The 72,089-nt window shown below is 40.3% G+C and overlaps 1 protein-coding gene and 1 pseudogene across 1 annotated transcript; both read left to right on the top strand.

Annotated features, from left to right (window-relative positions):
- Positions 1 to 17,709: 17,709 nt before the first annotated feature.
- On the top strand, positions 17,710 to 18,582 carry LOC118653765 (UPF0472 protein C16orf72). The gene has a single exon (XM_036304521.1). It carries the CDS (start codon positions 17,710 to 17,712, stop codon positions 18,580 to 18,582), a length of 873 nt encoding a protein of 290 aa, XP_036160414.1.
- Positions 18,583 to 35,039: 16,457 nt separating this feature from the next.
- LOC118654385 lies at positions 35,040 to 35,832 on the top strand (annotated as a pseudogene).
- The last annotated feature ends 36,257 nt before the right edge of the window (positions 35,833 to 72,089 follow it).

Raw genomic sequence — 72,089 nt, 5'->3', positions numbered from 1 at the left:
AAACCCACACCTGAAGCATTTATGTTCATGTTGACTAATGTCACCCAATCAATTTAATAAATACTTAAAAAAATTAAACACACAAGCAGCAAGCACTATTCATCCCAGTAATTATAATTCTTGGCACTTATCTCAGAGAAATAAAGATTAAAGTTCACACAAAAACTTGAGATTTTTGTAGTATGACTTGATATCATAAGAACAGGCATATAGATCAATGGAACAGAACAAAGAACCTAGAAATTGACCCAAGCCATTATGCTCAATTATTATTTGACAAAGGAGGCAAGAGCATACAATAAATGGTGCTGGGAAAATTGAAGAGGTACATGCAAAAAAAAAATGAAATTAGACCACCAATTTACACCATACACAAGAATAAACTCAAAATAGATAAAAGACTTAAATGTAAGTCATGAAACCATAAAATCCTAGAAGAAAATTAGGGGGAATATAAAACAATTGGGGGGTTAGCAATCTGAATCTGTGCCAGTAACCAGTAGTCTGATGCATCTTCTTGCTAGTAGATAATTAAGCTCCATTCTTATCTGTAATGCTTGTCCTGCCTTGCAGAATCTGTTACCCGGAATACTCCCATTTTACAGAGGCCATGAACCATGAACCATACACAACTCCTAGAGTGGGTTGGCAGCACTGGCTCCAGCCAGGCCAGAACTTTGGGTGTAATCTCATTTCCCCCATCCCAACCCACAGGGGGCTGCAAAGCCTGCAAAAGGTCCAGAAGCCTGGTCCATATTTGGGGGACAAAGAAAATAAGGGGATAAAAGGAAAGTTTTCTCCATATTCATCACTCAGGCTTTGGAGGCTGATTCCCTGAGTCACCTCACTAGTGCATCTGAAATTCTGCATTAAAGGCTCCTTTTCTGAATCCTCTGAATGCCTGGCTTATTATTTTCCCATGCTGCCAGGCTGCTTATCTGCAACAATCTGGTGCATTGGCTGGGAAAATACCAGTCATGTTGCCCACTTAGGGCATCATTAGCAGAGGCTGACGACTGGGTCCATTCACCTGGGACCCTGACGATGCGAAGATGTGCCTCCAGTGATTTACTGGGTCCCAGTCCTCATCGGACCCAGATGACCGGGGCCCCCACTCGTGCCCCGGTGGACTCCAAGGAGAACAGAAAAGCCCTTTCTGGAACCAGACATCTGACCAGTGAGTTTTCCCAGGGGGAAACAGTCCGAGTTCAGGCCTGTCTTTTGGGACAGAAGTGGCTGATCACTGCTTAGGCAAAATATGTCTCAACTCAGGGACTTTCCATGGGTGGAAATCAAAACTTGGACTGACTGGTATATGAATGTGAGTGTGAGAGTCTGTGTGAAGTGAAAGTTACCTTGTATTTGTCCTGTGTCTCTGCTAACTAGGAGGGATTACACGGTTTAACTGCAAATATGGGAAGTATTTTCTCCAAACTCAGTGTCTTAGAATGTATGTTAAAGAATTTTAAGAAAGGTTTTACTGGGGACTATGAGGTGAAGTTAGTCCCTTGGAAGTTAAAAAAGATGTGCAATAGACTGGCCATCTTTTGGGGTAGGATGGCCAGCAGAGGGCACATTGAATGTCTCCACAATCAGGAATGTTTACAGAGTTATAATGGGAGACCCAGGTCATCCCAACCAGTTCCCCTACATTGATCAATGGCTGGAAATAGCTCAGCTCAAGCCACCTTGGATCTGGCTCTGCATGCGTAAAAAGGGACAGAGTAAGGTTTTAGTGGCAGGAGAAAAGAGGCAGAAAAAAAGAGACAGGCAGGAGAAGAGAGGCAGGACTCTCAGAAGGAGAATAAGCCTCCTATTCTGCAGGAACTTCCTGAGGAAGCCCTGCCAGTTTTACCACCTCCATATGTGCCTCAAGTGGCACCCAGTGCTCCTTTGCCTGGTCAGAGAAGCTTAGATACACCACCTCCTTCCATCTATCCCCAACTGGACTCTCCAGAGCCAGTTGGATAGTGCTTGTGCTCAGCTGATCAAAGACACAGGCCACCCTCAGCTTTCTAGATGCCTCTCTGGGAGAAGTGCTTGAAGAAGATTGGACCCTACAAGAAGGGGGGTCGGTATTTTACTACCAGCCTTTTACCACAACCAATCTCCTGAATTTGAAACATCACACTCCCACTTATTCTGAAAAACCTCAGGCCACGGTAGACCTCCTAGAGTCAATTTTCCAGATCCATAAGCCCACCTGGGTTGACTGAAACAGCTCCTCACACTCTTTAACACTAGAGGAGCGCATGAGAATAGTTATGGAAGCTCAGAAATGGCTCCAGACCCAGGTCCTGCATACTAGACACAGACAGATGGGCCAGGGAGGCCCTCCCAGATGAGGAACCCAGATGGGACCCAAACTCAGAAGATGGAAGGGCCAGGCTAGAGAGATACTGACTGGTCTTCATCCAGGGGCTCAGGGCAAGAGCCAAAAAGCCCACCAATATGGCCAAGACCTCCGAGGTCTTCCAGAAACCTGATGAAAATCCAGCAGCCTTCTATGAGAGACTCTGTGAGGCATATCAGATCTATACTCCTTTTGATTCTGAGGCCCCAGAAAATCAAACTATGTTCAATGCAGCCTTTGTAGGTCAGGCTCAGTCCAATATAAGGGGAAAGCTACAGAAGCTTGATGGATTTGCAGGAAAAAACACAACCAAGCTGCTAGAAATAGCAAACAAGGTTTTCATCAACCAAGACAGAGCGGCTAAGAAGGAAGCGGAGGAGAGACTGAAAAAGAAAGCAACCTTGATAGTGATGGCTATTAAGAAATCAAGCTCCCAGACAGATAAGAAAGGGAAACAACAAGGACCCAGGCCAGGGGGAAGGAGGACAAACCTTAAGCGGGATCAGTGTGCCTATTGTAAGGAATCTGGACACTGGAAAAATGAATGTTCAAACTGCCAGAAAGGGAAGTCAGGGTCATCCAACCCACCCAGCTGCTGCTGGCTGGAACCACCCGAGGCAGATCTCATCGGGCTGGTGGCAGCCAACTCCGACTAGGACAGACTGGGCTCTTTTCAACTGGGCCCCCATGAGCCCATGGTCAGAATGAAAACTGGGGGCCAGACTGTGAACTTTATGTTTGATACGGGGGCTGAGCACTCGGTAGTCACTCAGAAGGTAGCTCCTCTCTCAGGAAAGGAGGTCACCATTATCAGAGTTACAGGGCACCAGACCCATAGACCATTCTGCCGCCCTTGCCGATGCCAACTTGGCGGCCGCAAGTAATCCATGAATTCCTGTACTTGCCAGATTGTTCAGTGACTCTAATGGGTAGAGACCTTTTAGCCAAGATGAGGGCAGAGATCACCTTTGCCCCAGATGGCTCAGCATAGTTGTGCCTAGGTGAGGAGACCTCTCAAATGATCCTGTCCTTAGCACTGTCCAGGGAGGAAGAATGGAGACTTTATACGTCCTAGTCAAAGGACTCACCATTAGAGCCTGAATTAGAGAAGAATTACTGCTGGTCTGGGCAGAAGGAAATCACCCTGGCCTGGCCAAGGACCACACCCCAGTACTAACTGACTTGAAGCCTGGGGCACAGCCTGTCAAAATCCGCCAATATCTGATTCCAAGGGATGCATGTCTAGGAATCCAGGTCCACTTAGACCGGCTGCTTCAGTGGGGACTTCTTAAATGGTGTCAGTCTCCATGGAACACCCCTTTCTTGCCTGTCAAAAAGTTTGGGACTAATGATTACCACTGGGTGCAGGGCCTGTGGGCTGTTAATGAGGCTGTTATAACCTTGCATCCCACGCTGTCAAATCCCTACACCCTCCTGGGACTCATCCCATCAGAAGCAGAATGGTTTACATGTCTAGATCTGAAAAGTGCCTTTTTCTGCCTTCAGTTGGCACCCTCAAGTAAGCCCCTGTTTGCCCTTGAGTAGGAAAACCCAACTATGGGGGTCAAGGAGCAGTTCACTTGGAGCAGACTGCCACAAGGGTTCAAGAACTCCCTGATTCTTTTCAGTGGAGCGCTAGCATCTGATCTGTCCAAATTCCCAGGACAGGACTTGGGGTGTGTTCTACTCCAATATGTAGATGATCTTCTACTGGCTAGCTCCATGCAAGCTCAGTGTTAGGAAGGAACACAAGCCCTTCTGAGACTCTTAACTGAAAGAGGTTACTGGGTGTCCAAGAAAAAGGCACAATTCTGTCAGAGAGAAGTCAAGTACCTAGGTTTCTGAATCACCCGAGGTAAACGAAGACTAGGGACTGAAAGGAAGCAGGCAGTATGTGTTATTCCAGTCCCCAGCACCCTGAAGCAGATTCAGAAATTCCTGGGAGCAGCAGTGTTTTGTCACTAGAAAGGGAAGGACTCAGTGTCAGAAGGAAACCATTATGCAGACTCATCAGCCAAGCTGGCTGCTAAAGAACAAGTAGCGCTGTCGCAGATCATGTGGGTCCCTGAATTACCTGAATGTCCGAAATACACTCCTTAGGAAGATGAATGGGCCCGGCAAGAAGTGGATAAGAGGATGAAGGAAGGTTGGTGGACACTCCCAGATCATAGGGTGTATGTCTCAGATCAGTTATCCCATAAGGTAGTCCTCCAGCAGCATAAACTTACTCATTTAGGGAAGACTGCCCTAGAGGCTTTGTCAGGCAGATACTACCTAATTGCCTGTCTTCCCTCCTTATGTGTCTCAGTCTCTCAGCGCTGCCTCCTCTGTGTACAGAACAATGCCAAACAGGGTCCTGTAGGACTAATGGGAGTTCAGCGCTGTGGGCAAGCTCCCTTTGAGGACTTAGAGGTAGATTTTACAGAAATAGGCCAAGTAGAGGGAATAAATATCTCCTAGTCTTTATCTGCACTTTTTCAGGCTGGGTGGAGGCATATCCTACTCGCACAGAGAAGGCAAGAGAAGTCACTAGGCATTGCTGAAGCACATAATTCCGCGGCATGGAATGCCTCTAACCATAGGGTCAGATAATGGCCCAGCCTTTGTAGCTGAAGTAGTACAGCAGGTAGCTAAGGCCTTAGAAGTTAAGTGGAACTTAAATACAGCCTATAGGCCTCAGAGCTCAGGGAAAGTAGAGCGCATGAACCGGACTCTCAAGCTGGCTATGGTTAAGCTATGTCAAGAGACAACCTTACCCTGGACAGATATCTTGACTCTTGTACTCCTGTGGGTATGCTGTGCCCCAAGGGCCAGGGTAGGTTACTCTCCCTTTGAAATTCTATATGGCAGACCCCCTCCTTAATTCAGTCGAAGGGAGATTTGGGGGAAGTAGGAAACTTAGAAATTCAGAAGCAATTACAAGGACTTGGGAAAACTATCTTTGAAGTCCACAGATGGGTTACTGACCAATTGCCCATTTCTTTAGGAATGGCTGTGCACCCTCATAAACCTGGAGACCAGGTTTGGGTAAAGGATTGGAAAAAGGAGCTCCATAAGTCAACTTGGAAGGCACCCTATCCAGTCATACTAACCACCCTCACAGCTCTCAAGGTTGCAGGATTGAACACCTGGATCCCCAACTCCCAGGTGAAAGCAGTCCACCAGCCGAGTGACACCCAGCCTGAATGGAAGGTGACCTCCGACCAGAAACACCCCCTGCAGACCACCCTCAAGGAAATGGCAGACTTGGCTGACCAACTTGTTCCAAGGAATTCAGATAACACCCTGCTGAATTCATCCTTACACTAATATTTCTTTCTTGTCTCCTCCTAAAAGTAATATACTCTGGTATTTCTGGATAATCATTTTTTTATTATCTTTCTAATAATTCTTATTTTGTCTTTTTATGAGTGTCGCCAGGACCCTAGATTAGTACCAGGAGGAGAACTTTTCTGTCCTTGCTGGGACACAGAAACACTATAAATTACTACCTCGTACACAGCAAAGGAATTTATTGCTGTCCCTGACCAAGATGAGACTGGTTCTTTTACTGTAAATAATTGCCCTCCCCTTCTTGCCTGGTATCTTAGCTGGCCGTCTGAGGTAGGGTCCCAACGACAAACCCAGAAGAGAATGTTCATGTTTTAAGGAGGGCCAGACCCAGAATCTCACTGATTACAATCCTACCTGTTACCAAGATATTGCCACTTACTGTGAGTGGCAAGGAAGAATTTATATCACAGGAGCCAACTGGTACCCATCTACGACCTCAACTAGCTCCTTTATGAAGAAAAATAACTGCATAGGTCGAACTTTCCAAAACACATACTGGGTATACCAAGGCCAATAGGGCTCTAAAATTAACCCTGGGCCACTGGATAAGAAAAAAGAAAAAGGGACAGGGTCCAGGCTGCCCCATGACCTGGACCCCTGGCTGTATCAGACCCTAAACACTACTCACCACCTACTCAACCTCACAAATCTGGCTCTGACCAAGAGATACTGGTTGTGCTTATCTTTAACCTCTCCCCGATACCTAGCCACTCTGTGTCCTTAGATATCCTTGTTAATCTTTTTCACTCCTCAGGACCTGGAACAGTCGGCTCCACAGTTACAAATGTTGAATTATCTCAGGTAACTCCTAAGTGTTTCCTAAACAGCAAAGGGACAGAGTTTGTGGGGCATGTTCCCAAACACCTATTTCCTGCCACGGTTGACAGAGGTGGATATCAAGGATGGAACTCAGCCTGGTGCCAAACGGTGCCTGGAATCTTCTTCGTCTGTGGAATAAATGCTTACTTGTGCCTTCCTGGCAGTTGGACAGGGAGTTGTATCCTTGCCTTTTTAACACCTCAGATTAATATTATCCTTGATAATGAATCCCTAGAAGTGCTCTTGACAGCCTCCTCTCACTCCAAGAGAGCCATTCAGATTATACCACTTCTACTTGTGTTGGGGGTTGCAGCAGGAGTAGGCACAGGAGTTGGAGGATAGCAATCTCCATCTCTTACTACCAAACCCTCTCCAAAAGTCTAGCAGATAATATAGAGCAGGTTACCCAATCTCTAATAGAACTTCCGGATCAGATAGATTCCTTAGAAGCCTTAGTATTACGGAACCATAGAGGATTAGATTTACTTACAGCTAAGAAAGGTGGACTCTGCTTATTCTTCAATGAGGAGTGCTGCTTCTATACCAACCGGTCAGGGGTAGTAAGGGACATAGTCCAACAACTAAAAGAAGGGGTCAAGAAACTCTGGGAAAATGCATCTAATTCTTGGGACTCATGGTTTGGAAATCTCCATTGGCTGTCATGGCTTTTGCCCCTTTCATGGCCCCTCCTTATAATATTACTTGCACTCTTATTTGGTCCCTGCATTATTATCTTTCTCATCCGCTTTATTTCCTCTTGCTTAAAAGCCTTCAAGCTCCAGATGGTGCTACAAGCCAGGACACTGAACTACCGTTATGACCCTTCCGAGGAAGATGAAGAACACTCAAACTGCTGAACCCCCATAACAATGCCTCTCCTCAGCAGGAAGCAGCTAGAGTGGTTGGTGCCCCAATCCTTAGTTCTTGAGTTTCCTATAACCCCCAAGGCTAAGGCTAGCTTGAGTATCAAGAGGGGGGAATGAGGGAGAATATAAGACAATTGGGGGCTAGCAATCTGAATCTGTGCCAGTAACCAGTATTCTGATGCATATTCTTGCTAGTAGATAATTAAGCTCCATTCTTATCTGTAATACTTGTACTGCCTTTCAGAATCTGTTTCCCGGAATATTCCCATTTTACAGAGACCATAGACCATGAATCATACACAACCCCCTGGGGGGGGGGGGGTTTGGCAGCGCTGGCTCCAGCCAGGCCAGAACTTTGGGTGTAATCTCATTTCCCCCATCCCAACCCACAGGGGGCTGCAAAGCCTGCAAAAGGCCCAGAAGCCTGATCCATATTTGGGGGACAAAGAAACTAAGGGGATAGAAGGAAAGCTTTCTCCATATTCATCACTCAGGCTTTGGAGGCTGATTCCCTGAGTCACCTCACTAGTGCATCTGCAATTCTGCATTAAAGGCTCCTTTTCTGAATCCTCTGAGTGCCTGGATGATTATTCTCCTGCTCTGCCTGGCAGCTTATCTACAACAAAAACATAGGCAACAAAATCTCAGAAATCTCTCATAGCAATATCTTTTTTTTCTTCTTCACTTTTTTTTCTTTTTTTAAAAAAATCTTTATTGTTCAGGTTATACATTAGTTACTCTTTTTTCCCACCATAACTCCCCTCCACCCAGTTCCCACCCCACCCTCCGCCCTCACTCCCCACCCACTGTCCTCATCCATAGGTGCACCATTATTGTCCAATCTCTTCCCTCACCCCCACACCCCTTTCCCCCCGCAAGAATAGTCGGTCCATTCCCTTTCTATGTCCCTGATTCTATTACAATCACCAGTTCATACGATTATTTATTCTATTTATTCACTTGATTTTTAGATTCACTTGTTGGTAGATGTGTATTTGTTGTTCATAGTTTGTATCTTTACCTTTTTCTTCTTCTTCCTCTTCTTAAAGGATACCTTTCAGCATTTCATATAATACTGGTTTGGTGGTGATGAACTCCTTTAGCTTTTTCTTATCTGTGAAGCTCTTTATCTGGCCTTCACTTCTGAATGATAGCTTTGCTGGATAAAGTAGTCTAGGTTGTAGGTTCTTGGTATTCATCACTTTGAATATTTCTTGCCACTCCCTTCTGGCCTGCAAAGTTTCTGTCGAGAAATCAGCTGACATTCGTATGGGTACTCCCTTGTAGGTAACTGAGTTTCTTTCTCTTGCTGCTTTTAGGATTCTCTCTTTGTCTTTTGCTCTTGGCATTTTAATTATGATGTGTCTTGGTGTGGTCCTCTTTGGATTCCTTTTGTTTGGGGTTCTCTGCGCTTCCTGGACTTGGAAGTCTATTTCTTTGACCAGGTAGGGGAAGTTTTCTGTCACTATTTCTTCAAATAGGTTTTCAATATCTTGCTCTCTCTCATCTTCAGGCACCCCTATAATTCGGATATTGGTACGCTTGAAGCTGTCCCAGAGGCTCCTTACACTATCTTCGTATTTTTGGATTCTTTTTTCATTTTGCTTTTCTGGTTGGGTGTTTTTTGCTTCTTCATATTTCAAATCTTTGACTTGATTCTTGCGACCCTCTGGTCTGCTGTTGGGAGTCTGTATAATATTCTTTATTTCAGTCAGTGTATGCTTAATTTCTAGTTGGTTCTTTATCACAACATCGAGGGTCTCATTAGATTTCTTGAGGATCTCACTACATTTATCAGTGGTCTCACCAGTCTTCTTGAAGATCTCACTACATTTATCGGTGGTCTCACCAGTCTTTTCGAGGGCCTTATTAAGTTTATTGGCGGCTTCTAGACAGTTCTTTAAAGACCTTAAAAGTGTGGTTTTGAACTCTATATCCAACAGTTTGCTTTCCTCCGATTCTGTCGTTTGTGTCCTGTTTCTTTGTCTTGGCATTTTTTATTCTTCACTGTGTCAATAGAGTGCCTTTCTGTGCTAAGTGTCCCAATTACCTGAGGTAGACACACTTGGTGCACCCCCTTGTGGGCTTTGTGCACAGTCTTGTTGCAGTTAAGCCTTGATTGTTGTAGTTATCACTGTGAGGAATTGACCTCCAGGCCAATTGGCAGTGGGAATCAGCTGTGTCTGCAGTGGGAGAGCTTCTGTGCTGGAGAAACCCCTCTGGGGCTAGACTTTCTTCAATGGGGCTTTGGTGTTCACTGAGTCTGCCCCCTGAGTGTGTCTTTTATGGTTCCACGGAGCTGAAAACTGGATGGTCCCACTCTGACCTCTCGGCTTCCTGGCTCCTGGATCCCTAGGGAGGTGCTAATCTAGCCTTTGCCTGAGGCTATCCAGCAAAAGTCTCCCTGCAGGGTTTGGGCAGGGCGGATCCCACGGGATCAACAGGGCGGGGTTAGCAATTATGGCTGCTCTCAGTCTTGCCCTCAGAGGCTCTGCTTCTCAGTGTCCCAGTAATCGCTGCAAGCCCCATGGAGAGAAAGCTGCCCTAGGGTTCTGAGCGATGCCAGACAGTCCCACTTCTCCCGTATGAGTCTGGGTCCCTAGAGACTCGCCCAGAACTGGAGCTCAGAGCCTGAGACTCCCTCCCGATTGAAAACGACAACCGCGCCCTCAGCCGCCAGCCCGCTCTGCATGCACTCCACACCTTAGTATTTTACTTCAGCATTGCGCCTCCTCTGAGTCTCGGTATGCTTTCTCTTTCCTCCTAGTTGTAGAACTTCCACTCAGCCAGCCTTCCTGTGGTTCTGGATGATGTCTGTTCCGTCTTTTAGTTGTATTTTTGAAGTGGTTGTTCGAGGCAGCAAACTCCAGTGTTTACCTATGCCGCCATCTTGGTTTCTCTCATCTCATAGCAATATCTTCGGTGATACATCTCTTAGGGCAAGGTAATCAAAGGAGAAAAATAAACAAATGTGACTACATTAAAATAAAAAACCTTCTGCACAGCTAAGGAAATCATAAACAAAATGAAAAGGGAACTCATTGTATGGGAGAACATATTTACCAATGGTACATTTGATAAAAGGTTAATAACCAAAATATATAAGGAACTCATACAACTTCAGAAAAAATAAGACAAAAAATTCAATTAAAAAATGGGCAAAGGACCTAAATAGACACTTCTCCAAAGGGGATATACAGGTGGCCAAAAGACATGTGAAAAAATGCTCAAAGTCACTAACCATCAGAGATATGCAAATTAAAATGACAGAATAGCTACTATCAACAAATCAACAATTGATAAATGCTGGAGAGGATGTGGAGAAAAGGGAACCCTCGTATACTGCTGGTGGGAATGCAGACTGGTGCATCCACTATGGAAAACAATATGGTTTCCCCCCAAAATTAAATATGGAACTGCCATTTGACTCAGTGATCTCACTTCTAGGAATATATCCTAAGAAACCCAAAACACCAATCAGAAAGAATGTTTGCATCCCAATGTTCATAGCAGCACGGTTTACAATAGCTAAGATCTGGAAACAGCCTAAGTGCCCATTAGTAGATGAATGGATAAACAAGTTGTGATACAGTCCCACCATGGAATACTATACAGCAGTTAAAAGGAAGGATCTCTTACCCTTTGAGACAGCATGGAGGGACCTGGAGAATATTATGCTAAGTGAAATAAGCCAGTCAGAGAAAGATAAGTATCACATGATCTCACTCATATGTGGAATCTAAAGAATAAAATAAACCGATGAACAAAATAAATCCAGAGACATAGAAACATGAAACAGACTGATGAATCTCAGAGGGAAATGAGGGTGGGTGGGAAGTAATTAGCCAAAGAACTTATATGCATATATTCCTAACCCATGGACACAGGCAATAGTGTGGTGAAGGCCTGGGGTCGTGGAGGTGGGGTCGAGTGTGGGATAGAAGGGATCAATGGGGGGGAAAAGGGTATGTCTGTAAACAATAAAGACAAATAAAAAAATACCTGGTTCTTCACTGATCAGTTAGATTTGAGAACCCATCTAGCTAATCCTTATAGTTGTATAATTGATATTATTATTGTAACTTATAACAATAGGTACTCTTTTTTGAGTATTTACTATGTTCCAGGCATTGTTTTAGGAGTGAATGCATGGTCTCATTTAATCCTTACAACAAACCTATAAGATTGGTTCTATTATTATGCCCATTTTAGAGAAACTCAAGTATCAGAGAAATTACATCACAGCATTTTCCAATTCTAGAGTCAGGATTAGAAACCAGGCTTGTCTGACAATAAAATCTTAGATTTTAACTGACAAACTATGTTAATTTTAAAATGGATATACTAGTATTCAAGTGCTCCATGGAAAAGATCTAGAGGTGAAATAACTTGGTGTTGGAGCACAGGCAAAAGAACGGTATTGTTAACCATTTTAGAGCTACTAGTAAAACCTGGCATATTTTAATCAGTTAAATCAATTAAGCAAGGTCATTTTTGTGAGATACCAGAAGTCTGAATAATGGACTGCGGGTCAAGTGGGAAGCTTTAGTAATGTCTGCTGAACTCTGATTATTTTGGATACTAAAAAACAATTCACAAGCCTACCAATAAATACCTTAAAAGTTTTCACATGTCATCATCTCTACCAAAGGTTGTATCTATGGATTATCTGTGACTTTCTCTTCCACATTTTCTCTGGCTCCCATTTAGGTGGACAACTGTAGTTAGCTATACTAGTTTCTGAGTATTAGAAATGGAATGTCTAATCCAATTGTGGTTAGGTGAAATAAGAGTAGCCTCCAAATGGCTTGATCACTTTGGTAGCCAAATATTGGAATTATATATTTTCCCATTTTTGAACTAGAGTCTTAACTTTTACAAATACCAAATGACACAAAAATATTCACATTTAAGAAGCATGCCCTCCTTAGTTGCTTTTAATGTCCTGATATGGAATGATCTCCAAAATCTCTCAGGTAAAAAATACATTGAATGTAGTATGCTACTATTTATATAAAAAGGGGGGGCATACATTAAAATCTTTGAAACCAAAGAAACATGCTCTAGTAATGAGCACAAAAATATTTAAAATCTAATTTTGTATTGTTAATGAAATTTGCAAAATCACTGCACACAAACATAATAGAAAAGTGAATTTTGTGCTATATCACACTACTGTATGCTTTCATACTGTATTGGTTGTTTTTCTTGTGTAATTAAAAAACCCAAATCAACTATGCTAATTAAGTTCTCCCGGCCTGAAGCTCACTTGGATTCTTGACATTCCCTAGTTAAAGCCTAGTGTGTAGTTTTTGACAACAAACCAAGACCTTCTGTTTACTTTAGGAAAACTGGCTGGTTTTATTCCCTGACATTATTTTGGGGATATCCTCTGCATAACACATCACCAGCCCTCTTGACCATGACTTACATATACTTGTGCCAGACTTGTCTTGGTCATTTTTTGTTTGAGATAGGTAGTAGTACTAGTGATTAAGTTACAGTTAGCTTGGTTTTAATTTATGACAAATTATCTTGGAAATAGGAAGAAGATGGTATATTGAGATGATAAAGCAAGGGCAAAAGCAACTAAATCATAGTACTGGAACTAATACATGTATTTTTGGCACATATCTAATTCTTCCATTTATTGCTTCTTAATTATTCCATAACTCAGAAGATTAAAAACACCATAGACAAATATCATTTTATGAAATGTTTAAAATGTATTTTTTGATAATGGTAATCGATGTGAATAGTACTTAGTAATGATTTTTTTACAGTTTTACTTATTTTGTTGACATGTTTGGAAATAGGGAAAGAGGCTGAGCCAGAAACCTTCACTACATTTATTTTTAAATTCACATAGTCTCCCTTTATGTGACAGCTCACCAGAAAAGAATTTCCACCTGCTTGATTTAACATTTGTACAAAATCTTATAGTACATTGATTTCACAAATATGTTACTTAAAGTAACTAGTTTTTATAACTCTTGCCCTTAAGGAGGACCCAAATTAAGCTCAAAGGGAAATCACAAACCTTGCAAAAAATTAGAAATATTATTTCTTTCTCCTATATGGTCTACTAGTGTCACTCAACTAAAACTCCTCAGTTTCTGACCTTGAGAAACCTAGAGGAGTAGAGTACTGAAGGTCACCCACTCCACCACCACCCAAAAGGGGTCCAAATATTCATCTTAACAGGTAAGTGTTTTTATGATAATGGCAGATGGTGATTGAAGCAAGGGCAATTCAAAAGGGGAGACACATGAAAGCAATAATTTTGAATGTTTGACATTTGTTTTGAAACTACCTTACTACCCTATACCCTTTACCATCTGTCTGCTATCCCTCCCAACACCAACCTCTGTCTTCCCACAGGGCTCCATTGTCTGCAGTTCCTGTTTCTCAGGGGCGGAGCTGTGGGAGGCAGCCATGGGTGCCATAATAGGCACCTGCGGTCAGCACAATGGGCTGTGGGTGCTTGTGGGAGAGACAGATTGATGTATTGTGCATGGGGGAGGAGGGCTGTCACTTGAATCCATGTGAACCCAGGCTTTAGGGGCAAGGGAGATTGACAGCTTTTGTAGGTTGCATTTCTTTTTCAAAGCTTGGCTTTAATAGACAGTAAGTTTGGGGCCCCAGGCTTTCACTCCCATAATTCTAACAGGGCAATCACGAGCATTCAGCATTTCTTTTTACCCCCCTTGTTACGCATTAAATGATTTCAGTAAAGGAATGTGCAGCATTAATTAGAATTTGTTAGCAGATACCAAGGGGAAAAGTTTCTTCACAACAACTATAGGAGGTGTCATTTGTACAAAGACTTTTTTGTTTTCTTTCCCCATTACATTATCACTGCAATATGTAAGGTAGTGATTCTTTTCATTTAAATTAAGTGGAAAGCTACTAAATCTTGTTTTATTCTCCAAAATGAATAAGGTCCTTAACACTTATCTTTTAACTTCTTTCATTTCCTAAGGTTGATGTTTACTTTTGCTTTCAGTCCTACCCATTTACTGATCTGTGTGGTTGTGTATCCAGTTCTGTGTACCATTTAGCTCTTACAATTGCAGGGAAACCAGTACTGGCATATAAGGATTGTTTCAGGTGAAAATAGCTACCAATAATATTGAAAATCATTGACATACTGGAGTCCTTTTTGGTAATGGTATATTGAGAAATGCCAAAAATTAGACTCCTCTAGATTTGTGTCATAACTTATTTTCTAAAACTATTTTGCCTAGTTGATACATATTTAACCTTAGCCATGACATAGATTTATGGAAGAATGGTGCAGAGACCAAGGAATATTTTTCCCGCATAGAAAACTCATTCCTAAACCATGTATGTACTTTTTAAACATTAAAAGTCCTCTACTCAAAACACACAGAGTATCATTTCCTTACAGCTAGTTAAAATTCTTTTTTTTGGGGGGGGGTCTTTTTTTTTTTTATTCGCAACATTTTTTTTTTATTCGCAACATTTTAGACTTACATAGGGACAATACTACTCTCAGATTGGATATCATGTAAACACACATTTTACCATCTTAGGAACTGAGAAAACATTAAAAATTTTTTGTGTGATTTTTCTACTGTCTCCCATATAAAATAATTTTCTCTATGGAAGAATTTGGAGGCTAATTGAGTTAGAATTTCCCCCTTTCAATTATTTTATTTAAATGTGTTAAGGGCAACAGTGAAAAACATTGATTAAGTCTACCATTATTTCTCAGAAAGAACATATTCCCACACAGTTGTCTGGCTCTGTCTATTATAATAATTTGGTGCAATGGTTTTAAATGTAGTGGGGTGATAATAATTAGGGTGTACGACAGAAATTTCAGTGCTAGATTCAACATTTCACCATGCAGGGTATGAAAATTGCCGACCAGGGCTAGTCAGCTCTAAGTACTAATTAACTAATTAATCAGGTGCTGAAACCAGCTGAATGGAGGATACCAGCCAGACAACTCAAGCCCAAGCAGAAGGTTGTGCTCTTTCAAAAACAGTGGCGCCTTTCTTCTTGGTTTTTAACCCAATCAAAACTGAGGGGGAGAAAATGGGGTATGGTGTCCTACTCAGTCATTTCAGTCCAAGTTTTTACTTAGAGAAGATAAAATAAAAACATGATTTTCTGATAATAATTGTGAGGTATTTTGTGCAGGACAATCAATTTTCAAGGCTCTGGCAAACCTGTTAACTCCTTGGCCATGAACAATTTCAGGGCTGGTATGTGTGTGTGTGTGGGGGGGGGGGGGGGGGTGGCGGGGGGGATTCTGCCTTCTTATAGTTTCCCTCTACAATGTTTTTAACATAGGAGAATGAGAAATGTATTTCTCCTTTTGGGCTGATCTTAGGTCTTTTGCCTCATCCCTCCTTTATGTAAATGAGAAGAGTCCAATTAAACATATGGAAAAAGGGTTTAATGAATCGTGAAAAAGCTGAGTTTGCAGAGAAAGGGTACAATCCCTCCTTCTCCTCCTCCTCCTCCTCCTCTTCCTCCTCCTTCTCCTCCTCCTCCTCTTTCTCCTTCCCCCTTCGTCCTCCTCCTCCTTCTCCTTCTCCTCCTTCTCCTCCTCCTCCTTCTCCTTTTCTATTTAACTTAGAAACATGTATTTCTTTTAAGAAAGATGATAAAGGTTAATTATTAGATAATTTCATTTTAGATACTAATTCTCATACTTGGAAATTATTAAACAAACATACTAATAATTTCTAGAAGATTTAGCTTCCTTCATCTAAATTGTAAGGCTTTCTGGAGACTTAGCAAATATTCTACAACAAAAATTGTGAAATTCTAACTTTTTTCCTAATTTAAAAAATAATTTCATCTTACTTCCTCCCATTTTTAATGTTATTCTTTGCTCAGTGATAATTTTTCTTCTCTTAACACAGTTTGCTCTGGAATTGTCAGCACTAAAATGGGTTCGCATCATTAGAAGGAGGTTGTTATTGAACCTAAGGAAAAATATTTTAGTATCACATACCGTTGTAGCTTAATTTTGGTATTATTATGATGTTTTAACTAGCTAGAATTTTAAGGGTCTTGGAAGGAAATTAGTTAAGCTTTCTTTTTTTCTTTCCTAAAAGTACTGAATTTTACACTAGAGCAGAAAATTCTGTTTTGGGGATTTCATTTTCCTATTTTCTTTCCCCCTTTTCTTCATCTTGGAATTTTAAATAGTTGAAAGTAGACCACACAGAAAACTCCTAACCCATTATTTTAATGACAAAAATAACCCTCACAAAAAATATTGTAGGAAAAAAATCAATACCATTTCTGAGTGCAACTCTTAGAATTTGATAAGTGTGCAACTTGTCCGGCAGGGGGGCTTTGCTGGTACAGCACGAAAGTTCTAAATCACAACTGGAAGTGCTTTTCAGAGATCTAATCCAACAACCTCATTGGGCACCTGGGGTAACTGAGGTCCAAGGAGCGGGAATGGTGTGGGGAGTGGGTTGGGGGACTGGAAGGAGAGGTTTCATGGGTTGATCTTTTCCTTTTCCTCTACAAAATGCCGCTTCGATCCGCAGAAAACACTTTTCTGGGGGGTGCCTACTGTGTGGAGAGCATTGCCGGGATTCAGAGGCCTGCCCATCCACTCTATCCCCCGCTTCCCAAATCGGCGCCCAGGATGTGATCAACACCATGAAGTTGCCCCATAATCCTCTCTGGCTACATAAGATGTAAAATTTGGTCAGCTCATTGGATGAAGCCAACAAGTCTCAAAAATATGTGAAAAGAGGGCCAAGCGGTAGGCAAGCGCAGCGTTGAGGCCAGCGCTCCAGCCAGCGTCCCTCAGAGTTTTTGGTGCGGCAGGCCTCGCAGAGAGGAGGTTGGGGCTGAGCTGCGGGGGTGGGGGTGGGGTGGGGTGGGGGTGGGGGGTGGGGGGGTGGGGTAAAGTGGGGTGGGGTGGTGTGGGGGGGTGCAGCAGCAGGCTACCAAGGCTGTGGCTGTAGCAACAGTGGGGGCTTTAGCGAGGCCTCAGCTCATTGCTGGGGTGTGGGGGGGGGGAGGAGCGAAGGAGGGTGGGTGCCTTAAGAGCAGACTGGGGGGTCGGGCCAGAAGGGGGCAACCTGGCGGTGCAGACTGCTACAGAGTGCTCTTCTTTGCGTAGCCTCACTAGGCAGAGCGGGGCGGGACGGGGCGGGGCGTGCACACAGACCATAGGCTGCGCACCAGAACAGTTGGTCTCAGGGGCCCTTCCGCCTGCTCACGAGGAGAGGTGGCTGGAAGGAGAGGAGCTCCCAGCAGGAGGTGGGGACTTCTGCAAAGGCGGTGAAAGTGACGGTGTAAGAGCAACAGTAGGCAGAGTGAGCGGCCAAAAGGAGAATGGAAGAACAGCAGAAGGACGAAGCCAAGGTAGGGGAGCACTGGTTCTGTGAGAGGGGGCCTCAGTGCGAGGACGAAGCTGAGGAGGTCGAGGACTTTGAGCAGCTGCCTCCCGAGCTGCAAGACGACAAGGACGACGAAGACGATAAGGGGGATGAGGAGGCGGTGGGGCCCAAGAGCGAGCAGCAGAAGCTGTGGCACCTCTTCCAAATCTCCGCCAACTCCGTGGCCCAGCTCTACAAGGGTTCAGAGTGCCCACAGTCAGAACTTTCCATGTGGGACCCCTTCCAGAGTGCAGCCATGGCTCTGACCAGCCTCTACAAAGAGAGCAGGGATGCCCAGCAACGAAGTTTCAACCTGGGCGTCCAGGTTGGCTACCAGCGCCGCATCAAAGATGTGCTAGATTGGGCAAAGAAGGGCCAAAGCACTATTCTCCGCGAAGACCTGATTAGTTTCCTGTGTGGCAAAGTGGCCCCTGATCCTCCACCAGTGCCCCCCCACCTTCCACCCGTGCCCCCCCACCTTCTACCACCGTATAGCCCCAAGATGGCCACTGAATCCAGCTCGTCGCTGGACTTCAACTTACAGCCCTTTCAAGAGGCCATCAACCTGCATGAACTCAGTGGCGCCATGGCGAGCATTAGCGTGCAGTCTGGTCCACCCAGCTCCCCGTCTCAAGCTGGTGCCTTTTCGAGCAATGTCGCTAGCGGTGATCTCCAAAACAGTAGCACCCTCAAGGAAGACTTGAGCTCAGGCAATTCAGAGGATCTGGCCCTCTACCCGGCCAGTGGGGGGAACGGCAAACGCACCTCGGGCGAGTGCGATGATGTCATCACAAATTTCCCCACCCACAAGCGCAACCGAATGGTCTAACGGCTATTTGGTCACCAGCCACCATATTGCTTGAAAATTAACTCGACTTTCAACATTGAAAGGATACTCAAGACTATCATTTCTTTCTTGAAGTTAAAAAAAAGTTTCTATTAAATTTGCCATAAAGAAACTTTAAAACTATTCCAGAAGAAGCCTCATATGACTCTGACTTTCACAAAAATATAATCCTCTCAGAAAACAACTAGTTAGCAACATTGTTTAAAGTAGCCATGTCCGGTCAGGGTTGGAGCCTGGTTTATCTTGTTCTCTATTATGTTCCTTAGCACCTACCTAGGGCATTGTTGGTGCTTAATAAATGTTAGTTGAATGAATAAATGTGACCTTATTTAAAAGCTTTAAAGGGGAAGGAGTAACAGGTGTTCACTTGGTTATAGAATACTTTTTAAAAAAAATATATTTTATTGATTTTTTACAGAGAGGAAGGGAGAGGGATACAGAGTTAGAAACATCGATGAGAGAGAAACATCGATTCAGCTGCCTCTTGCACGCCCCCCACTGGGGATGTGCCCGCAACCCAGGTACATGCCCTTGACCAGAATCGAACCTGGGACCCTTCAGTCCGCAGGCAGACACTCTATCCGCTGAGCCAAACCGGTCAGGGCAATTATAGGATACTTTTATCCTTTATTGTTTATTTGGTTGTTTGCTGTAACTGTTTTGGCCATTTCAATTGCATCTTATCAAAATGTAAAATTGGACATCTTTGTGAAATCTGGAGTCTTCCATTTTTGCTCCACTGTACCATACACCTAATTTCAAGAAAGAATGTGCAAGTAATACCTATTACACTGTGAGGTGTTTTATTTATTTTATTTTTTTAGGTACCTCAGGTAGGAAACAAAATTGTTTTTAATAGCACATTGCACAGTGCTATGATGGTTGGGAAGGTAATACTTGATAGTGAGTCATTTCAATCATCTTTTCAAAAAACTTAAGCCAACAATTGCGATCCTGAGGTCAATGAGAGTGACATTCTTGGTGGCCCACTGGTGGCTCTTTCCTGTTTCTTAGAAATGTAAAAATTTCCTTTTTCTGAGGTTACATCTTTTTAAAAGTTTTTTTATTGATTAAGTTATTACATATGTGTCCTTATCCCCCCATTGCCCCCCCCCCCCACTCTCCCACTCATGCCCTCACACCCTTGTTGTCTGTGTCCATTGGTTAGGCCTATATGCTTGCATATAAGTCCTTTGGTTGGTCTCTCCCCCTTACCCCCACCCTCCCCTACCTTCCCTCTGAGGTTTGTCGGTCTGATCAATGCTTCTTTGTCTCTGGATCTGTTTTTGTTCATCAGTTTATGTTGTTCATTATATTCCACAAATGAGTGAGATCATGTGATATGTATCTTTCTTTGACTGACTAAGCATAATGCTCTCCAGTTCCATCCATGCTGTTGCAAATGGTAAGAACTCCTTCCCTTTTACTGCAGCATAGTATTCCATCATGTAGATGTACCACAGTTTTCTATTCCATTCATCTACTGATGGGCACTTAGGCTGTTTCCAAATCTTAGCTATGGTGAATTGTGCTGCTATGAACATAGGAGTGGATATATCCTTTCTGACTGGTGTTTCTAGTTTCTTGGGATATATTCCTAGAAGTGGGATCACTGGGTCAAATGGGAGTTCCATTTTTAGTTTTTTGAGGAAACTCCATACTGTTCTCTACAGGGGCTGCACCAGTCTGCATTTCCACCAGCAGTGCACGAGGGTTCCTTTATCTGCATCCTCGCCAGCACTTGTTTGTTGATTTGTTGATGATAGCCATTCTGACAGGTGGGAGATGGTACCTCATTGTCGTTTTGATTTGCATCTCTTGGATGATTAGTGACTTTGAACATGTTTTCATATGTTTTTTGGCCTTCTGTCTTCTTTCGAAAAGTATCTATTTAGGTCCGTTGCCCATTTTTTATTGGGTTGTTTATCTTTCTTTTGTTAAGTTGCATAAGTTCCCTGTAAATGTTGGAGATTAAACCCTTATCAGTGATAACATTTGCGAATATGTTCTTCTGTACAGTGGGCTTTCTTGTTGTTTTGTTGATGGCTTCCTTTGCTGTGCAAAAGCTTTTTATTTTGATGTAGTCCCATTTGTTTATTTTCTCTTTAGTTTCCATTGCCCTAGGAGCAGTATCAGTGAAGAAATGGCTTCGGCATATGTCTGAGATTTTGCTGCCTGTGGATTCCTCTAATATTTTTATGGTTTCCTGTCTTATGTTTAAGTCCTTTATCCATTTTGAGTTTATCTTTGTGTGTGGTGTGAGTTGGTGGTCTAGTTTCATTTTTTTGCATGTATCTGTCCAATTTTCCCAACACCATTTATTGAAGAGACTGTCTTGACTCCGTTGTGTGTTCATGCCTCCTTTGTTGAATATTAATTGAACATAGTGGTTTGAGTCAATTTCTGGGCTCTCTATTCTATTCCATTGATCTATATGTCTGCTCTTGTGCCAGTACCAGGCTGTTTTGAGAACAGTGGCTTTGTAATACAGCTTGATATCTGTTATTGAGATCCCACCTACTTTATTCTTCTTTCTCAGGATTGCTGCAGCTATTCGAGGTCTTTTGGTTACATCTTTTTTGTGATCTCTATTTTGAAATGGAAGATGAAGTCAGAATGAGCTGGGTTTTATTTGAGGCTGCAGCATGATATAACTAAAAGAGCACAAGCTTTTATTAAAAGGACCCACAATAGAATACTAGCCCCACAAATTCACAGCATAATTTTGGACAAATCATTTAATATCTATTTTAAGATATTTTTATTGATATTTTAGAGAGAGAGAGGGAGAGAGAGAGAAGCATTGATGAAAGAACCAAACATAGATTGGCTGCCTCCTGCATGCCCCCTACCAGGGATTGAGCTCCCAACCCAAGGCATGTGGCCTGACCAGATTCCCTGCAACCCTCTGTGCACTGGATGATGCCAAAACAACTGACCCACACTGGCCAGGGCCACTTAATATATATTGACCTCAACTTTTCATCTATAATATGTAACTGTGGGTCTCCAAAGGTCATTGTGAAGACAAGATGAAATTCATATTTCAAGTATCTAGCACAATGCTTGGCAAATAAAGGTTCTTTTTTTTATTATTATTACCTCCCACCCACCCACCCTCCCCCACCTTCCCTCTGAGATTCCGCCCTCTGTTCCATGCTTCCATGTTGGAAAGAGTAATTCTTTAAAACTGTTTGTGATCTGCAAAGGCATTGCCTGATGATGACTCACAGGGTATTCATTCAGTGACTCAGGAGAGGAGTGGGAGTGGAATGATGCTCTCTGTAACCTAGAAGCCCCATCTGAAGCATTTTTACTCATCCTTCTTTCCAATCCCTACTCCCTCCATCTAAATCTACTGCTCTACTCTGAGGACCAAAACCAGGTTGAAACCCTGAAGGCACATTATCTCCCTATGAGCCTCATAGTGTGGGACCAAAATTATACCTTGAAGGTTGCTCAGTGAGCACAAAATGTGATAGGGGAATGGGATGCTGGTGGCCTCTGTCTCCTCAGAGGGAGGCTACTGACAGGAGAACCAGCCTCTGGAAGCCCAATGCCCAGATTCTCTCTTTCCCAGGCCTTGGCTGGGAATTCCCATAGTATTGGGGTCCAGCCCCAGCAGTTCCAGGGGTTCCCAAAGGTGTGGACGGAGACAGCGTTCAGTTAATCAGCATAGTTGGGTTCTCCTAAAGGTTCTTAATAAATGTTCTCCCGTCTCTAAAAATAACAATCAATAAAACATTAAAATCCATTATATTTTAGAAAAAAAGAGGAAAATAGATCAACTTAAAAAACAATGTAGGATCTGTGTTTGAGCATGAAACTACTGTTATATAATTGAAACTTGCCTAAATATCCCATATCTTGTATTAATTGTGTGTTTAGCTCATAGGAAAACAGGATCATCACACTGGATATTAGGGTAGCCTTGGAGTTCCCATACTTGCCTGAGGGATGCACCTTGCAAATGGAGTAATGAAAGATCTATCTCCTCTTGTATGAAAGAAAATCAGGAGGAGGGTAAGAATGGAAAGGATTTGGAAGTGAAACTCCTAGGGACACATAAAAGGCTAAAGTGGTTCTGAATAGGGGTAAGGTGGAGTGGAGGCGATGAAAAAGGTAGAAAGTATGGGATGGAAATGGAGGAGGTGGGAGTTAGGTTATAGAAGCGGTGGGGGTAGCTAAAACATCCAAATTTCCCTAAGCTCTCAGAAAACCCAGCACATAACACAGATAGATGAGTAATACCTTGCCTTTTGGTTCATATCAGAGACTTGTTTCAGCTTCATTAGCATGGCCTTTGGAGTAGATTTATAATTGACCAGTGCATTACGATAATACAACAAAAAGAAAAAAAAAAGGGTGAATTCCCTGGTGGAATAAAAACTTGCTATTGAGTCATTCTACAAGTAGTTATTGAGGCACTGTGCTACGCACTGAGAAGGGATATAAAAAAGTAAAAGCAATCCTTACCCTCAAAGAGCACATCCTGGCTTGGAAGGTAAATTAATGTAGTCAAGAAAGCACTTTTGATTGTATGAAAAGCACCCAAGTGCTGTGCAAAGGAATTCAGAGGATAGAGTCCCTTGTTACCAAGAAGATCACAGCTTTTGAAGGAGGTGGCATTTTAACTGTGCCTAGAAAAATGGGTAGGAAGGGAGAGCACGTGGCATGTCAGCAGAAAAAGAACATAACAAAACTTGAGAGAGAGAAAAACAGGTAAAGTGAGTTCAGAGGATCACAGGAGCTGGGTAGGGGAGATCGGGAAAGCAGGGAAAATAGACTATAGAGGGTTCAAACGTCTGGCCTAGTATTTTCTATTCTATCCTGGGACTGGGGTGACACCACCCAATCTGTACTTTAGGAAGATTGGTCTGGCAGGCTGCCTCGCTGTCCAACAGTGAGACACTGGAGCACAGATAGCATGGGATATCCCTGCAGGATGATTTTTTTTCTGAGGACATTGATATTTGGTTAGCCAGCATTGTGGAGATGTTTACTTCAACAGGATTTTCTCTGGAAAACCTTTGCTCACTCACTCCCTCCCACACCTCAAAACATACCAGGTAGGAAGCACGGCCAGTTGTGTGTTCTGCTGAGAAAGCCTTCAATTCCAGCTGCAGAATATCTTAGTCTTTTTTTTTTTTTTTTACATTTGACATTATTTTGTATTTCAGTTTCAGTTGTACAGTATAGTGGGATTACACAAACACTTCACAGTGTTCTCCCTGATATTTCCAGTATCCACCAAGCACCATACATAGTTATTATGCTATTATTGACTATATTCCCTATGCTGTACTTTACATCCCCATGAATATTTTGTAACTACCAACCTGTACTTCTCAATTCCTTCACCTTTTTTGCCCTTCCATTTGGCATCCAGCAGTCTGCTCTCTGTATCTACGAGTCTATTTCTGTTTTGTTTGTTCATTTATATTTTCTTTTAGATTCCACATATAAGTGAAAGCATATGATATTTGTCTTTTGCTGACTGACTTGTTTTGTACCTTCCCTTTTATACCCATTTTTCTATTACTGGGCACTTGGGTTGCTTCCATAGCTTGGCTATCCTATATAATAAAAGCGTAATATGCAAATTGACCAAACAGCAGAATATCCTGTCGCTCCCACAGGGAGAGCACCGCTCAGCCAGAAGCTGGACTCACGGCTGGTGAGTGCAGCAGTGGTGGCAGGAGCCTCTCCCACCTCCACAGCAGCACTAAGGAGTAATGAGCCGAGAGGTAAGGAGCAGCAAGCAGGTGAGTGGTAAGGAGCGAGGGGTTCCAGACTGTGAGAGGGCGCAGGCCGGGCTAAGGGACACCCCTCACCTGCCAGTGCAAGAATTTCATGAACTGGGCCTCTAGATGTAAATAATGCTACAATAACCAGAGGGGTGCATATGTTCTTTTGTTTTATTGTTTGGGTTTCCTTGGATATATACCCAGAAGTAGAAATGCTGGGTTATATGGTAGTTCTATTTTTTAAAAAAATATATATTTTATTGATTTTTTTAACAGAGAGAGAGGGAGAGGGATAGAGAGTTAGAAACATCGATGAGAGAGAAACATCGATCAGCTGCCTCCTGCACACTCCCTACTGGGGATGTGCCCGCAACCAAGGTACATGCCCTTGACCAGAATTGAACCTGGGACCTTTCAGTCCACAGGCCGATGCTCTATCCACTAAGCCAAACTGGTTAGGGCTGGTAGTTCTATTTTTAATTATTTTATCCTCACCTGAGGATATGTTGAGAGAGAGAGAGAGAGAAGAGGGAAATCTCAATCGGTTGTCTCCCATACATACCCAGACCAATGGCTGGGGATCGAAACCAAAACCTATGTGCCCTGACTGGGAATTGAACCTACAACCTTTTATTTTATTTTTATTTATTTATCTTTATTGTTGAAAGTATTACACATGTCCCTTTTGTTTTTATCCTATTGACACCCTCCACCCTGCACTGGGCCCTCCCAGGCCTTCACCACACTATTTTCTGTGTCCATGGGCTATGCTTATATGCATTCAAGTTCCCCGGTTAATCTCTTTCCCCCACCCCCGACCCTCGCCTTCCCTGTGGAATTCACCAGTCTGTTCCATGTTTCTATGTCTCTGGATCTATTTTGTTTAACAGTTTATTTTGTTCATTAGATTCCACATATGAGTGAGATCATGTGATATTTATTTTTCTCTGCCTGGCTTATTTTGTTTAGCATAATACTCTCCAGGTCCATCCATGCTGTTGCAAATGGTAAGAGTTCTTTCTCTTAAATGTATCACAGCTTTTTTATCCACTCATCTGCTGATAGGCACTTGGGCTGTTTCCAGATCTTAGCTATTGTAAATAACACTGCTATGAACACTTTTGGATGTACAGGACGACACTCCAACTAACTGAGCCACCCAGGCAGGGCTCCATTTAAAATTTTTGAGGAACCTCCATACTGTTTTCCACAGTGGCTGCACCAATCTGTGTTCCCACTAACAGTGCAAGAGGGTGCCTCTATCTCCATATCCTCACCAATACCTGTTGCTTGTTGATTTATTGGTGATAGCCATTTAGACAGGTGTGAGGTGATATCTTGCTGTATTTTTTCATTTTTATTTAATTTATTAGGGTGTCACTGGTTAACAAAATTATACAGATTTCAGGTGTATTCATTGTGGTTTTAATTTGCATTTTTCTGATGATTAGTGATGTTGAGCATCATTTCATGTCTATTGGCAATCTGTATGTCCTCTGGGGAAGTGTCTATTCAGGTCCACTGCCCATCTTTTAATTCTTTTGTGTGTGTGTGTGTTTTCTTGAGTTGTATGAGTCCTTTATAAATTTTGGATATTAATCCCTTATCATTGGTGAATATTTTCTTCTATTCAGTGGGTTGTCTTTTCATTTTGTTGATAATTTCCTTTGCTGTGCAAAACATTTTAGTTTGATGTAATCTTATTTGTTTATTTTTTCCTTTGTTTTCCCTTGCCTCAGGAGATACATCAGAAAAAAATATTGCTAAGAGAAATGTCTCAGATTTTACTGCCTATGTTTTCTCCTAGGATTTTTATGATTTTGAGTTTTACATTTAAATCTTTAATCATTTTGAGTTTATTCTTGTATATGCTATAAGAAGATGGTGTAAGTTCATTTTTTTGCATGAATCTGTCCAACTTTCTCAACACCATTTATCGAAGAGACTGTCTTTATCTCATTGTATGATCTTGCCTCCTTTGTCAAATATTAATGGATCATATAAACATGGGTATATTTCTGGCCTCTATATTCTATTCCATTGATCTATATGTTTGTTTTTATGATAGTACCATGCATGTTTCCTTACTATGGCCTTTTAGTATTGTTTGTTATCAGGTAGCGAGATTTCTCCAATGTTCTTTTTACTCAAGATTGCTGTGGTTAATCAGGGACTTTTGTGGTCCCATATAAATTTTTAAAATTTTTTTTCTACTTCTGTGAAATATGCTATTGGTATTTTGATAGGAGTTGAGTTGGGTTGTATGGGCATTTTAACTATATTAATTCTTCCTATACATGAGCACAGTCTGTGCTTCCATTTGTTTGTATCTTCTTCAATTTCTTTCGTTAGCATCTTATAACTTTCTGAGTATCGTTCTTTTTCCTCCTTGATTAAATGTACTCCTCCATATTTTTTGGATGCAATTGTAAATGGGATTGTCTTCTTAGTTTCTCTTTCTGATAGTTTATTATTGGTGTATAAAAATGCAACTTATTTCTGAATATTAATTTTGTGTCCTGCTACTTTACAGAATTCATTTATCAGTCCTAGTGTTTTTTCTTTTTCTTTTTTTTTTTTAAAAAAATCTTTATTGTTGAGAGTATTACAGTTGTCCCTCTTTTTTCCCTTCATTGCTACCTCCACCAAGTTCCTGCCCCACCCCAGGCCTTCACCACCCTATTGCCTGTGTCCACAAGTAATGCATATAAGATATTTGGTGCCGAAACCGGTTTGGCTCAGTGGATAGAGCGTCGGCCTGAGGACTGAGAGGTCCCAGGTTCGATTCCGGTCAAGGGCGTGTGCCTGGGTTGCGGGCATATCCCCAGTAGGAGATGTGCAGGAGGCAGCTGATCGATGATTCTCTCTCATCGATGTTTCTAGCTCTCTATCTCTCTCCCTTCCTCTCTGTAAAAAATCAATAAAATATATTTTTTAAAAAAAGATATTTGGTTAATCTCTTCCTGCCCCCCTCCCCATGAGATTCGTCGTCTGTTCCATGTTTCCATGCCTCTGCTTCTATTTTATTCATCAGTTTATTTTGTTCTTTAGATTCCTTGTTGTTTATTTTGATTTTTAAATTCAATTGTTGATAGATATGTATTTATTGCCATTTTTTTATTCCTATTTTTGATTTCTTGTTCTTGTTCTTCCTCTTTCTCTTCCTCTTCCTCTTCTTAAAGAATATCCTTCAACATTTCATATAATACTGGTTTGGTGGTGATGAGCTCCTTTAGCTTTTACTTGTCTTTGAAGCTCTTTATCTGACCTTCAATTCTAAATGATAGCTTTGCTGAGTAGAGTAATCTTCATTGTAGGTCCTTGCAATTTATCACTTTGAAAATTTCTTGTCCCTCCTTTGTGGTCTGCACAGTTTCTGCTAGGAAATCAGCTGGCAGTCATATGGGTGCTACCTTGTAGATAATTGCTTTTCTATTGCTTCTTCGTTTTTCGATGAAATCTTTATGGTTCTATATATACATATACAGTATCATGTCATCTGCAAATAATGACAGTTATACTTCTTCCTTTCCTGTTTGGGTACCTGTTATTTCTTCTTCTTGTCTGATTGCTGTGGCTAGGACTTCCAGAACTAGGTTGAATAAGAGTAGTGAAACTATCTTTTTTTTTGATCTTATAGGAAACAGTTTTTCCCCATTGAGTATGACATTAGCTGTGAATTTGTCAGATATGGCCTTTATTATGTTCAGGTGTGTTCCCTATATTCCCACTTTGCTGAGAGTTTTTGTCATAAATGGTTGTAGATTTTGTTAAATGTATTCTATATAGCTATTGATATGATCATATGATTTTTGTCCTTTATTTTGTTTATGTGCTGTTTTATATTAATTGATTTGCAGAAAGTGTAACTACCTAGAATCCCAAGAATAGATCCCACCTGATCATGGTGTATGATCTTTTTAATGTATTGCTGATTTGGTTTGCTAATATTTTGTGGAGGATTTTTGTATCTATGTTCATCAGTGATATTGCTTTATAATTTTCTTTCTTTGTAGTGTCTCTATCTGGTTTTGGAATTAGAATAATGCTGGCCTTTTAAAATAAACTTGAGAGTCTTTACTCCTCTTAAATTTCTGGAATAGTTTGAGAAGGATAGCTGTTAATTCTTTTTTGAATGTTTGGTAAAATTCACCTGGGAAGCCATCTGGTCCAGGACTTTTGTTTGTTGGGAGATTTTCGATAACTGCTTTGATTTCATTAGTTGTAATTGGTCTGTTCAGATTTTCTGTTCCTTCTTGGTTCAGTTTTGGAAGATTGTGTTTCTAGAAATTTATCCATTTCTTCCAGATTGTCCCATTTCTGGCATATAGTTGTTTAGAATATTTTCTTATAATTCTTTGTATTTCTGTGGTGTCAGTTGTTACTTCTTTTTAATTTCTAATTTTATTTATTTTTATCCTCTGTTCTTTTCTTGATGAGTATGGTTAAAGTTTTTATCAATTTTGTTTATCTTTTTTTAAAAAACCAGTTCTTACAGTCAGCAGAGTGGTGGTTGCCAGAGGGAAGGAAATTGGAGGAAAAGGGGTCCTAATATGAGGTGACAGGAGAAGATTTGACTTTGGGTGGTGGGCACATGGTGCAATGTATAGTTTTTGTAATAGAAATCCACCCATAAAACCTCTATGTTCATGTTGACCAATATCACCCCAATCAATGTAATAAATAAGATAAAACAGTTCTTGGTTTCATCAATCTTTTTTATTGTTTTAAAAACTCTGGTTTATTTTCTCTCTGGTCTTTATAATTGTTTCCTTCAAGTCACTTTGGGCTTTGACTGTAGCTCTATTTTTAGTTTCTTTAAGTTTAATGTTAGATTGTTTATTTGAGATTTTATTTCTAGAGTTATGTCTTCAATATGATGAATTTTTCTCTGAGGACTGCTTTCACTGTGTTTCACACATTTTGGGTTGTTATGTTTCCATTTCCATTTGTCTCAAGGTACTTCCCCCCCCCCCCTTGATCTCATTGTTATCCCATTTATTGTTTAACCACATGTTATTTAGCCTCTGTGTGTTTGTGCATTTTTCAGTCATATATCTGTAATTGCTTCCTAGTTTTATACCATTGATTGCAGTTTGCCCCTCTGTGTGTGGGCAATACCCTTAGGCTGGCTGATTGTGAGGACTGACCCCAACCACAGTGTATGAGCTGCTGTGCAGGTACTGACCACCTGAAATGGAATTTGCCTTATCAGGGTCTGGTGCCTGCCAAAATTTCTTTTTGGTTATGCTGCTTGTTGAGCTAATTGGTCCTGCTCTGGTATGTTATGAAGTCCGCTGCCAGGTTTGTTGCTTCTGGAAGTAGTCCACAGTTAGTATGCGTGGGAAGGCCAAGGTGTGCGCCAAGCCTGGCTTCCACTAGCACCAAGCCCAGGAGCAGGTTACCAAAACACCCAAGGCACTCCAAGATCCCTTTTGCCTGCCTCCACCTGCCAGCTGCCTGTTAGGGTTAGTCATTGAAAAAGCCTCTCTTGGTATGTGAGTTGTTTGAGGTGGGTTCTCAGTGACTCACTGTGTAGGGGCAAATGGTGTTCACCAGATTGATATAGATTCAAAGTTGTTGCCAGTGCTAGTTCTGAGGCTACTCAGCAAAAGTCCCAGGGTATACCAATGGAAACTGAGTGCCCTCATATTTTTGTGGTGGGGTAGGGTCTTAGGGAACCATCAGGATGAGGCTAGTAGAGTTCATCAGGCTCACACAGACCAAAATTTAATGTGAAGGGAGAGTTCTGCACCAGTCTGGCTTTTGAGGGAAAATGGATTTCTGTCCTAGAGCCACACAACACAGTCCCCCCCCCCCATTTTGGCTGGACTTCAAGTGCTCTGCCAGATGTTGGGAACATGGGACTAGTGGATCTATTGTGGGGCACTGTGCCAGCCAGGCTTGCAAGAAGGGGAGAATTGCCCCTGCCCCAGAATCACACAACTTAGTTACTAACTCCCCCTGAGTCTGCCTGGACCTCTACACTAGGAGTTCAGGCAGCTGACTACTTTGTAGTGCTTGAGTTCAGCAGGGTGGGGTGACTAGGAGTCTGGTGGGTGGACTATTGCATTTCCCCAGACTGATATCATATGGAGGATATCATATGTGTTCTGGTACTTAAGAAAGATGGTGTCTGTGCACACTGTGGGAAATGGACTCAGCACAGGGACCCTGGTGGTTGTCCTTCAACTCTCTACCTGGAACCACACTACCCAGTTTGTCTTCACATGAGTTTATTCCACTTAGAGCTGTCCACCCTTCATTGGATCCCAGGTTAATGGCTGTGAATGAGATTTTGTGCACTGGCCCTTTAACAGGGTGCTTGGGTTTCTAGCAGAGTCCCATCTCTCCTTGGCAGACAGAATCCCTGTTGCTTTTCACAACCAGATATTATGTGGGTTCCTCTTTCCAGCTCTGACGTTCTGGGCTGGAGAACCCTGCATGGGGTTGAGACCCCAAGTTCCTCAGGGGAAGATTTTGAATCTGAGATGCTTCTGGATTCTCAGCCACAGCACGTGAGTGTGGGGCCAGCGCCAGCCGTGGGCAAACTACGGCCCCCGGGCCGGATCCGACCCGTTTGAAATGAATAAAACTAAAAAAAAAAAAAGACAGTACCCTTTTATGTAATGATGTTTACTTTGAATTTATATTAGTTCACACAAACACTCCATCCATGCTTTTGTTCCGGCCCTCCGGTCCAGTTTAAGACCCATTGTGGCCCTCGAGTCAAAAAGTTTGCCCACCCCTGGGCCAGCCCCTTTTATGTCTCTACCACTCCTACCATTCTTGATGTGGCTTCTTCTGTAAATCATTGGTTATAAGACTTGTGTTCAGGTGGTCTTCAGTGGTTATTCAGATTCACTGTTCTATATTTTAGTTGTAATTCCAGTTTGGTACTGGAGCGAGGTGAGTGTAAATTTTACCTAATCCACCACCATCTTGGATTCCTTAAGACATTTAATAGAAATCTACTTCGCTTAACTTTTCTCACTTTTTTGTTGTCTTTTTTCTTCCATCTTCCTACCACCCCTCCTCTTTTTTTGCTACTCTGGCCTCTTGGTTGCATATAATACTTTGTGTGTCTATGATTCCTAATATATTGCCAAAAAAACACATATGTATTATGTGCCATATTTATTTTATAGTATGTCTTGCATTTACTCTCCTACCCCTAATACAAACCCTGCCTGCAAGTCTCTCAGACTTTACTTCTTGAAATTCCAGCCTTTCTTGACATAGGTACCTGACTTTGTGTGTTTAAGTGTGAATATGCTAAATTGGAAGCTAATGGGGAAGTTTGGGGGAAATGTTAGCTCATTATGAAAATCATGTGCCAAACCATGTGGGAGCCTCTTAAATACAACTTTGGTGGCCATGACCCTGTCCAGAGGGGGAATCCTGTAATGTCACCCCTTTGCTGAGTCCCAGTTTCATGGATAGTATCTTTGAATGGAATTGTCCGAGGGAGATTGTTCCTTGTGTAAAGTTCACATGATGGAGTTTGAAGAGCTTGTTTCACTTGGAGCCCAGCAGGACAGAATGGTTTGGAATGCAGCATTCAGTGTATTCTGTTTGGCTGAAAGCTGTCACAGGGAACAAGTACTTAGCAAACAGCATGAACAAGGATTTGAACTAGAAAATGATCAGGAACTTGACAACATTGTAATAATGGCTTATCTCCTCAAAAATGGCTCAATGGTGCACAAGGAGGTAATAAAGAAAACTAGGAAAATACATAAATAGATATGGGTCTCATTCAAAATAACCCAGTGTAAGAGTGTCCCAATATGGATAAAGTTTGAACAGAGGTTGCTGGGTCACAGTAACCATCTCCACTTTATCTGATCAGATCTTTGTCTCTTTTAAGGCAATAGCCACAGACTAAGTGTGCATTCAGGATATCCACACACGTGTTGAAAACAGATTGATCAGTCAACTGCTTAGTCTGTTTCCATAATGTCAAATGGCTGGGTTTCATGTTTTTCTTTTTATATTTCACTGAATTAACTGAATAGACTTGTTTATATCATTTTGGGCTTTTCATGTTTTAAGTGGAGTTATTTGCAACTAGAGGCCTGGTGCACAAATCTTCCAGAAGTTTACGTTCCCTTTGCTTAAAAATTGTTTCTACTTATTTCTTTTTAAATTGAAGTACAACTAGAAACTACAATTGTAAGATATTTAAAGTATACAACATAATGATTTTATGTATTATATATATTATGAAAGGATTTCCCCCTCATCTAGTTAATTAATAAGATCTTATTCCTTAAAGTCTTTTTTTACTACTCCAATTTCAGATGGTATATGTGCCTTATACATAGAACCCACATCTTCATGAATGATCAAATTTAACTATTGCAGGTGTGTGTGATAGTCAGAGGCTCTGTTATGATACCATCCTCGGGGTCATGCTATAGGAGCCCTCCTGCTTTAGGTGAAAACATGGATATAATAAGGTATTTATTACAAACAAGTTCAAGTTGATACCTCCATTCTGCCCTGTAACCACTAGAGCTTCAGCAAAGATCCAGTAGTCACTATAAAATGGCCAAGACAGCATGGTGTCTACCCTCAATACATGTTAATAGACTCAGTGGAGAGCTTTAGTGTTGTGTATGGACATACCCTGGTTCATTGACTTCAGTTTGAAAAGAGATCAAATCCAATTAGACAACCTCTACAAAATTCAATTCAATTCAGCAAACATTGTTAGGATGGAAGGCACTGTGCTACCTCATGCAAAACATTTGGAGTTTATTTTAGTTTCTTGTGGCAACCAAACTTGTCAGTACAAGTTAAGTTGGTCAATACTGAGGGTTTATTTTTCAGGAACTTCAAGAATGCCTTTTTAAAAATTTACTTGTAACTCTTGAAATTTTTAGAATTCTCTTCTCTGCTTGGAAGTCCTTTATCCAGAACTCCTATTTTTGGCTTGGATAGTGACTCAGATATTTCATAGACGAAGTTGTGGGCTTTTAACAGTGCTTTGTGACATAGCCCTTTGGTTTTAGGGGTCCCATTTGACTCAAGAGGAGATGCTATATATATGAATTATTAGGGTTTAGATTGTTTTAAGGATAGATTCTTTTCTATTTTTTAATTAAAATTATTTTTATTTTTTATTTTTATTGATTTCAGAGAGGAAGCGAGAGGGAGAAAGAGAGAAACATCAATGATAAGAGAGAATTATTCATCGGCTGCCTCCTGCACGCCCCCTACTAGGGATTGAGCCTGCAACCTGGGCATGTGCCCTGACCAGAAATGGAACCATGACTTCCTGGTTCATAGGTAGGCATGAAACCACTGAGCCATGCCAGCAGAACTCTTTTCTATTTTTAATAAAAGGCGGTTCCAATTTTAGTACTGTCCAATGAAAATATAACACAAGCTCCATTTGTAATTCAAAATTTTTAAGTAACCACATTAGAAAAAGAAAAAGGTGAATTAATTTCAATAACATATATATTTTATTGATTTCAGAGAGGAAGGGCGAGGGAGAAATAGAAACATCAATGATGAGAGAGAATCATCGAGCCATGCCAGCAGAGCTCTTTTCTATTTTTGATAAAAGGTGGTTCCAATTTTAGTAGTGGCCAATGAAAATATAACACAAGCTTCATATATAATTCTAAATTTTTATGTAGCCACATTAGAAAAAGAAAAAATATTAATTAATTTCATTAACATATATATGTATATTATTGATTTCAGAGAGGAAGGGAGAGGGAGAGAGAGATAGAAACATCAATGATGAGAGAGAATCATACACCAGCTGCCTCCTGCATGCCCCCCACTGGGAATCGAGCCTGCAATCCGGCATGTGCCCTGACCTGGAATCGAACTGTGACCTCCTGGTTCATAGGTCAACGCTCAATCACTGAGCCAAACCAGCCAAGGATTAATAATATATTTTAATTAACCCAATATATCCAAATATTTTCATTTTAATATCCAATTAATATAAAAATTACTAATGAAATATTTTATATTATTTTTTAAATCTCATATTAAGTATTTTAAATTTGGTGTATGTTTTATATTTACATTATATCTCAATTCAGTCTTGGCCCATTTCATTTGCTTAACAAGCCTGTTTTGTCTTCTGGACAGAAAGTATAGTGTCAGTCAGGTGGCCAGTGGCTCCTGTATTGGACAACATTGTCTTAGATGGACCTAGTTTCCAATTGGGATGGAAGCTTATGATAACTCAAGTACACTGACTTCTTTCAAGGGATTTAACAACATGGCTATACTCAGGTATATCTAAAATGGGAATCCCTGTTGCAATATCTGAGATCATCAACCACTTTGCTTCAAGAAAAAGGATTATGGCTCTTTCTTTTTTAAAATTTCTTTATTGATTAAGGTATTAATATATGCCCTTATCGCCCCATTGCCCCCCACCTCCTCCACTCATGCCCTCACGCCCCTGGTGTCTGTGTCCGTTGGTTAGGCTTATATGCATGCATACAAGTCCTATGGTTGATCTCTCTCCCTTACCCCCACCCTCCCCTACCTTCCCTCTGCAGTTTGATGGTCTGATTGATACTTCTCTGTCTCTGGATCTGCTTTTGTTCATCAGTTTATGTTGTTCATTATATTCCATCAGATCATGTGATATTTATCTTTCTCTGACTGGCTTATTTCACTTAGTGTATTATTGCTCTTTCCATGCCTAGTGCAGCAATGGTTCATGGTCCTAGGAAGCATCTGAAGCCTGTTGCAGCACAAAAGCATTGGATTCTGGATAAACTGACCAGTGTGTTGCTCCCCATCCAACTGCCAGTCCCCACAAGCTGAGCGAATGTCTCCCTCTCATAATTTTCCTAAGGAACAGACATAAGTATGCCCTAACAGGAGATTAAGTAAAGAAGATCTACATGTAGCAGTTTATTAAGATTGATGGCAAGGTCAAAACTGATATAAACTATACTGTTGGTTTTATGGATGTCATCAGTATTCACAAGATAGGAGAGAATTTTCATTTGATCTGTGACACCAAGGGTCACTTTGCTGTTCATCAGATTATACCTGAGGAGGCCAAGTGCAAGTTGTGCAAAGTGAGACAGATCTTTGTGGGTATAAAAGGAATCCTTCATCTGGTGACCCATGATGTTTGCACCATCCGCTACTCCCCTCATCAAGGTGAATGACACCATTCAGATTTGGAGATTGGAAAAATTACTGATTTCATCAAATTTGACACTGGTAACCTAAGAATGGTGACCAAGGGAGATAACCGTTGGAAGAACTGGTGTAATCATCAATAGAGAGATACTCTGGTTCTTTTGATGTGGTTCATGGGAAAGATGCCAATGGCAACAGCTTTGCTACATGGTTCCCTAACATTTTCATTTTTTGCAAAAGTAACAAACCATGGATTTTTCTTCCCCGTGGAAAGGGTATCCACCTTACCATTGCTGAAGAAAAAGACAAGAGACTGGTGGCCAAACAAGTGGGTGAAATGATCTCTAGGTGACTTCATTGGAAGAGTCTTTGTACTTAAAGACTTTGTATTAATAAAGTCTCTTGTATTTTTGTTAATACAAGAGAAAACAAAAAACAGTGATTGTGATTCTTATGCTATGTACTGATTTTTCCAAAAATTTACTTATAGTAAGCTGAGGAGGAGGTTGGCTGGCCACGGGAATTTGGCTGTGGGAGTGCACTGACCACCAGGGAGCAGTTCCTGCATTGAGCATCTGTCCCCTGGTGGTCAGTGCACATTATAGCTACCGGCCAGTCATCAGGTTGTCCGGTTGTCCAGTCATAATGGTCACTTAGGCTTTTATATATATAGATTTTCTTTATCTGATATTATTACAGGTAAGAAAACCGAGGCTCAGAAAGATATGCTAACTTGGCCACTGTCCTTTGGCTAGTAAGTGATAGAGCTGGATTCAACCAAGGTCTTTTGACTTCCTGGCCAGTGTCCATACTTTGCCCCTGTTCCTTTTTTGCATTTCCCAAGTCCTATCCTTCAAATGCTCAGAGATAAGGATATGATGACTAGCTTTCTATTAAGAAATTAAATGAACAAAAATCCAACCTAATAATAAATTAGAGGGGGATTATTCAAATCAGAAAACAAATATGCCATTGATTTACAACCAACAGCTGAGGTGGACATTTATTAGGTGAAGTCAAGTATACATAGCTCCATAGGGCAGTTCATTATTTGACATAAGCTAGAATAATTTTTTCATATTAGTTTCTATTTCCAGAATTGTGTTCTAACCTGAAACCTCTAAAATCAGTGGAGAATTACAAATTGAGTAGTTCCCCCCGCCACACACCTTTTTCCTGGTAAAAGAACATTTTTCATACTCAAGGGGTTTCACAAAATGGAATGCACTTTAATTTTCCAAACCATAAAACCAAAAACCATTGTTCTGCCTTTAGGAAATTTCACTTCTAACCTTATTTTGGTGAAACTCCTTTTAGTTCTCTTTACAATGATGCTCTGAAGGATCACCAGCCTTAAAACAATGGCATGGAAGAATCTGATCTGACATACAATGCAACCAATTAACAAGAAAACCCTAGAAACAGCAAAACCTACTGGTATGGGTCACAACCTTATATATTCCGTATCTTATTACCATTTGATACACATCAAGATGAGGCAAATAAGCAATTTTAATGGGAGAGAAATGAAACTTCAGCTGTAACTATTGACCTATAACATAGCAAGAAATGCTACTCATTTTCTTCCAAACTGCAATGTTAATGTATGATTTTCATTGGCAAATAAATATCAGCAGATAACTAAGAAAATTAGGGAGAGAAGTGTACTATTAAAATGCTATAAGAGTGGATTCTTCAAAATGCAGTACGGTTATCTAAAAACAGCCCCCTTTTAATTGAATATTATCAAGCATTTTCAAATGATAAAAGGTAGAGTGCTGAGTAAATATTTCTAGGGAGTTTTTGTTCTGACATATAGAGGATTTGCATGCTATTTTGACCTATTATTACCATTCTCTAGCAACAACCATCTCCCATACTCAGAATTCCTGAGAAGGTTTTACTGAAATCATAATATTTTTCTGTCCACAAAAAGAAAGCAACATGTTTAACACAGAGGAGACTGTGATTTTAAGTTAGACTAAATCCCAATAATATGTCCTGTGATAACATGATTCACCTCACTTCAAGTCATATATTTATTGCTGAAGGACTTACACATATACTGAAATTTGTGCACAACATTGTGCAGGGCAAAATACAGGAGACTGGATTCTCAACCTTGATCTAGTCCTAACTAGCTTTGTGGCTTGCCTTCCTGGACTTGAGTTTCTTCATATATAAAATGAAGGGAAGGCTAGATTCATCAGTATCTTTCTCCCATACCCCAGCTTCATTGAGGTATAATTGACAAATAAAAGTGTAAGATATTGAAAGTGTACAACCGGATGATTTGAGATACTATACACTGTGAAAGAATTCCTCCTTCATCGAGTTATTTAACACATCATAACCAAACATTTTTACCTTTTCATGTGTGGGAGAACATTTAAGTTCTACTATCTGAACAAATTTCAATTATACAATTATCAACTATAGTCATCATGCACAATCTGTTTTTTAATCTCTAAATTCTACCTGTCCTTTTCTTCCATGCTACTACACATCATCCACAGCACTTATTTGTTGGTTATGTGATTAACAATCCTTCAGGTTCACAATTGGGATAAAAATCTTACTTTGGGGAAATTTGCCATAGTAAACTGAATTTCCTTTGAGAAAACAGAACTGTTAAAGGGCAATGTTTCTTATGTAGTTTTATCCTTCAGATGCCCTTGGACTATATGGCACTTGCATATATTAGTGATGCAAATCTCGGAAAAGAACAAGACCAAGATATTTTGACCAAGACACTTGATTTGCATTGGAATGCCCCATGCAAACAGTACATCAGAACTCATGAAGTGTCATTTGGCTTGAACTCTTAGAAGGCATGCCAAACTACAAAGAATCCAAATGGCAAATGTTCCAATGAGAGTGGTTCATTGTCCTTTTCTAAATGCAACTTGATGCAAAATCTGAAGAGACTGGAAAATAAATGAATTTGATTATTTCACTAAAGTCACTTCCCTTATATGGGCATCAGTGACCTCATCTTTATGAGGGCATAAAAGTTGGACATGGACCTTCCAAGTTAACATTCTGTATTTATATTTGTATTTTTTAAAGGACTGGGTTTAACATTAGCTTGTGGGAGGGAATGGAGAAAGCAACTTCTGAGATGAGGGGGAGCTCGCAGAAAATTAAGGTTCAAAGATATACTTCACTACCTTTCCAATTTTGGGGAAGACCTGCTAGACCTGCTCCCTGTCTTTTTCATCTCACTTTAAAGGACTAATAAAGATGATGGATACATGTTACTGTGTGTCAGTGGGGTATGAAATCAGAAAACGAGGAAAGTGAGTACTGGCTTTTGGACTCTTGGCTCCATATCTGACCTCCCTTTCTGGCCTTTGGTCATCTGATTTCCACCTTGAAAAGCTGGTACAAGGATCAAATACATCACCATGTCTCTTAAACATTTGCCAGTTGGAGGCCAGGATGCCAGTGACATGAGGGCAAAGTGAATTACAGTACATTACAGATTTTATTTACAAAAACCTATAAAACTCATTTTTGTCTGTCACTCTTCTAAGATTTTAAAAAATATTAAACAATTTTTATAACATGGATTTTAAATTAGAACCTAATACTATCTCATATTTTATAGAGAAGGAAATTGAGTCACAGAGAGGTACTACATTGCCTAAGTTAGTCAAACATCTAGTAACAGCAGAGATTAAAATCCAAGTAGTTTGGCTTCATAGTCCATGCTTTTAACCTGTATGACCATAGGATACTGAATTTTCTGGTGTGATTTTCCATGTGCCTCACTCCAAAGGTGTAGCAGGTTCTGTGAATAACTGGAAGACTTCAGCAGTTGGACAGGCCCGTGGCCTCCCCAGTCCTATCAACCTAACTTAGACCTAGGAGTGTTACATTGTTAGGAATATTACATTTTCCCAACCCTGGGTTTTCAGTGATCAAACTCTTTCTATCCTTCACTCACTTATATTATTTTGATCTTTGATTTCTTGTCTTATAGGTTTTCCCATGTTCTCAGAATTTATCTACAGAAGAGCAAACATTCCCTTAAGCCTCTTGGTTTACTCAACCAGCCAGAAAATGGGAAGAGGAGAGACAGTTATGCCAATAATACTGTTATTTATTGAACACTTACTATGTGTCATGTGTTATCTCTTAATTTTCCCATTAAACCTATGAGATGGCTTCTGTTATTATCCTCATTTTACAGATGAAAAAAAAAAAACAAGGTTTACACAGGCTAAGTTACTAACCCAAGGTCACACATTTCAGTCCCTGGTCAGAATTTTGACTTGGGCTTTATCTAAAAATATTAGGTTTCACTATTGGATTTTTCTAGGCCTGCCCTCCCAATACCATATATACATTCTGCAGCTGTTTGTCCATGTTATTATTGATATGCCCAATTCTGTTTCGCTGGGTCATAATTTTAATGCAAATATCCCATTTTCTTATAACACAAACTGGTTTTGGATTGCAAGGGAGCATTTGCCTTGCCTATAAATGGAAAGAGAATGTGAGAGAATTTAACTAGGCCAGGGGGATTAAAGCATGACATATAGCATACTCCTGTGGGCTTTTTGAATGGAGAGCTTGAATCTTCTATTGGAATGGACCTGGATAGAAAGAAAATAAGAATGTTGTGAATAAAATATGAGAATTGCTATAATCACAGATGGAAACACCTCTGGGGTTTGTACATATAAAATATTGCCAGATGTACTTTTTTTTTTCTTATTTAGAGACTAAATAATTGCTGCTCTCAAATGAGTGCAGTTTGGTTTGAAAGCAACTGAGATGATATTAAAGCTATGGATGATTCTAAAATACCTATAAAAGAAGGCTAAATGATCCAAACCAGAATTTAAATCAACTTGACTTTATTAATCTTTGTAACTCAAGTGACACTCTCAATCAGAAAGGATCCTATATGCCTTGGATCTGATTCTAATTGCCAGTTCATAAAAATTCTAGGGTATTCTTAATCAGCCAATTAACTGACCTAACAGTTATAATAGAGAAAGAAGGTGGGAGGGGTTGAGACTGGGAATAACAAATCCATCAAGGTAGAGTACAGTTCTTCAGAGGTTAATGGTGGACACCCTATAAAGGAAAAAGATTTTCTTTTACCTTGACTAAGTTCCCGTTTTTCTTTTTTTTCCTCCCTTCCTTGACATTTGTAATTGTTGGAACCCCTAACTGGCTGATTAGCTAATTGTGAGAGAGGGTAGAGAGAGAAAGAGAAAGAAGAGGGAATAAAGATGTGTAGAATAATTATTTTTTTAAAAAAAACATGGTCCTTTATTTTCTGAAATAATATTTATGTGAAAATAGTTCACTGTAGTTAAGGTTTTATTATTTTTTAAAATTTAGAGCATCTTTTTTTTTTTTTTACTGGAACAATTAATTACCTCCTAATTTACCTTAACATGTAAATTGAGATTGAAATATAATGTGAAATGTTTAACATTAAGGAAGCCAGTTATTTTTGGCTTGAACATGTCTAAATTTTTTTGAATAAAAGTAAAACAGAAGCCTTTTAAAAAAATTTTTTCTTTATTGATTAAAGTATTACATATGTGTCCTTATCCCCCCACTAACCCCCATCTCCCACTCATGCCCTCACCCTCCTGGTGTCTGTGTCCATTGGTTAGGCTTATATGCATGCATACAAGTCCTTTGGTTGATCTCTCCCCCTTACCCCCACCCTCCCCTACCTTCCCTCTGAGGTTTGATGGTCTGATCGATGGATGCTTCTCTGTCTCGGGATCTGTTTTTGTTCATCAGTTTATGTTGTTTATTATATTCCACAAATGAGTGAGATCATGTGACATTTATCTTTTCCTGACTGGCTTATCAGAAGCTGTCTTTATTGGAAAAGTATATTATTGGGATGAATTATATTTTATATGTGTGCAAAAGGTATAATACATTAAGAATACTGAAAAAGTGTGCACGTAGGTAAAATTCTCAATTATCACTTACCATTTTATAAATATTCTCAGAAGTTGGTAATAAGAAAAACAGGTTAGAATAAAAAGAACTGTTTTTGCTATAAAAAAATCCCCATCTCAGTTGCTGTGGATTACTTTGCAGGTGCAAGCACATTGTTTATATATTCAGAAACAGTAAATTATGGAAAGCTGCCAGAGGAAGCTCAAGGTAGATCCACTGAACCTGCTCAAGCCCCACTCACAGAGTTGCAAGTGTTTTTTAAGGCATAGGAATTATATGTCATACTCTAGTACTTTTATCACTATTCATCTAGACTTATGTAATCAGGCTATGGATATAGAGATTACCTAGTTCTACCTTCTCATGAACACAGAGGAATCAGAGGTGCAGAGAGGGGAAGGACTTGTCTAAGGTCACAGGAAATTTTCTGGCTGAGCTGAGAGCAAGGCTCCAGATTCCCAGTCCTATGTTCTTTCCTTATTTCCCCCATCTCCCCATTATATAAATGATACCAATGGCCAAAGGGCAAATGCCAACAGCCATATTCTGTTAGAGACTGTTTTAATGCATAATCTGTTGCACACCAAGCCTTGTTGCCTTCATATTTAAATCATTCTTCAATGGTCAACTCCAAGACATATGTCCTAGTTTTATTCTTATGACTCTGATCCCTTTCACTAATGCATTATTAACATGTCTTCTTTATGTTCTGAAATGTTCTCAGGGGAATAAATGTGTCCTGAATTTGGAAGTAGAAATGATTGTAGAATCTATTCCATTACGCTGATGGCTAGGAAGTGCTGCCGTTTCAGTTTTCTAAGGTTCTGATTAAAAGGATTGTTCAAAATAGTTGCTCTCTAATGCGGTTATAAACTCCGTTTGGCCCTACAGGATATATGTACCTTGATTTTTTATTTGTCTTTTTTTTTGTAGGCGGGGGAGGGGGGGGTAGGCAGAAGAGGGTGCTTGTTTTTGTTTTCTCAGCTTTTTGTTGTGTTTTGTTTTCAATTTCCAGGCATTACAATTTATTTGTGTAAAGACTTCTCTTATTTTTCTTACCAAGGGCTAGTTTCTCTTGAGCTTAGAGGGTTCATCACAAATTGCTTGTAAAACAAGATCTGATTAAGAAGTAATATCTTCATCTATAACTCCTGCATAAAAGTTATTCAAGTATTGTGACAAAATAAGTGTTGTTTACTTTATACATTTTCTGCAAATTCTAAAGATTTCGTCTAACTTAAAGGCTCTCATGGAATCTCTGGGATTGTGGCTTGCCCACTGAGAGTATAAAGGCTTGCTAAATTAAGTTGATTTGCCTGTGAAAGAAATGCTTCCATTATTCATGTCAGAAGCCTGTCACATCAAATTGAGGGAGTGGAGAAAACCCTTTTTTATCAACATTTAGAACCAAGAAAAACCAACCATTGAGGGCCTGAATTTCAATTGGGGAAAAAGTCAGGCTGAAAGCAGGGTTCAAAAAAAGGGGGGCTGGGTATTTGTCTAATGTTGAAAATCAGAAGAGGAGATTGATTTAACTTTGGCCGAAACTTTTTATATACACAGACAGAATGAAACTTCTTAAGGCAGCAAGTAGTACATACAATCTTGGTGTCTTTCATGTGTAAACTTGTCAAAAGTAGTTAAGCTAATTCAAATTTAAATCTCCTTGGATTCCTATTCTTGGACTCTTAATTTGTTTATTTTAAAGGATTTAGAAATGCATTTCTTGGGTGTTACTTTTCAAACATTGATGAATGTATTTTGTTTTTCAAAGTTCAAGATTAAAGGCTCTGGTGTGTGATTAGAAGTTTTATTAATAAACGAAGGAAGACAGGCCAGTCAAGGACCAGCTCCCTTGTCTGTATCAGGTATGTGGGCATTTGTCTCGGTGTGCCTGTATTGTATACATGTATGCACACACACACATACACAACTTCAAATTAAAAACAGATCATTATGAGAAAAACTCAACTTGGAGCAGTAAAGGGAGGACCATTTCCTGAGACAAAATATCCTCATACAATATTAGTTTAGGATTATTCTCTTGTATTTGGCAGGATAGTGGATTTTGTTAAATTTAAGTATTTGAAAAGCAATTCTAGGATAACATATTTGATTACTTACATAATGGAATCTGATGTTCACTTTTAGTTTCCAATATTTGATTTCTATTAGCATATACATTTCAAATAATAGTGTGCTGCAGTAAAATCAATCACAAGGACAAAGTTTCTTATATTTGCAGATTTATCCTTACCAGCCCTCATTTACCTTGAAAGGGTTTCTGCCATTATTATCCAAATAGTCTTCAAATGGTAATTTTAATCTGCTTCTTAAAAGACATCTTTTGGGCTACTGAAAAATGTGGGGCATCATTTTCTATATATATATGTATACATATATATGTGTGTGTATATATATATATATATATATATATATATATATATATGCAAATTTTTACCTTATTTTGCACCAAAAATGCTCCAAAAATGAAAAATAAGACAATTTAAATTGAAGTGATTCCTGCTTTTTCTCCCTTTAAAAAAAACACAACAAACAACAAAAACAAAAACACAAACAAACAAAAAAAAGAGGCCTGAAATCCTGTTAAAGAATGGGATTGAATACCCTCACTTTTTTTTGGTGGGAGGTTCTTCGGCACTTCAAACTTAAATGGAATTTTATGCTTAATTGATATTTGTGTCTAGTGGAAATAAGAGTTGGTTTGTGGTGTTCAAAGTACAAAAGTAATTACTTCTCCGATTGACTGCAAATATGTGCAAGTTGTGGATAGGGAAGCAATGAATGAAATAGAGAAGCGATTGTTCTGTGGAGCACTGGAGAATACAAGGATTAATGGTGAGCAGAATTGTATTTCGGTGTTCTTTCAGTAATGTTACAATCTTTCTGAAAGTGAATGCTGCTAACAAGGAACCAATGGGGCAGGGAGTTGGAATAGGGGTGGAGGCAGGGTGTGCGGGGGTGTTGTGAACTGGTAAAAATAGAGAACCGTGTCAAAGTAGGAACTGAATATCTAACTTAGGTGTATCTACAAAAGTAAAAAACAAACAATAAAAAAACTTTCTAATTTGGCCTGTGCTATTTTTAGATCATGAAACCATCAGAGGCCATTCCTATTGTGGAAAACCCAATGTTTCTATTTGCTGTCAGTTTCCAACTATATTACAGTTCCATGTGATTCTATAGATTTTCCAATATACACTAATTCTAATCAATATTATTATTAAATTTGGAGATTGGACTTGGGGTGATGAACACACAATACAATATACAGATAATGTATTATAGATTGTACACCTGAAACTTATATAATTTTATTAACCAATGTCACCTCAACAAATTAAATAGGACAAAAAAATTATAAAATTATATATGAATTATTAAAGCATGTGCACATTGCAAAAAAAAAAAAACCCTACAAAATCACATGCAACAGAAAATGAAACTTTACCTTCCTCTACCTTATAATCCTACTCCTCTAAATTCCCACTATTAACAGTTTAGTGTATACCCTTTTAAACTCTAAGCAAAATGTGCACACATTTAAAATTTATTATAGATTTGGATCATACTTTGCATAGTACTCTGTAACTTTATTTTTTCACTCCATAGTATCTCATGAACATTTTTATGAGTATAAATAAATATATCTTATATTATTAAAGGGTTCCATAACATTAAATTGTATTGATTTTGATAAAATTAGTATCTTTTTGTTTCTTGATATTTTGTAAGTTTATTCTGTGAACTTCCTGTTTATGTTTTTGTTGTTATTTTTAAATTGATATGTAAGAGCTTTCTACATCATAAGGCTAGAAATATTTGTCATAAACATAAACATTGTAAACATTCCTCCTGATTGTCATTTTTATCACCTTTGTTTCTGGTGTCTTTTAAATTCCTACAGAGGAGTTTTACATTTTCTTGTAAGCTGAACTGCTAGGTTTTTCCTTGTTATTGCCTGGCTCTGGTGGCAAGCAAATAAAGACCTTCCACCCCATTACTAAAACAAAATGCAAAAACCTCTCCTATATATTTTTCCTGATACTTTTATGGTTTAATTTTTATACACTTAAATAGGCAAGGCCCATAGTGACGAATGGTAGATCTCAAGTGTTCTTACCACACATGCACATGTGTGCATGAATGCGTGCATGTGTAGGCACACACAGACACAAGAAGGTAACTGGAAGGAGAGGATATGTTAATTAATTTGTGGCAATCATTTCACAAAATGTATCCTATATAATAAAAAGCTACTATGTAAATTGTCCCCAGGGCAGGTGTTTGACCTACTGGGAGTTAGATGTGTGCTGACCACCAGGGGGCAGCACAGAACATGGCTGGTGTCAGTGACATGGCGCTGGCAGGAGGCAGCAGTGGAGTTGCTGCCGGCCCCAATGGGCACCGATGAGAGTGGGATCGGGGTGGGATGGTGAAGCAGGTGAGCGGGTGGTGCCAGGCCAAGGCAGGTGCGAAGGAAGGCCCCGGTTGGCAGCAGCGGCAGGCAGCCGGGGGAATGGAGGCCTGGGCAAGCAGCCAGCAGTCTCTAGGGACCCTACCCATGCACGAATTTCATACACTGGGCCTCTAGTATAGATATAGATATAGATATAGATATAGATATAGATATAGATATAGATATAGATATAGATATAGATATATAGATAGATAGACATAGATATATATATCAAATATCATTGTACACCTTAAATATATTAAATTTTTATTTGTAAAGAATAAATTTTTAAAAAGCACAGACATTGAAATAAGAAAGGCTATATTTGAGCCAAAACCGGTTTGGCTCAGTGGATAGAGCGTCGGCCTGCGGACTGAAGGGTCCCAGGTTCGATTCCGGTCAAGGGCATGTATCTCGGTTGCGGGCACATCCCCAGTAGGAGATGTGCAGAAGGCACGGATCGATGTTTCTCTCTCATCGATGTTTCTAGCTCTCTATCTCTCTCCCTTCCTCTCTGTAAAAAATCAATAAAATATATTTAAAAAAAAAAGAAAAAAAAAAGAAAGGCTATATTTGAATCATTGCTCTATTAATTTCTAGCTGTGTGATGGTGGGCAAGTCACTTTTACTCTCTGTGCCTTGATTTCCCCATCTGTAAAATAAGCATAAAAATAGTTATTCCAGCCCCAGCATAGCTCAGTGGTTGAGCATTGACCTATGAACCAAGAGGTTGAGGTTCCATTCCAGATCAGGGCTCATGGCCATTTTGTGGGCTCAATCCCCAGTGGGGGGCGTGCAGGAGGCAGCTGATCAATAATTCTCTCTCATCATTGATGTTTCTATCTCTCTCTCCCTCTCCCTTCCTCTCTGAAATTAATTTAAAAAAACTTTTAAAAAGTTCTTTTAAAAAAACTCATTCCAAGGATTTAAAACATATGCTTTTAAAGAACCTAGTCCAATGCTTGGCTCATAGAAAATCCTTAAAAAATTATAGCTATTGCCCTCGCCGGTTTGGCTCAGTGGATAGAGCATCGGCCTGCAGACCAAAGGGTCCCAGGTTCGATTCCTGTCAAGGGCACATACATTGGTTGCAGGCTCCTCCCTGGCCCAGGCCCTGGCCAAGGCTTGTGCAGGAGGCAACCAATCGATGTTTCTCTCTGTCTTTCCCTCTTTATTCACTCCCTCTAAAAACAATGGAAAAATACCCTTGGATGAGGATTAACATAAATAAACAAACAAACAAACAAACAAATAAATAAATATTAAAAAATTATAGCTATTATTTTTTATTTAAATTTGTGATAAATCTGTAATTTATTTGTCTCTAATTTTGAAAAAATATAATTTTGAGTAGAATTACACTAAGCTTATAAATGACCCCTGAAGATACAGTAAAAATCTTTACCAACATGAGTCTGTCATGCAGAATTTAGTTCTTTTTCATGTCCTTCAGTAGACTTTTAAAATTTTCTTAGTATGAGTCTTACACTTGTTATCTTTTGTTTATTCCTGGGTATTTCATAATTTTTATTGTTGTTGAGAATGACAGTAATTTTTATTGTTATTGTGAATGACATTTTTTTTCCTTACATTTACCAATAAGTTATTGCTGTAGAAAGGAAAGCGACTGTTCTATATTCATAGCTCATTGAACCCTTTATTAATTCTAAAAGTTTATTTTCTTGAAGACTGTCATATCATCTATTCTTCTTAACGTTTATTATTCTTTTCTTGTTGTTGTGAATCCTCACCCAGTGATATTTTTCCTTTGGTTTTTAGAGAGTGAAAGGGAGAGAAAAACATCCATGTGAGAGAGAAACATTGATTGGTTGCCTCCCGCAGGTGCCCCCACCAGGACAGCAGATTGAGCCTGCAACCGTGGTACATGTGCTAGACCAGAATCTAACCCACAATACAGAGAAAGTGATATTCTTCTTATGGCTTTGATTTTGATATTTATAGAGCACCGACCTTTATAATGATACTAGAGGCCCGGTGCACGAAATTCGTGCATGAGAGGGGTCCCTCAGCCTGGCCTGCACTATCTCCAATCCGGGACCCCTCTTGCATTCTGGGACCGCTGGCTCCTAACTGCTCACCTGCCTGCTTGCCTGATTGCCCCTAACCACTCTGCCTGTCTGCCTGATGCCCCTAACTGCTTCCCTGCTTGCCTGATCACCCCCAACCACCTCTGCCTGATCGCACCTACCCTCTCTGCCTGCCTGATCACCTCTAAGCACTTCTGTCTGCCGGCCTGACAACCCATAACTGCTCCCCTGCCAGCTGGATCGCCCCTAACTGCTCCCCTGCCTGCCTGATCACCCCTAAACTGCCTCTGCCTGCCAGCCTGATTGCCCCTAAGTGCCCTCCCCTGCCAGCCTGATCTCCCATAATGGCCTCTGCCTCAGCCCCCATCACCGTGGCTTTGTCCAGAAGGACGTCCGGATGGATGTCTGAAAGATGTCTGGTCTAATTAGCATATTACCCTTTTATTAGTATAAATAACATATATGCCCCTAAAAAAGTTATATTTTTTTACATGCTTTAAATTATACAGTACATATTCAAACTCTTTTACCCTGTTTTTTTTTTCTTTCCAAATATATCTTATTGATTATTTTAACAGAGAGGAAGGGTGAGGGATAGAGAGTTAGGAACATCAATGAGAGAGAAACATCAATCAGCTGCCTCCTGCACACCCCCAACTGGGGATGTGCCCGCAACCAAGGTACATGCCCTTGACCAGAATTGAACCTGGGACCCTTCAGTCCGTAGGCGTAAGATCTATCCACTGAGCCAAACTGTTTAGGGCCCCCCCACTTTTTTTTTTTAGATTATCCACGTTTGTAGATATGGCATTAGTTCATTTTTCCATTGATTTTTAGAGAGTGGAAGGGAGAGGGATAGAGAGAGAAACATCAATGTAAGACACATCCCTTCAGTTGCCTTCCTTAGGAGCCCCGGCCAGGGATCCAACTTGAAACCCCCGTATGTGCCAGGTATGTGCCCTGACCTAGAATCGAACCTGCAACCTTTCCGTGCATAGGACCACGCTCACGCTCAATCAACCTATCCACTTCAGCCCGGCCATTATACAATTTCTGGAATTTTATTTCAATTAATTCTTGCAAAGCCTGTGGGTTAGGTAATATTCACACTTTGCTGATGAGAATAAAAAACAAAAACAACCTCTTCATTTTGAGACATTATTCTTCACTCATTGCCGCGTTTTCCTGCCAGCCCTAGAAAGGCTCCTGACAGCAGTTTCACTGGGTATCCGGAGCCAGAAGCATTCTCCTCACCACCACCCTTTCCAAAGCCTCCTCTGCACTGGCACTGAGGCTGCCCTGGAGGGCGCGGAGGCTAGGTAACGCGAGACAACGACAGGATTTGGACCAGTGGAGCCACCGTACCCACCTCTCCCCTCTCAGCCTTTCCCTGATGCTGGAGATAGGCTAAGGTTTGCACCGCTAGCACTTCGGACAGGAAGTGCTGCAGTCTCTCCCTCTCCAGAGCCGCTGTCGCCGCCTGGAGGTTATAGGGCTGCCCCGGAAGTCCTCCGCACACCTCTCGTGGGGCAAACATGGTGGTGGACTGTGCCAGGGAACTGCTATTTTTAGATACTTTTAAACACCCCAGCGCTGAGGTAAGACTCGGCTTCTTGATTCTGACTCTGCTTCTCGACTGTGGGACACGTACAAACAACCCGTAGGCAGGCCTCGACTTTCCCTCCTGCCGTGGCCTTAAATTCCGCACGTACACACCCCCTCCCCCTGCTGGGCGTGGGCACCACGCGTGCGGGAGAGCATCGGTGGCCGGGACATTTCTCTGCGTTATCTTAGGCTGCTGCGTGTTTGGTTGAGTTGGCTGTTCTGCTTGCTTTGCTCCCCTGCCCCTTTACCCCGTCAACTTTGGGCCTTGAAAATACCTTGGTTCTCAGGTTTAGCTCAGGTGGTGTTTGGGCGGGTCTCAGACTGCCTGTGTTTGACAGCAGTTCCGGAGACCGAGCAGGTCACGATGGCTTCCTGATCCCCAAATCCCTCCTCCCAGGTCCTTTTTCTAACGGGAGTTAGGTTGCCCAGGTGTGACACTCATTCGGTTTAGGATTCACCCATTAGGACATGACATATGTGCACGGAACAGCTTTTGTGTGGAGGATACCTGCGAGGAGGGGAATCAGCAGTGAAAGGAACCAACGGCAGATTTGGAACCCCCAGACCGGGAACCTTGCTCACTCCCCACAAGTCTCGCCACTGCATTCCCTGAATATCTCCCTTGGCGGCAGGCCTGGGCGTGTGGGAGGCTTGGAAGGCAAGCTTCCCGACTTCTCTGCCAGCTCCATGGCTCTGGGGGGCGCCACCATCTTTGTGGCTGTGGGCGCTGCCATCTTTGTAGCAGAGTGATGGTTAATTTGCATATTACCATTTTATTAGATAGGATTATTAGATAGGATTGCATTGGTTTCTGATACTTACTTTTGTATTAATAAAAATGTTTTTATTCTTAGGTTTCCCAGGCTTTACAATCAGGAATGTCTGTTGAAATTTACCAAATGCCTTTTAAGTATCTAATGGGATTGATTACCTTTCAATTTTTAAAAAATCTCATCCAACTGATGAATGTAATGAACTACTTATTTTGAACCAATATTACATTCCTAAATTAAAACCTATTTAATTATGGCATAGTGTTCTTTTATTGTACTGCTGGCTTTGATTTGCTAATAATTAGGATATATGCATCTAAATTTGTAAGTGAGTTTGGATTTGTATTATCTTCATCAAGTTTTGATACAAGTATTACAAAATTCTTCCAAATTTATCTCATACGCTGTTTTCTTTAATAATCTCAAATAATTTAAGCATCACAATAATTACACATTTCCTGAACATTTGAGATAATGCAAGGCTTGAAACAATTTTAGTGAAAGATATTTGATAAACCTTTTGGTTTATTCTATTATTTTATTTATAGTATCTGTTGCTTTTGAGTCAATTTTGCAAATTTATAGTTTCCCAGAAAATGGTACATTAAATCTAACTTTCAATGGCATAAAGTTGTTCATATTATTTTCTTATAACTTGAAAAGTCTCTTGTGTCCACTTTATTACTACTTATAGTGTATGCTTTTGTTTTCTTTCTTGCAAATTTTTTATATGGTTGTTTTTTTTTTAAAGAAGCCATTGGTTTTACTAACATATCTACTGTTCTGTTTTTTAAATTACTATATTAATTTCTGCTTCATTTAAATTAATTTAATCATCAAACGTTCTTTTGGATTCCCACTGTTTTTCTTTTTTTTTTTTCAATCCTCAACTGAGGATATTTTTCCCAATGATTTTTTAGAGGGGGGGGGGAGAGAGAGAGAGAGAGAGAGAGAGGAGAGAGAGAGAGAGAGAGAGAGAGGCGAGAGAGAGAGAGAGAGAGAGAGGAGAGAGAGAGAGAGAGAGATGAGAGAGACATGGATTGGATGCCTTCTGCATACTCCCTAACCAGGGCCTGGGATTGAAACTGCAATCGAGGTATGTGTCCATGACTGGTAATCAAACCTATGACCCTTTGGTCCATGGGCTGACGCTCTAACCACTGAGCACACCAGCCAGAGCACAGCAGCATTTGTTGAAAGGCTATTCTTTTTACATTGAATTATCTTGCCACCCTTGTCAATAATCAAGTCCTGGCCAGTGCCGCTCAGTTGGTTGAGCATCGTCCCATGCATTGGAGGGTTGCTGGTTTGATTCCTGGCAGGGCACATGCCCAGGTTGTAAGCTTGATCCTGGGTAGGGGGTCTGCAGGAGGCAACTGATGGATGTATTACTCTCACATCAATGTTTTTCTCTCTCTTTGCCTCTCCCTTCCTCTCTCTAAAAAATTGATAAAAAAAATCAATTGACCACAGATGTAAGGATTTATTTCTGGACTCTCAATTCTATCCCATTGATCCATTGGGCTATCCTCTGCCAGTACTACACAGTGGAAACTACTCTCACTTGCTGAAATGAGGAACTGTGAATTCTCCAACTTTGTTCTTTTTCAAGATTGCTGTGGTCATTTTGATTTCCTTCTGTTTCCATATGAATTTTAACATTCGCTTTAGAGCTTTTGCAAAAATAAATAAATAAATAAATAAAAGCCAGCTGGGATTTTGATGAAGATTATTTTGAATCTGTAGATCAACGTAGGGGAATATTAACATTTTGACAATATTAAATCATCCAATCCTTGAACATGGGGTATCTTTTTTACTTATTTAGGTCTCTCTTCAGTTTATTCTATGATGCTTTGTAGTTTTTAGTGTGGTCTTGCACTTCTTTTGTTAAATATATTCCTAGCTATTTTATTTTACTTTTTGATGCTACTATAAATGGGATTGTTTTCTCAATTTTATTTTTCGATGTTTTTTGCAAGTGTATAGGAAGTTAATTGATGTTTGTATATCAATCTTTATCTTACAAGATTTCTAAACTAATTTATTAGCTCTCAAATTTTTTGGTGGATTCCTCAGGGATTTTTCTATATAAGATCATGTTATCTGCTAATAGAGATAGTTTTTCCTCTTCCTTCAAATGTGGTTGCCTTTTAGTGTCACTTTTTTTTCCACTAATTGCCTCATCTAGAATTCCAGTACAACTTATCATAGATCTGGTGAAAGCAGACCACCTTGTTTTATTTCTGATCTTAGGGGGAAAGAATTCAAACCTTTACCATTAAATATGATTTTAGCTGAGATTATTTTCCATTTATTTAAAAATTAGTTTAGTGAAGTGTAGAAAATTCTCTTTTTTGCACTCTCCATATGCAAGAACAGATCACTGAGTTTGGGAAATACTTTCAACTATGTGACTCTCTGCTTATTCCTGGTAAGATTAAGATCGCAAACAGTGCAGTGACAGACAAAGCACAAGACTCTCTAGAATCTAGATGCTCAGCATGTCTGTGATGCCTCCCCCACATCATTCATATCTATAGAGAATGGGTCCAGAAACCAATTTTTCTCAGCATTCACTCTCTAATGCAATATAAATGTCACTCTTTTCCCTAACCCTGGATTAGGGAAGGAATTCCATAAATTTTATGGTCATCTTACTGAGGAACCATTTCCAAATTTGAGAAAGAGTAGGACAAAAATAGTTGTTAGTTACATGCTTTCTTCACCTCTGTAAAGTGTTCCAAAATGGCTTTTAAAAAATGACCCACCCTTTTTGAAAGTGATAACACCACCTTCACAAAAACAGCAAACCTTTAACCAGTGAACTTGTACCACCATCTATTTAAAAATATTTGAACTGTTATCTCTCATAAACCCAAATAAACCATTCTGAACATTCAACTACTAGAAAAAAGCAAGAAACTTTATTTTTCCTGAAGGGCTTGTGCCATCAGAAACCATGAAGGCAAATACCAGTGTCATTATGCTACAGTTTTCCCCTTTATGGAAAAGACATTAAGGCTAACATCCATCACTCAACTCAAGATAATGATTCTGGGAGGAAATATAAGGACTAGACTTTCCAGTGCTTCCCATTTTCTAGAGAAGTGAGACTACATATTTTTATTGGTAATCGCTGGTTTATAAATGTTGACAGACTTTAATTTTACAATATGCCAGAGGCCACATTTAAGCTCCAGTCTGAGTCCAAGTAGAAAAGACTCAGTTATCTTTTAAAGTTATTTTTTAAAATGTTAAAAATTCTATATTTAATCACACACTTTCCATTTCAGGTATCCTTCATTCCCTTTTTTACATCCAGATTTTCATCTGGTAACATTTTCATTCTGCCTAAAAGATTTCCTGTATTACAGTTCTGTTGGTTATAAATTCCCTCAGATTTTGTATGTATGAAAAAAGTCTTTATTTTAAAATATTTTTATTTTGGAAAATTTCAAATATACAGAGACATATAATAAATAGTTCAATCAACACTCATATACCATCATCTAAATTTAGCAGTTATAATACTTTTGCTATATTTGTTTAGTCTGTTTTTAAGATATTTTAAAATAAATTACAGACATCATGATATTCCACCTCTACATAGTTTTTACTCATATCATTAACACAATGAAATTTTTTCTACATGACTACAGTAAAATGATCACATCTAACAAAGTTAACAGTAATTCTCTAATACTATTTAATTTTCAGTCTGCATCTAAATTTCCTTGATGATAGCAAAAATGTCTTTTTATATCCGGCTTATTCAAACTAGATATCAATCAATGGTCATTTGGTAGTTATAGCTTTTAAATCTCTTCTAATATAGAACAGTCCTGATATCTCTCCACCTTTTATGCCCCATGTGTGAAATTGTGATTTATAATAAGAAATATACAGTCTTTTTTCCCCATTACTTTTTTTCTTTGTCCCCATTTCTGACACAGAGCTGCTAAAAATTTTGGAATTTCCTAAATTATGAGAACATAAAAGTATCAAGGTGTCTTTTATTATATTAATAAGGTGACTTTTGGAAAGCGCCTAAAGATAGGGGCTGGTTGTCAGGGGAACCAACCAGGTTATTAGAGGGTTGTAACATTCAGTCCCTCTCTCAGGGAGGGGAAACTGGTTGGAGGTTGGATCTACATGGCTAATGATTTAATCAACCATACCTATGCAATGAAGCCTCTATAAAAGACAAAAGTACAATGTTATGAGAGCTTCCAGGTCAGTGAACACATGGCTGTGCTGGGAGAGTGTCACACTTGGAGAGGGCATGGAAGCTTTGTGCCCTTTCCCCATACCTTGCCCTATGCATATATTCTGTCTGGCTGTTCCTGAGTTATGTCCTTTTATAATAACCCAGTAATCCAGTAAGTAAAATGTTTCTTTGAATTCTGAAAGCCACTCTAGCAAATTAATCAAACCTAAGATGGGGTGATGGATACCTCTGATTTATAACCGGTGGGTCAGAAGTACAGGTAATGGTGGGGTGAGGGGTCTTGTAGGACTGAATCCTTAACTTATGGAATCTGATGCTATATTATCAGAATTGAGTTGAATTGTAGGACACCCAGTTGGTGTTTGGAGAGTTGCTTGTCGGATGTGGGATGGGAGCCTCCAATCCCCCACATTGGAATTTGGTGGGCAGAATACAAAAGAACATGCCATTGACTTATTTCAGATACCAGGTCAACTGTCCTGTGGAATAGCCTACTTTCTAAATTTTTTTTTCACGGTTTCCTCCTGGTGTTGTTTAACTTTTTTAAACTTGTTCCTCTGTATTTCATAAAAGCTGTATATTAGATCTAAAGGCTTAATCTGGTTTTCATTAAATATTTTTTGCACAGATAATTTAGAGGTGATGCTGTACACATCAGGAGGCACATAATATCTGACACAAAAGTCCCACTATTAGTGATGACAAAAATGAGCAGTGGGTTTGGGTGGTAACAGACTAATTCCTCCATTGTAATGTTTCCTCCCTAGTGATTAACACATAATCAGTAGAGTGTGGCATCACAGGAATATCCAGTTTCCCATCAGCTTTCACCCAATGATTTATAAATCTATTGATGATTTTGGCTTGAATCTGTTATTTCATTATGGTCAGAAAAATTGTGATATTCTACTTCTATCACTCTTTTTTCAATTATTGGCTGGCATTTTTCTGAAAGAACTTCTCATTAACCTCATGTGTTTGCTTTTTAAAAAATGCTCATTGTATCAATTTGGGTCTAGATTGCTCAGTATTGTTGGCCTCAGGAGTCTCAGGTGGGGGTAAGCTGGCAGGTGGACAAAAGTGGGTTTTTCTCTTTGGTAGTCCAATTATAACTAGATTACTTCTAGTACATGAGGGTATGTTGAGGGCCTAGTGGACAGCAACCATGATCTGCCTGCTTCCCATTGGAGGCTTCCTGTCAGAAGGATAGATGCCAACTCTGAAGCTGCCTACCTTGCTTAAAGGTGACTAGCTGATGTTTTATTTCTTCCTACACAAATGGAAGGACATTTGCCCACCATGGCTCACTTTGTTGTAGGCACTATGTAAAGTGCTTTCTGTGCACTAACTCAAGGAATATTCACAACAGCACTTTGAGGTACATATTATTTCCATTTTTTAGATGAGGTAACTGGGGTTCTGATTGTTTAATTAATTTTCTTAGGATTATATAGCCAATAAATAAAAGAAGAATAAAACCCAAGTCTATTAGGCTCCAAAGTCTATGCTCTTTTTTAATGATTTGAAATGTAGAGATATTAATAGTAATTCACCAAGTATACACAGCATATATATATATATATATATATATATATATATATGCAATACCTTGAAAATTTACATAAACATTTTTGTGTTTTGTTTTAAAATTTATTTTTATTTTCAATTACATTTTATGTTTAAATTGTTTATAATATTTTATAGAATACATTTTGACAGTATTTATTTTTCCATTAAATTTCTACATCTAATTTAATTGTGCTAACATAGTCAAAGAATTTATTTCATGCAAGCTTTTCTTTTTTTTTTTTTAAATATATTTTATTGATTTTTTACAGAGAGAAAGGGAGAGAGATAGAGAGTTAGAAACATCGATGAGAGAGAAACATCGATCAGCTGCCTCCTGCACATCCCCCACTAGGGATGTGCCCGCAACCAACGTACATGCCCTTGACCGGAATCGAACCTGGGACCTTTCAGTCCGCAGGCCGACGCTCTACCCACCGAGCCAAACCGGTTTCGGCATCATGCAAGCTTTTCAAAGAAAAATCTTGTCCTTATACTATGCAGCGGTAAAAAAGAAGGATCTCTTACCCTTTGAGACAACCTGGAGGGACCTGGAGAGTATTATGCTAAACGAAATAAGACAGAAAGACAAGTGTCACATTATCTCACTCATATGTGGAATCTACTGGACAAAATAAACTGATGAACAAAATAGATCCAGAGGCATAAAAGCATGAAACAGACTGTCAAGTCTCAAGAGGGAAGGCGGAAGTGGGTGTGTGGGTGGGAAGAGATCAACCAAAGAACTTTTATGCAAAAATGCATAACCCATGGGCACAGACAATACGGTGATGAAGGTCTGGGGCTGGGATTGAGTCTGGCTAGAAGGGGGGTCAGTGGGGGGAAAAAAGGGGACATATGTAATAGTTTCAACCATAAATATTTTTTTAAAAAGAAAATCTTGCTGATACTATGAATGCCACACCAGAAATAAATGTGGGCAATTCCCCAAGCTCAATATAAAAACCTTGACTGGGATGATAATGCTAATATATGAGAGCCTTGTTATCTTTTGGAAATTGCAATGAAAATATGAAAGGTTGATAATTGTCCACACCACTTAAATTGAATATTTTATAGGCTTAATTTTAAATATTTTATTTATGGTAAAAGAACATATAATAAAATTTACCAGCTTAACCATTTTTAAGTGTCCATTTCAATAGTGTTAACCATATTTACATATTTTGTGAAACATCTCCAGAACTTTTTCATCTTTCAGGGCTGAAATTCAATACTCATTAAATAAAAATTCTCCTTTACCCCCTCTTCTTAGCCCTGATAAATAACATTGTTTCTATATCTATAAATTTGACTATTATAGATAACTCATATAAGTAGGATTATACAGTATTTGTCCTTTTGTAACTGGCTTATTTCATTTAGCATAATGTCTTTAAAGTTCATCCATGTTGTAGCATGTGACAGAATTTCCTTTCTTAAGGCTGAATAATATGCCTTTGTAGGTATACACATCACATTTTGTCTATCTGATTATCTGTCAATGCAATTTAGGCTATTGTGAATAATGCTGCTATGAATATGGATATACAAAGATCTCTTTGAAAATTTGCTTTCAGATCTTTTGAATATATACCCAGAAGTAGGATTGCTATATCATATGGTAGTTCTATTTTTAATTTATTGAATATCAGATTATTGTTTGATATATAATTCACATACTGTAAAATTAACCAATTTAAAGTGTACACTTCAGTGGTTTTTAGTATGTTCACAATGCTGTGCTACCATTAGCACTATCTTATTCTAGAAGAGTTCTATCATCCAAAAATGAAATTCATGCCTGTTAACAGTCACTCCTTACTTGTCCCATCCTCTCCAGCCTGAAGGCAACCGCTAATCGACTTTTTGTCTTTACAGATTTTTGAATTCTGCTTATTTCATATAAGTGGAATCATAAATATATGGTCTTATGTGAATGACTTTTCGTTTAGCATGATGTTTCCAAGCTTCATGCATGTCGAAGTGTATATGAATACTTCATTATTTTTATTCCCAAATAATATTATATTGAATGGATAGAGCACATTTTGTTAATTCATTTATCATTTGATAGACATTTGGATTGTTTTTAGTTTCTAGCTATTATAAATAACTAGAGGCCTGGTGCACGAAATTTGTGCACAGGGGGTGTGTATCCCTCTTCCCAGCCTGCACCCTCTCCAATCTGGGACAGTCCAGGACTGCTGGCTCTCAACCGCTCACCTGCCTGCCTGCCTGATTGCCCCTAACTGCTCCCCTGCCCCCCTGATTGATGCCTAACTGCTCCCCTGCTGGCCCTATTGCCCCTAACTGCCCTCCCCTGCTGGCCTGGTCACCCCTAACTGTCTTCCCCTGCCGGCCTGATTGTCCCTAACTGTCCTTCCCTGCAGGCCTGGTCACCCCCAACTGCCCTCACCTGCTGGCCCAGTCACCCCTAACTGCCCTCTGTTGCCAGCCTGGTTCCCCCAAACTGCCCTCTCCTGCAGGGCTGGTCCCCCCAACTGCCTTCCCCTGCAGACCTGGTCCCCCGCAACTACCCTCCCCTGCAGGGCTGTTTCCCCCAACTGCCCTCTCCTGCTGGCCTGGTTACCCCTAACTGCCTTCCCCTGCCAGCCTGGTTGCCCCTAACTATCCTCCCCTGCAGGCCTGGTCTCCCCCAACTGCCCTCCCCTGAAGGCCTGGTCCCCCTCAATTGCCCTCCCCTGCAGGCCTAGTTCCCCCCCTGCAGGCCTGGTTCCCCCCAACTGTCCTCCCCTGCTGGCCTGATTGCCCCCAACTGTCCTCCCTTTCAGGCCTGGTCCCTCCCAACTGTCCTCCCCTGCCAGCCATCTTGTGTCTGCATGGGGGTGGCCATCTTTGACCACATGGGGTGGCCATCTTGTGTGTTGAGTGATGTCAATTTGCATATTGCTCTTTTATTAGATAGGATTTTCTTGAGTATATATTTAGTAGTGGAATTTCTGGGTTACATGGTAATGCAATGTTTAAATTTTCAAGGAAATCCCAAAGTGTTTTCCAACATCGTGGCATCATTTGACAAGGTTCAGCAGAAATGTATGAGGATTTTAATTTCTTTATATTTTTAATTAATAGTTGTGTTGTCCACCTTTTATTATAGCCATCCTAGTGTATGTGAAGTGGCATAGCTTTGTGATTTTCTTTTGCATTTTGCTAAAGGCTAATGATGTTGAGTATCTTTTCATGTGCTTATTGCCCACTTCTATATATTCACTGGGGCATGTTTATTCAGATCTTGTTCTAAAATGAAAAGTTTAATTTTTAAAAAACCTGGACCAATGTTCCATAGATCTGTGATGTGAATGACTTAGGTCTTTGGGATTTGGTAGCCTGCCCAATAACACAGAGTGGATTAAGGGCAGAGGTTGATTCCTCTACCCACATAGAACTTTCTGCTACTTTTTAAAATATATATATATTTTATTGATTTTTTACAGATAGAGAGTTGATTTCTCTGTTGCTAAATGAGGAGGGTAAAATAATGGTGCTTGCCTTCTAGGCTTATTGGGATGTTTAAATGAGACAAAGGTTGGCCTCATGAATATTGCCAGTGTTAGTTGAATTACATCTCAACAGCCAGCCAAAGGAAGGCAGGAGAATGGGGAAGAATGAAAGGGAAACCGGTTAAGTTACTTGGTTGGTTTTGAGGGAGTTTCAGTTGGGGGCTTTGGATAACTAGAAGGCAGGGAGTGGGCCACGTATAGTGTCACAGGATAGATAGAAGTGATGCTGAAAACTTCAGTGATTTAGCAATCTTTGGGAGCTGAGTGCATGCTCTCATACAGAAATGGCTCAGAGAGTGGAGAGATTCGAGGTTTGAATGACTACCTAATTTCTGTCTTCCAAGTATGAAAAACCAGTCATAGACCACAGCTGTCCCCTTTAAGCACTGGCATTTTTCACAGGAAGTTTTGTTTTTAATGTTGTATACTCTTGGTTTCTTCAAGATGGGGAAAAAAATTCCTGAGCCCCTTCTGCTGGCTGTACCAAAGAAAAGCAAGTGAGGAAACAACTAGAATGATCTGTAAAAACCTGCACTTTCATAGGGACATACAGTCACCTATAATTACAGTAACAGAGAGCCTCATGCACTCACAGACCACATACAAAACATGCACAAGCATGTACTGAAAGAGCACACACCCACATTAGTGCAAGGTTGTTGAGGATACCAGCTCAGGTCTCACTCAGGCCTGCATCTCCCAATTAGAACTCTGCAACCTTGGGCTAGTTTCTTTCTTTTTTTCTGCCAGATTTATTGAGGTATAGTCAATAATTTAAAATTGTATATATTTAAGGTATACAACTTGATATACCAACACATTGTGAAATATTCAGTACAATCAAGCTATTTAACTTATCACCTCAAATAGTTACCATTTTCTTTTTTAAGTTTCTTAACCTTTTTATTTTGTCAATTTAAAATGCATGTATATACATACATATGTATAAGTATATATGTGTATATTTATATATATATATATATATACATATTTATCTGTATCATAATGTATGAAAAGGGCATACTTAGTACATAGTAAGCATTTGATAAATGGAAGCTATTATGCTTCTATTATTGTTGTTATTAAGTAAAATTCAACCTTTTAATTGGTAGTATTAACAAATGTTTATACAGTGTTTACTATGTGCCAGGCACTGTTCTAAATGCTTTCTATACATTTTCTCATTTGATCCTCACAACAATCTTATGAGGTAGGCACCGTTGTTGCTCTCATTTTATAGATGAGAAAAAATAGTCTCTGAGAGGGTAAGTGACTTGTCCAGGGTCAAATAGCTAGTAAATGGAAGAGCTGGAACTCAAATTATGGCAGCCTGGTTTCAGAGATTGTTCTTAAACAATACACTACATCTGCCTAATGGGTAGGATTAAATGACATGTTTACATGCAACATTTCATTTAGGGTGTAGGAGTTAGTCAATATAAAGAGTCTGGCATAGTATTAGGCACATCATAAACACTCAATAAATATCATCTATTATTATTCAGATTTAACCTTGCCACACTTACTAACTGGGCCTATACAGACCTGTACACCCATGTGAGCACATAAGAGAGGTAACAACAAATGGTCCCACACATGAAAATATACAGATATGTACATAGATACACACAGATTTATTAACTTATTGAGTGTATTCAATAACATTTATTGAACACACATTACATTATGTAGTGATTGGATCTGTTCTAGGTACTGGAGATGCAGCATTGAATAAAACAGACAAATAATTCTTGGCTTTGTGGATCTGACATTCTAGTGGGTGAGAAAGATAAGCAAGATTTAAAGACTATATACAATTGATTAGATAGTGATAAGTGTTCTAAAGAAAATATATGTAGGTAAGAGAGATATAAAACTGGTTTGGGTTTAACACTTTAGGTAAAGGTGGCCATGGAAGGTTCAACAAAGAAGATACATTTTTGAGTAAAGATCTAACAGAGAGGACAGAGTGAATCATGAAGCTTACTGGGATAATACTTTCCAAGGGTGAGGAAATAGCCAGGTCAAGTGCCCTGGGGTGAGAGAGTACCTGGGATGTTTAAGCAATAGTGAGGAAGCCAGTGTGTTTGGAGTGGGCTGAATGAAAAGGAGAGTAGTAGATGAATGGCAATGGATTAGATTGTTTAGGTCTTGTAAATAGTATAAGGACTTTGGATTTTGCTCTAAGTTGGAGAGCTATGTCAAGATTTTGAACAGAGGAGTGATATGATTTAATTTATATTTTAACAGGATTACATTGGCCGCTCTTTGCAAATAATCTAATGCAGATCAAGGATAAAAGATCACAAATGAATTAGGAGACCACTGTGGTGGTCCAGGCAAGACATGATGGTTTGTTGGACACGGAAAGGAAGGAATGTGGCAAGGGGTGGTAGGGTTCGAGATATATTTTGAAAATAGAGCCAAAAGAATCAGCTGATGGATTGGATCAGGCTTGTGAAAGAAAGAGAGGAGTCAAGATGAGTCCAAGACATTTGACCTGAGCAACTACAAGTGTAAGGTTGTCATTAAAAAATAGAAAATACAGCCCTAGCTGGTTTGGTTCAGTGGATAGAACGTCAGCCTGAGGATTGAAGGGTCCTGAGTTCGATTCTCGTCAGGGGCTCATGCCTGTGTTTCGGGCTTGGGGCCCCAGTGTGGGACGTGCAGGAGGCAGTCAATCAATGAGTCCCTCTCATCATTGATGTTTCTAGCTCTCTCTCCCTCTACCTTCCTCTCTGAAATCAATAAGAATATATTTTTTAAAAAAAGATAGAAAATACTAAAGGAGGAGCTGATTTGTGCTGGAAAATTGGGAGTTTTTTTTTTTTAACATATTAAGTTTGAGATTCCAATTAGACATCCAAATGGAGATACAGGTATGTTCTTGAGTGTGCAAGTCTGTAGTTCAGGGAATAATTTTGACCTGCGGATAACCATTTTTTTGTGAATTGTTGGAGAATAGATGGTATTTAAAGTTAAGCATGAAACTTTTTTTCCAATATGGCTACAGAGTAGGTGGAAGCTATACTTTTATGCTCCTGGCTCCAAACTGGATTTGCAGCTAAATTATAGAAAAATAAACCTGAATAACCAATTGATGGCTAGCTGAACTGAAATATTATAACCAAGGACTTACAGAAAAAACCACATAGAGACTGGTAAGAAAGGTGGATATGCAGAAAAGGCTTCCCCCTGACCCCTGCACCCATGTGCAGTGGCCGAGAAACCTGAAGGATATCTTGGCTGCAAACTCCCTCCCCCCAGGAGCATGGGGTTTCAAACTCCCACAGAGATCCCCAACCCAGAGCAACAGAGACAGGAGGAAGAGCATGCATATCATCTGGTGGTAAAAATCCAGTCTTCCTGAAAGACCCAAATGCCACCTTCCCAGGTATGAGCACTCCTATTGTTTCAGCACCAGCCTGGGAAGTGCACTGCCTGGTCACCCAACTGCAGGCGAGGCCACTCTGCCGTGCTTGGGTCTGAGAAGAGGTCTGCTGGCTGCACCCAGCAGTAACCTTAGGGGTGTTCTTTCTCTAGGAAGGCTCTTGGCAGATACTCAGTGACTGAACTGTGTGGCTTTGGAAAGGGGACTGGTTTTCCTCACCTCGAATATACAGCAGACTCCTCCCTCCACCTGTTGAATCACTTGGACAGAGTTGCCCTGCTGAGTTCAGTTGCACGGGGGTGGGGTGGGGTGGGGGGGTGGGGGGTGGGGGGGGGGTTGTCAGAGTGCTGTGCAAAGCTGGGACTTTTGGAGCATGTTTCCCTGGGAGGCTTTTGCCCAGGAATTATATGGGTGGGTGCTGGTTTGTGTAACTACATCATGGAGGTTGGGGTGGGGTGGGGAACACCTATCTCCCCTGTGAGCAAAGACACATTATCCCAGGAAGGGAAGAAGTGTCCGGCCCTGACCTACAGGCTTGCAGGCACCACCCCCAATAAGATACTCTTTGAATCTGCCCTTCCAAGTCCCAGATACCCAACCCTGCGGAGCTCAATTCTGCAGGGGGAAGGGAGAGCTTCTGGGTGGTGGGACATTCTGAGTGTGTGCGCCTCAGAGGTTATTCTCTGGGACCAGGACAAAGAGCTTGGTCCCTGTCTGCAGGCTGGGCCAGCATCAAGAGAGGAGACTCCTTTGATTTTTTTTTTCCTAAGCACGGTAGCTCTGCCAGGCTGCATTTGCTTCTGTAGAGGGGATGGCTGGCTGCACCAAACCTGAACTTGTGGTCTGCCCCTTCTAGGGGAGATGGAGTTGAAGATTCTGGCAGAGACTGAGTGGTTGGACTCTGGAGTAGGGTCAACTTTCCCCTCAGATTGCCTGGCCATGTGACCCCGAAGTAAGGATCCACTAGCCCCATCCTACATATCCCAGTTGCCCCACCCTACCGAGCTTACAGCCAGCCTGGGCCCACTCTACAGCCTTTTTTTGGAAGGCTTTGGAGGAAGACAAGGTAACTTCAGGGGGAGGTAAAGTATCTCATAGGTGAAAGCAGACCTCATGGAGCCTTGAACCTTTTACAGAAATGTTCCCAGCTGTAAGCTGGAGGAAGTTGACCCCAGTACATAGGTTGGTTCTTCCCATGCACACCCGGGCTGAGTAGATGCAGCCACACACAATAAATAGCATGGTAGCTCCAGACAGGTAGCCCAAGGCCAGTTACAGAAAATGACTGATATCAACCTGTAACCAAACCCTGCTCAAGTGGCCCCAGAACCAACTCAAATGGTGGTGGGTTTCAGACCACACCTGAGCTCGACCAATTAGTCACACAAGTGGCACACCCAAAGGAGAATTCTGGAAGGCATCAGACCCTGCTAAGAACAACTCCACCTCAAGGGGATGCCCCTGCTCAGTGACTCATACACAGTGATCAATGTTTTCCTTCTAGTCAGCCAGACTGAAGGGTTAATTCCACCCATAAAAAAAAAAAGGCAAACAGCATTCAAGACTCAAGTATAACAGAAAGATTCATATAACCCACAAGATACATTCCTGGAACATAGAAATCAGGTGATCTGGAAGATTGTGCCACTGAACCCAATGAAACAACTTCATCATAAAGCCATCATAACAAGTTTGAGAGTCATAGGAGATCTACCTAATACATAGAGATAAAATGGGGAGACAAAGAAATATACTTCAAATGAAAAAACAAGAGAAATCCCCAGAAAAAGGATTAAATTAAATGAAAGTAACAAAGATGCCTGATGCAGAGTTTAAAACAATGGTTCTAAAGTTGCTCAAGGACCTTAGGGGAAGAATGGATGATCTCAGTGAGAATTTAAATTAGAAGATGGTAAGCAATAAAAGGAAACCATAAAATAACAGTCAGAAATAAAGAATATGATATCTGAAATTAAGAATACACTAGAAGGTATCAACAGCAGAGGATCAAATCAGTGAATTAGAGGACAAGATAACAGTAAGCACCCAAGCAGAAGATCAAAAAGAAAAGAAAAATTTGCCCAGACATTGTGGATCAGTGGTTGAGTGTTGACCCATGAAACAGGAGGTCAGCGTTCGATTCCCAGTCAGGGCACATGCCCAGTTTGTGGGCTCGATCCCCAGTGAGGAGAATGCAGAAGGCAGCCAATCAATGATACTTTCTCATCATTGATGTGTCTATCTCTTTCTCCCTCTCCCTTCCTCTCTGAAATCAGTAAAAATATATTTTAAAAAAAGAGTCAAAAATGGTCACTACATAATACTAAAGGGATCTATCCAGCAAGAGGATATAACCTTTGTAAACATATATGCACCCCACATAGAAGCTCCTAAATATACTGTATAAAGAAAATACTGGTGGACATTAAGGGAGAGATTGACAGCAATACAATCATAGTAAGGGACTTCTATTTAGTTAGTTTTATTATTTATTTATCACTTTTTTTCTTGATGAGTCTGGTTAAATAAATAAATAAAATCAGAAAATAAAGAGGAGAAATAACAACTGACAGCACAGAAATACAGAGAATTTAACAAAAATACTATGAACACCTATATGCCAACAAGTTGGACAACCTAGGAAAAATAGATAAGTTTCTATAAACATACAGTTTTCCAAAACTGGAACAGGAAGCATCAGAAAATTGGAATAGACCAGTTGCCACTAATAAAATCGAAGTAGCAATTAAAAAATTCCCCAGCAAACAAAAGTTCTGGACTGGAGGCTTCACAGGTGAATTTTACCAACATTCAAAGAAGAGCTAACATGTATCCTTCTTAAAGTATTCCAAAATATCCAAAAGGAGGGAACACTTTCAAGCTCTTTTTGCAAGGCCAGCATTATCATAATTCCAAAACCAGATAAAGACACTACAAAGAAAAAATTATAGGCCATATATGGAAATCCCACAGCCAACATCACACCCAATGGGCAAAAACTAAAGTGTTTCCCTTAAGATCAGGCACAATACAGAGATGGGTGCTTTTACCATTCTTATTCAACATAGTACTGGAAGTCCTAGCCACAGCAATCAGACAAGAAAAAGAAATAAAAGACATTCTAATGGGAAAGGAGGAAGTAAAGCAGACCATTGTGTTTAGAGAAAATGCACTAAATCGGGGGAGGGTGAAGTGGGTAAAGGGGGTCAAATATATGGTAACAGAAGGAAACTAGACTTCAGGTGGGGAGCACACAGAGTACACTGATGTCAAATTATAATCTTGTATACCTGAAAATTACATAATGTTATTAACCAATGTTACTCCAATACATTTAATAAAAAAAGAATGCAATGGGAAATGGGCCTGTAGTAGTAGGACCTTTAATGCTTGTAGTAGCATAACTTAGTGGCTATGAACACAGACTTTTGGATTCCAATAGGACCAAATTCAAATCCCAGCTCTCCCACTTGTTAGCTGTATTACCTTGAGGAAATAACTTTCTCTCTCAGAGTCTCAGTTTCCGCTTTTGGAAAATGGTGATGCTAATTGCAGTTCCTGTGGTGACATGGGCCACTTGGAAGAGTTGGTGTGGGAGTAGTGCCAGGGCACCAAGTGTCTTTTGAAGATGTAAAACCAGTGCAGGGGCCATACCCTCTTCCAGGAAATGCAGTTTTCCCAAGATAAGTGTGGTAAAACTCATTATGCCATGGAAGATGCCATGGCCTTGGATAGGAACCTGCACCAGGCCCTTTTTGATCTGCATGCCCTGGGTTCTACCCACACAGAGCCTCATCTCTGTGACTTCCTGCAGTACTACTTCCTGGATGAGGAGGTGAAACTCAATAAGAAGATAGGTGACCACCTGATTAACCTCCGAAGCTGCCTAGCCCCCAGACTGGGCTGGGTGAGTATCTCTTTGTTGTTGTTGTTTTAAATCCTCACCAGAGGATATTTTTCCATTCATTTTTTAGAGAGAGAGAGTGGGAGAGAGAGGGAAAGACAGAGAGAAATATTGATGTGAGAGGAACACATCGATTGGTTGCCTCCTGCATGCCCCCTGACTAGGGCCAGGAATGAAGCCTGCAACTGAGGTACATGCCCTTGACTAGAATCGAACCTGGGACCCTTCGGTCTGCAGGCTGATGATCTATCCACTGAGCCAAACCGGCCAGGGCAGTGAATATCTCTTTGAAAGTTTCACCCTCAAGCACTAGAAACTTTTGGAGCCCAGAGGTTTGTGAAGGGCCCCTCTGCATTGCCCTGGTGCCTGGATTCTGCTTGAGCCTCTCCCTGCAACCACTAGGCATCCTTTTAACCAACTTGGAACACTTTCCAATGCTTTGGATCAAATTGAAACAATAAAGCTTTTGGCAGAAAATAAAACAGGCTAGTGGCTATCTTTGGGGTATAGTGACTAGAAGGGAGCAATTGTGGGATTTTGGAAGTGCTGGTCATTTTATGATTGTTTTTTATCTGAGTGCTGGTTACCCAGATATATTAGTTTGTAAAAATGATTTGAACTGTACCCTTATGATGTGTATTTTTCTTCAATTATTTCAGTATTTTTAAGGTAGGGTAACAGGTCTGTGATCCAATCTATCACAGTCCCGTGACAATAGATACAATAAGACAAGGACAACTGTCCCCATTCTGTGTCCACCCCCCTAGAACAGTCCCAGGAACAGATTCCACTGGGAGCACACAGACTGGTCTTTGGAAGAGGGCTTTGGAGAACCCCAGCTTTTTCCTAGGCTCCCTGTTACCTAAGGCTTATACCTGAAGCATCTCACTTAGGTCTGCTCTTCCCAAAATGTTCCCTTCATTCTGAGTTTTCTGAGCCCTATTTTCTTTCTTTTGTCCACCCCCTAAGTTCAATGTTTCTGTTCCATGGCCTGTCCCTTCAGGCCTCTGCTTTCTGCTCCTAGGGAACCTCTGAAGACAATGCCATAAGTAAAAGGTAGAGCTAATTGTGAGAATTCAGAATTCTTGGCTGGCTGATGAGTGAATTTTGAGTGCAAACAACAACACTGACAACAGTTAATACTAATAGCTAACTATATGTCACACGTTGTTCTAAGTATTTTATGAACATTAACTCAATTAATACTCACATCGTCATGGTCAAGATAGAAGCCCAGAGAGAATTAAGTGTAGGAGGCTCACAGATGAATGTTGACCAGGTGGTTGATGGTGGCTTCCATCTCAGTGGAATAGTTCTGATGTATTTGGGAGCTCATGGTTGCTCAGCAGTAAGGAGTTAAGCTCAAAAAATGGTGTTGGCTGGTCTTGGTGGCTGAAAAAAACTGGTATGTTTATGAAGGTGGCTACTGGAGAAGAGGTTGAAGGGTGGTCAGAGGCTGTAAGAAAGGAGGCCCCTGGGTCTGTTCCATCCAAACACTGTTGAAGCAAAAAACAGATCCTGGGGACTGCCCAGGGAACTGCTAGGGAACATTTTGGGGGGCTATCTTATCGATTGGGCTGATCTTTAATAGAAAAGAGTTGGGTTCTCAATGTTTCCAAATGAAATCATATAGCTTGTCCTATTTTGTGTCTGGCTTCTTTTATTCAAAGGTATGTTCGTGAGGTTCATCCTTATTGTTACATCTATCAATATCTGGTTCCTTTTTTATTTTATATAGTATTGCAGTTTGAGAAGGTGCTACACTTTATCCATTTGACTAAATACTAGTTTGGAGCTGTCGTATACTGTGAATGTTATAGTTCATCTTTTGGTGAATATGTGCTGTACCTTATTTTTTTTATTTATAAATTTTCATCCCTTATAAAAGGACCTTCCTCAATTGGATAAGCTCTAGGCTCCATGAAACATGAATCTTATCCTGCCCAGGAGCCAGGCTTTCTGAAGCTTACCAAATGCTGTCATATGGCACAACTCCAGAGGGCACCATTTCCATGTGTTGGATATGAATGGCACCCTTAAGGCACAATACAATGGGTCTGGTGCCCCCTGCAGTTGTGCAATAGGCAGGTCTCCACCACTCTGTTTCCCATCCATTCTCAGGACCTGAGAGATGGTTAATATGGCTAACCTCAGAAAGTCTTTTTTATTTTTCCAAAATCTTTTTTCCTTTATGTTTTTTATTTTTTTTTACTAGTGGCCCGGTGCACAAAATTTGTGTGCACATTAAAAGGGGATTAATTAGAGGAAATATTTTAATATTGCTGTTTGCCCTTTCTCTATAATAAAAGTGTCAGAGATGAAAGAAAATTAATAAAATGTATATGAAAATCTTCCTCCTGTCAGAGTCTGGGGTGCAGCACAGGACCCAGAGTCAAGTCCCTGCCCACCCACGTGCATCTCGAAATCACATGAGACCCAGACCCGGCTGGCCCCACCCACATTGGGCTAGATCCAGACTCTGCCGGTCCCACCCTTGTCAAGCCATACTCTTGCCATACTCTATCTTCATTTCTGTCTGGGCACTGCTGGAGCAAAATCCTGAGGCCAAAGAGCTGTTCAGCATTTACTTTACCTGGCCTTGGCAACACCCTTTCATACTCCCACAGTGTCTATTCCACTCCTTCACTGGCCTGTCTTCAAATTCTCAGGGTTCTGGATTATTATATTGACTCTTGGCTTCTGTCCCATCAAGAAAATGCATTGACATACTTACCCATTGTATGCCCAGTTATCTAAGCAGGAAAACTGGGTGTCATCCTTGACTCTTTCCTCTCTGTCAACCCTCCACATCCAGCAACTGACAAACCCTACTAATTCTGCTCCCCTTCCACCCATCGACTCCTTCACTCATTATTACTCTGTCCCTTTATATTTCCCATATGAATTGTCTGAAACTTATTAGGGAATCAGCAGAGTAGAGCTCTTAAGAGCATGGCTTTTGGACGCAGATTGCATATGTTCAAATCCCATCTGTGCTAACTTCTTACCATATGAGTTGGACAAGTTTCTTAGCTTCTCTGTGCTTTGGTCTCTTCAACTGTAAAATAGGAAGCTTTATGATAATAATAGTACCTACCTTGTAAGAGTGTTAAAGGAATTAAGCAAGACAATACATAACATGCTTGGAACAGTGTCTGGAATATCCATTTCATTTAAATACTTCCATGTGCTCTGCACTGCTTTAGGGTACTACATAAGGGTGAAATAGCAATGTTTTAGTTCAGGTCCTAATTTTTTCTTATGCTATTTATTGGCATCTCCCTCTTTACTGGTTTCATTGTTTGCTCTGGCTCCTTCCAACCCATTCTCCACTCAGTAGATGAAGGAATCTTTTCCAAACATCAATCAGATCATGTTGTCTTGACTAAAACCCTTCAGTAGTCCTCCATTGCCTACAAGATAAAGTTCAACCTCTTTGCCATGGCTTATCATGGTTAACAGATTCTTCCTCCTCACTATTTTCTGATTTAACCTGTATGACTGAACCGTACTGATGCATAATTACAGTTTCTTTCCTCTCTGTCCCATCGCACTCGTCCTCTCCCTGGTGAAGCACTTACCACTTTTGTTGTGCTCATCTCTTTATACACCTGTTTCTACAAATGGGCTTTGAGGTCCTTAAAGACAAGATCTACATACCAGTCACATTTGTGTTTCCCATGCCCAGTATAGAAACAAGGAAAAAGAATAGTTGTGGAACACTATGAATGAATAAAAAAATGAACAGCTTCTTTAGGCTCCTTCTCATTTGAATTCTATCTATCTCAAAACTTACATGGTATTTTCTTGTATGTGGATTCTCATGAGCCAGTCCAGACACTGCAAGTTAACTTATGCAGGGCTTCTGATCTTGGCTGTAAAGCAAAATATTCTGGGGGGATTATTAAAATGTGGACTTCTCCACCCTCTCCCCTAGCAATTATCATTCATAAATTCTGAGGAAGGGCCTGAAACATATTTTAACAAGTTCCCTTAGGTCTGTGATGATCAGCCAAGTTAGGACTTGCAGATTTTAGTGAGTCCAACTCTCTACTTTTGGACATGGGGAAACTAAGGTCTAGAGATTAAATTATTCATCCCACATCCCAGCTTGTCAGTGGAAGAGTTGGAACCCACTATACTAGTGTCTCCATCTGACTTCATCTGGAGTAACTCTACTTTCATCTGCTTTATATATGGGAATTCAGCAAGAGGGAAAGGGTACAGGCTTGAAGACCCCTGTACTCTACAATGTTCACTGCCCTCCACTGGAAGGCTCCTTACACACACCTAAGGAAAGGCAGTGTGGTGCAATGGTCTAAGCACTGAGCAGGGCTCTGAGGGCCTGGATTTGCTGCTCCTGGCTTTGTCACTAAAAATGTTGCATGATTGGGGCAAGTCACTTCATTTCTTTGGTTCTGAGTTTTGTCAGTTGTGCAATGGGTGCAATCAGGGCCACCATGCTTAATGAGCCCCTGCTATTTGGCAAACATGTTTATTTTATTCATAGAGCAAAGAACAGTGCCTTGCCTGTAGCAGGAGTAGCAGTGAATATTTAGAGAATGAAAGAATGAAAGTGTTTGGTAAATGAGAAAGTGTTTTATGAATGTAAACTATTATTAATAATAAATTCAAAAGCCAAAGGCTCCAGTTGCTTGGCCTTAATAGTAGATTCAAAATGGTTTCTTATGGGACCAAACCACCTTAGCAGACCTTTGTTTTTGAATGTAAGAAAAGGACAACTTGCACTGACCAGTCATGTCTACAAGATGTCAAAAGAGCCAACTAATTTGGTCGATTCAATGAAAAAGCAAGGCCAACAATATTGGGCATTGTGCTTCAAAGGAAGCTAAGTGGCTCAGAGTCTTTGCCTTTGCTGCTCATTGGCTTGGCGTTGTGTACATACAGCTATCCTTTCAGTTTCCACAAAATGTCTTATTTTTATTTCTGAAATGGCAGCCAAGTGGGAGCCCCTGGTTGCTGTGGAGAAAGCAGGGAGAAGCCCAGCTGGTTGACAGCCACTGGGCTCCTTGAGTCCTTCTCTTCTCCTTGGCTGCTGTTGGGAGGCGGGAATCCAAGGTTTTTATAGTTGCTCTCTCGAATTAGTGCCCACAGACTCTACAGCTATGAACACGCAATTAGCTTTT

Source organism: Myotis myotis, unplaced genomic scaffold, assembly GCF_014108235.1.
Source record: "Myotis myotis isolate mMyoMyo1 unplaced genomic scaffold, mMyoMyo1.p scaffold_m19_p_4, whole genome shotgun sequence".
Lineage (NCBI taxonomy): Eukaryota > Metazoa > Chordata > Mammalia > Chiroptera > Vespertilionidae > Myotis > Myotis myotis.
This window is presented reverse-complemented; position numbering and strand designations above follow the sequence as displayed.

Excerpts from the sequence above, each read along its gene's own strand:
- LOC118653765 (XM_036304521.1), top strand. The coding sequence starts at position 17,710 with ATGGAAGAACAGCAGAAGGACGAAGCCAAGGTAGGGGAGCACTGGTTC.